At 36.2% G+C, this 72089-nt stretch overlaps 3 non-coding genes across 3 annotated transcripts; 1 reads left to right on the top strand and 2 right to left on the bottom strand.

Annotated features, from left to right (window-relative positions):
• Positions 1-1786: 1786 nt before the first annotated feature.
• On the bottom strand, positions 1787-1894 carry LOC148573438 (small nucleolar RNA R71). The gene has a single exon (XR_015906739.1). It is a non-coding gene; the product is annotated as a small nucleolar RNA R71 (small nucleolar RNA).
• Positions 1895-19689: 17795 nt separating this feature from the next.
• On the top strand, positions 19690-19797 carry LOC148573439 (small nucleolar RNA R71). Its single transcript, XR_015906737.1, has one exon. It is a non-coding gene; the product is annotated as a small nucleolar RNA R71 (small nucleolar RNA).
• A 24168-nt stretch (positions 19798-43965) lies between these two features.
• On the bottom strand, positions 43966-44069 carry LOC148573440 (small nucleolar RNA R71). The gene has a single exon (XR_015906094.1). It is a non-coding gene; the product is annotated as a small nucleolar RNA R71 (small nucleolar RNA).
• Positions 44070-72089: the final 28020 nt, after the last annotated feature.

Consider the following 72089-nt stretch of genomic DNA (forward strand, 5'->3'; position numbering starts at 1 on the left):
CTTGGTAAGTCTTCTTGTTTGATCTTGATGTTTTCATGTTTTGTGTCTTTTCTTATTTTTCATATGCATTCTTGCATTCATAGTGTCTATACATGAAAAATTTTTAAGTTTGGTGTCTTGCATGTTTTCTTTGCATTAAAAATTTTTCAAAAATAAGTTTTTGATGTTCATCTTGACATTCAAAGTGTTCTTGGTGTTCATCTTGACATTCATAGCATTCTTGCATGCATTCATTGTTTTGATCCAAAATTTTCATGCATTGAGTCTTTTTCATGTTTTTTCCTCTCATCATTAAAAATTCAAAAATAAAAAAAAAAATATCTTTCCCTTTTTCACTCATAAATTTCGAAAATTTGAGTTGACTTTTTCAAAACTTTTTAAAATCTAGTTGTTTTTATGAGTCAAATCAAATTTTCAATTTAAAAATCTTATCTTTTTCAAAATCTTTTTCAAAAATCAAATCTTTTTCATTTTTCTTATTTATTTTCGAAAATCTTAAAAATATTTTTCAAAATTCTTTTTCTTATCTTTATCACATAATTTTCGAAAATAACATCATCAATTAATGTTTTGATTCAAAAATTTCAAGTTTGTTACTTGCTTGTTAAGAAAGATTCAAACTTTGAGTTCTAGAATCATATCTTGTGATTTCTTGTGAATCAAGTCATTAATTGTGATTTTAAAAATCAAATATTTTTCAAAACTAATTTCAATCATATCTTTTCAAAAATATCTCTTTATCTTATCTTTTTCAAAATTTGATTTTAAAATATCCTTTCTAACTTCTTATCTTCTTATCTTTTCAAAATTGATTTTCAAATTTGTTTCAACTAACTAACTAACTTTTTGTTTGTTTCTTATCTTTTTCAAAACTACCTAACTAACCCTCTCTCTCTAATTTTCGAAAATATCTCCCTCTTTTTCAAAATTTCTTTTTAATTAACTAATTATTTTAATTTTTTATTTTAATCTTATTCCTAATTTTCGAAAATTACTAACCTTTTTCAAAAACTATTTTCGAAAATCACTAACCATTTTTCAAAAATAATTTTCAGAAATCCTTCTCTCTCATCTCCTTCTATGTGTTTATTCATCTACTAACACTTCTCTTCATCTCACATCTCTGCTCTCCTCACCCTTGTGTTTCTTTCTTTACATTACATTCTTTTCTTCTTCTACTCACACAGGGGAACCTCTATACCTGTGGTAAAAAGGATCCCTATTATTATTTTTCTGTTCCCTTCTCCTCCATATGAGCAGGAGCAAGGACAAGAACATTCTTGTTGAAGCAGATCCAGAACCTGAAAGGACTCTGAAGAGGAAACTAAGAGAAGCTAAATTACAACAATCCAACAAGCACCTTTTAGAAATTTTCGAACAAGAAGAGGAGATGGCAGCCAAAAATAATAATAATGCAAGGAGGATGCCTGGTGACTTTACTGCACCTAATTCCAATTTACATGGAAGAAGCATCTCCATTCCTGCCATTGGAGCAAATAATTTTGAGCTTAAACCTCAATTAGTTTCTCTGATGCATTAGAACTGCAAGTTTCATGGACTTCCATCTGAAGATCCTTTTCAGTTCTTAACTGAATTCTTGCAGATCTGTGATACTGTTAAGACTAATGGAGTAGATCCTGAAGTCTACAGGCTCATGTTTTTCCCTTTTGCTGTGAGAGACAGAGCTAGAATATGGTTGGACTCTCAACCTAAGGATAGCCTGAACTCTTGGGATAAGCTGGTCAAGGCTTTCTTAGCCAAGTTCTTTCCTCCTCAAAAGCTGAGTAAGCTTAGAGTGGATGTTCAGACCTTCAGACAGAAAGAAGGTGAATCCCTCTATGAAGCTTGGGAGAGATACAAAGAACTGACCAAAAAGTGTCCTTCTGACATGCTTTCAGAATGGACCATCCTGGACATATTCTATGATGGTCTGTCTGAATTAGCTAAAATGTCATTGGATACCTCTGCAGGTGGATCCATTCACTTAAAGAAAATGCCTGCAGAAGCTCAAGAACTCATTGACATGGTTGCTAATAACCAGTTCATGTACACTTCTGAGAGGAATCCTGTGAGTAATGGGATGCCTATGAATAAGGGAATTCTTGAAATTGATACTCTGAATGCCATATTGGCTCGGAATAAAATATTGACTCAGCAAGTCAATATGATTTCTCAGAGTCTGAATGGAATGCAAGCTGCATCCAACAGTACTCAAGAGGCATCTTCTAAAGAAGAAGCTTATGATCCTGAAAACCCTGCAATAGCAGAGGTGAATTACATGGGTGAACCTTATGGAAACACCTATAACCCCTCATGGAGAAATCACCCAAATCTCTCATGGAAGGATCAACAAAAGCCTCAACAAGGCTTTAATAATGGTGGAAGAAATAGGTTTAACAATAGTAAACCTTTTCCATCATCCACTCAGCAACAGACAGAGAACTCTGAACAAAATACCTCTAATTTAGCAAACTTAGTCTCTGATCTATCTAAGGCCACTGTAAGTTTCATGAATGAAACAAGGTCCTCCATTAGAAATTTGGAGGCACAAGTGGGCCAGCTGAGTAAAAGGATCACTGAAATCCCTCCTAGTACTCTCCCAAGCAATACAGAAGAAAATCCAAAAGGAGAGTGCAAGGCCATTGACATAGTCAACACGGCCGAACCTGGAGAGGAAGGGGAGGACGTAAATCCCAGTGAGGAAGACCTCTTGGGACGTCCAGTGATCAATAAGGAGTTTCCCTTTGAGGAACCAAAGGAATCTGAGACTCATCTAGAGACCATAGAGATTCCATTGAACCTCCTTATGCCCTTCATGAGCTCTGACGAGTATTCATCTTCTGAAGAGAATGAGGATGTTACTGAAGAGCAAGTTACCAAGTACCTTGGTGCAATCATGAAGCTGAATGCCAAATTATTTGGTATTGAGACTTGGGAAGATGAACCTCCCTTGTTCACCAATGAACTAAGTGATCTGGATCAACTGACATTGCCTCAGAAGAAACAGGATCCTGGAAAGTTCGTAATACCTTGTACCATAGGCAACATGATCTTTGAAAAGGCTCTGTGTGACCTTGGTTCAGGGATAAACCTCATGCCCCTCTCTGTAATAGAGAAACTGAGAATCTTTGGGGTGCAAGCTACTAAAATCTCATTAGAGATGGCAAACAATTCAAGAAAACAGGCTTATGGACAAGTAGAGGACGTGTTAGTAAAGGTTGAAGGCCTTTACATCCCTGCTGATTTCATAATCCTTGATACTGGGAAGGATGAGGATGAATCCATCATCCTTGGAAGACCTTTCCTATCCACAGTAAGAGCTGTGATTGATGTTGACAGAGGTGAATTAGTCCTTCAATTGAATGAGGACTCCCTTGTGTTTACAACTCAATGTTACCCTTCTGAAAACATGGAAAAGAGGCACAGTAAGCTTCTCTCAAAACAGAGTCAACCAGAGCCCCCACAGTCAAACTCTAAATTTGGTGTTGGAAAGTCTCAACAATGCTCTGAACATCTGTGAGGCTCCATGAGAGCCCACTATCAAGCTATTGACATTAAAGAAGCGCTTGTTGGGAGGCAACCCAATTTTTATTTATCTAATTTTATTTTTCTTGTTCTTTCATGTTTTATTAGGTTCATGATCATGTGGAGTCACAAAATAAATATAAAAATTGAAAACGGAATCAAAAACAGCAGAAAAAAATCACACCCTGGAGGAAGACCTTACTAGCGTTTAAACGCCAGAACAGAGCATGGTTCTGGTGCTGAACGCCCAAAATGGGCAGCATCTGGGCGTTTGAATGCCAGAATTGCACCCTGGAGAAGAGCTGGCGCTGAACGCCCAGAACAAGCATGGTTCTGGCGTTCAACGCCAGAAATGGGCAACAAATGGGCGTTCAACGCCCAGAACAAGTACCAATCTGGCGCTGAACGCCCAGAGTTGTGTGCAAGGGCATTTTACATGCCTAATTTGGTGCAAGGTTGTAAATCCTTGAACACCTCAAGATCTGTGGACCCCACAGGATCACCTCAGGATCTGTGGATCCCACAGGATCCCTACCTACTTCCACTCACTTCTTCTCACCCCTCTTTCACACAATCCCATAAACACTCTTCCCCAAAACTCTTCACCAATCACCTCAATCTCTCTTCCCTATAACCACTTCACCACTCACATCCATCCACTCTTCCCCAAACCTACCTCATAAACCCCACCTACCTTCAAAATTCAAAATCAATTTCCCACCCAAAACACACCCTTATGGCCGAACCTTACCCCCCCTCCCTTCCCTATATAAAGCCCTCTATTCTTCTTCATTTTCACACAACACAACCCTCTCTTCCCCTTCTTGGCCGAATACACCCCTCCCCCCTCTCCTCCATATTTTCTTCTTCTTCTTCATCTATTATTTCTTCTCTTGCTCGAGGGCGAGCAATATTCTAAGTTTAGTGTCGTAAAAGCATAATCTTTTTGTTTTTCCATTACCATTGATGGCACCCAAGACCGGAGAATCCTCTAGAAAAGGGAAAGGAAAGACAAAAGCTTCCACCTCCGAGTAATGGGAGATGGAAAGATTCATCTCCAAAGCTCATCAAGACCACTTCTATGATGTTGTGGTCAAGAAGAAGGTGATCCCCGAGGTCCCTTTCAAGCTCAAGAAGAATGAGTATCCGGAGATCCGACATAAAATCCAAAGAAGAGGTTGGGAAGTTCTAACAAACCCCATCCAACAAGTCGGCATCCTAATGGTTCAAGAGTTCTATGCCAATGCATGGATCACTAGGAACCATAATCAAAGTAAGAACCCAAACCCAAAGAATTATATTACAATGGTTTGGGGGAAATACTTAGATTTTAGTCCGGAAAATGTGAGGTTGGCGTTTAACTTGCCTATGATGCAAGGAGATGCACACCCCTACACTAGAAGGGTCAACTTTAATCAAAGGTTGGACCAAGTCCTCATGGACATATGTGTGGAAGGAGCTCAATGGAAGATTGACTCCAAAGGCAAGCCGGTTCAATTAAGAAGACTGGACCTCAAGCCTGTGGCTAGAGGATGGTTGGAGTTCATCCAACGCTCCATCATCCCCACTAGCAACCGATCCAAAGTTACTGTGGATCGGGCCATCATGATTCATAGCATCATGATTGGAGAGGAAGTAGAAGTTCATGAAGTCATCTCCCTTGAATTCTACAAAATAGCCGAAAAGCCCTCTCCTGGGGCAAGGCTAGCTTTTCCTCATCTTATTTGCCATCTATGTTACTCAGCTGGAGCTTTCATAGAAGGAGACATTCCCATTGAGGAAGAGAAGCCCATCACTAAGAAAAGGATGGAGCAAGCAAGAAAGCCCATTCATGGATCTCAAGAGATGCATGAAGCTCATCACCATGAGATCCCGGAGATGCCTCAAATGCATTTTCCTCCACAAAACTATTGAGAGCAAATCAACACCTCCCTAGGAGAATTAAGTTCCAACATGAGACAATTAAGGGTGGAACATCAAGAGCACTCCATCATCCTTCATGAAATAAGAGAAGATCAAAAAGCAATGAGGGAGGAGCAACAAAGACAAGGAAGAGACATAGAAGAGCTCAAGGACATCATTGGTTCCTCAAGAAGGAAACACCACCATCACTAAGGTGGACTCATTCCTTGTTCTTACATTTTCTGTTTTTCATTTTCTCTATGTTAAGTGCTTATCCATGTTTGTGTCTTCATTACATGATCATTAGTATTTAGTAACTTTGTCTTAAAGTTATGAATGTCCTATGAACCCATCACCTCTCTTAAATGAAAACTGTTTTAATTCAAAAGAACAAGAAGTACATGAGTTTCGAATTTATCCTTGAACTTAGTTTAATTATATTAATGTGGTGACAATACTTTTTGTTTTCTGAATGAATGCTTGAACAGTGCATATGTCTTTTGAAGTTGTTGTTTAAGAATGTTAAATATGTTGGCTCTTGAAAGAATGATGATAAGGAGACATGTTATTTGATAATCTGAAAAATCATAAAAATGATTCTTGAAGCAAGAAAAAGCAGCAAAGAACAAAGCTTGCAGAAAAAAAATAGCGAAAAAATAGAAAAAAAAAAAAGAGAAAAAGCAAGCAGAAAAAGCCAAAAGCTCTTAAAACCAAGAGGCAAGAGCAAAAAGCCAATAACCCTTAAAACCAAAAGGCAAGGGTAAATAAAAAGGATCCCAAGGCTTTGAGCATCAGTGGATAGGAGGGCCTAAAGGAATAAAATACTGGCCTAAGCGGCTAAACCAAGCTGTCCCTAACCATGTGCATGTGGCGTGAAGGTGTCAAGTGAAAACTTGAGATTGGGCGGTTAAAGTCAAGGTCCAAAGCAAAAGAAGAGTGTGCTTAAGAACCCTGGACACCTCTAATTGGGGACTTTAGCAAAGCTGAGTCACAATCTGAAAAGGTTCACCCAATTATGTGTCTGTGGCATTTATGTATTCGGTGGTAATACTGGAAAACAAAGTGCTTAGGGCCACGGCCAAGACTTATAAAATAGCTGTATTCAAGAATCAGCATACTGAACTAGGAGAATCAATAACACTATCTGAACTCTGAGTTCCTATAGATGCCAATCATTCTGAACTTCAATGGATAAAGTGAGATGCCAAAACTATTCAAGAGGCAAAAAGCTACAAGTCCCGCTAATCTGATTGGAGCTATGTTTCATTGATAGTTTGGAATTTATAGTATATTCTCTTCTTTTTATCCTATTTTATTTTTGGTTGCTTGGGAACAAGCAACAATTTAAGTTTGGTGTTGTGATGAGGGGATAATTTATACGCTTTTTGGCATTATTTTTAGTATGTTTTTAGTAGAATCTAGTTACTTTTAGGGATGTTTTCATTAGTTTTTATGTTAAATTTACATTTCTGGACTTTACTATGAGTTTGTGTATTTTTCTGTGATTTCAGGTATTTTCTGGCTGAAATTGAGGGACTTGAGCAAAAATCAAATTCAGAGGTTGAAGAAGGACTGCTGATGCTGTTGGATTCTGACCTCCCTGCACTCAAAGTGGATTTTCTGGAGTTACAAAACTCAAAATGGCTCACTTCCAATTGCGTTAGAAAGTAGACATCCAGAGATTTCCAGCAATATATAATAGTCCATACTTTGGCCGAGTTTAGATGACGTAAAAGGGCACTGAACGCCAGTTCTACGCTGCTGTCTGGAGTTAAACGCCAGAAACACGTCACAAGCCAGAGTTGAACGCCAGAAATACGTTACAAACTGGCGTTCAACTCCAAGAATGACCTCTGCACGTGTAACATTCAAGCTCAGCCCAAGCACACACCAAGTGGGCCCCGGAAGTGGATTTATGCATCAATTACTTACTTCTGTAAACCCTAGTAGCTAGTTTATTATAAATAGGACTTTTTACTATTGTATTAGACATCTTCGGATCATCTTTGATCAGTTTTATGCTATCTTAGACTTTCATGGGGGCTGGCCATTCGGCCATGCCTGAACCATTATCACTTATGTATTTTCATACGGTAGAGTTTCTGCACTCCATAGATTAAGGTGTGGAGCTCTGCTGTTCCTCAAAGATTAATGCAAAGTACTACTGTTTTTCTATTCAATTCAACTTATTCCGCTTCTAAGATATTCGTTCGCACTTCAACCTGAATGTGATGAACGTGACAATCATCATCATTCCCTATGAACGCGTGCCTGACAACCACTTCCGTTCTACCTTAGATTGAATGAGTATCTCTTGGATCTCTTAATCAGAATCTTCGTGGTATAAGCTAGATTGATGGCGGCATTCATGAGAGTCCGGAAAGTCTAAACCTTGTCTGTGGTATTCCGAGTAGGACTCTGGGATTGAATGATTGTGACGAACTTCAAACTCGTGAGTGCTGGGCATAGTGACAGACGCAAAAGGAGGGTGAATCCTATTCCAGTATGATCGAGAACCTCAGATGATTAGCCGTGTTGTGACAGAGCATTTGGACCATTTTCACAAGAGGATGGGATGCAGCCATTGACAAGGGTGATGCCTCCAGACGATTAGCCATGCAGTGACAGCGCATCGGACCATTTTCCAGAGAGAATAAAAAGTAGCCATTGACAACGGTGATGTCCTTACATAAATCCAGCCATGAAAAGGAGTAAGACTGATTGGATGAAGACAGCAGGAAAGCAGAGGTTCAGAGGAATGAAAGCATCTCTATACACTTATCTGAAATTCTCACCAATGATATACATAAGTGTTTCTATCCTGATTTTCTATCTATTTATTATTTATGTTCGAAAACTCCATAACTATTTTATATCCACCTGACTGAGATTTACAAGGTGACCATAGCTTGCTTCATACCAACAATCTCCGTGGGATCGACCCTTACTCACGTAAGGTTTATTACTTGGACGACCCAGTGCACTTGCTGGTTAGTTGTATCGAAGTTGTGAATGAAAAACGATTTATTAAGACGTGCGTACAGAGTTTCTGGCGCCGTTGCCTGAGATCACAATTTCGTGCACCAAACCCCCTCCTCAACATAACTTTGAACCACCATACTCACAAGCCCCTTTTCACCATTCACATCCATATGACCCTAACTCTTATCCATCGTACCAACCACCATATGAACCATACCCAGAACCACCTTCCTACTATGAGCCCTTTCCCCAAAGTAATGAACCCTTCTATCCACCCCAACCTCCACTGGATAGCAACACCCTTCGTGTTATTCGCCAAGGGCAAATACAGCTTCAAACCACACTTGCCTCCACTCTCACTATTCTCACCTCTACTCTCCAAACTTTTATATCCCATATGGATGCATCAATCCAAGAGCACCATGATCCCAATAATGCTATTGACACGAAACAAGAGAGAAGGGATCGGCCTGAAGATGAAGGAGTAGCTGAAGAACTGGTGAGGGAAGACATCAAGGAGGAGTTCGATTTTGTATTAGAGCAATTGGAGGAATCCGTAATTATCGAAGAAGAAGAAGTGGTTGAAGACCTAGGAGATGCTGAACCCCCATGGGACTTGAGAGTTATAGAGAATTCTGCCAAGAAGTTTGAAATTGATGTTGAGAAGGATAGTGCACAACCTCCAAGGCATATTCCTTATCAAGAATTGGACGGAATAGATCCAGAGGCAAGTTCCCTTGGAAATAAGGATCATGAATCAAGTCTTCCTAGTGGTGAAGCTACATCTGCAACTGAACTCCTTGGGTATAAAGATCTTTCTCTGAATGAGTTTGAAAATGATGTGGAAGTGGAAGTCCTTCGCAAGGGTTGGACGGGAGTTGAGTACGCTCTGTCAAGAACGTTGGAGACTTTTCCACCTAGGTTGCTGGTGCAGGAATTGTAAATCACACTTTTCACAACTCGTACCACTAACCAGCAAGTGCACTGGGTCGTCCAAGTAATACCTTACGTGAGTAAGGGTCGATCCCACGGAGATTGTTGGTTTGAAGCAATCTATGGTTATCTTGTAATTCTTAGTCAGGATATCAATTATAATTATCAGTTTGGATTGCGAAAACTAAAAGAGCACGAATTAAATACTTGTTATGCAGTAATGGAGAATATGTTGGAGTTTTGGAGATGCTTTGTCTTCTGAATCTCTGCTTTCCCCCTGTCTTCTTCTTCACGCACGCAAGGTTCCTTCTATGGCAAGCTGTGTGTTGGTGGATCACCGTTGTCAATGGCTACCATCCGTCCTCTCAGTGAAAATGGTCCAGGTGCGCTGTCACCGCACGGCTAATCATCTGTCGGTTCTCATTCATGCTGGAATAGGATCCATTGATCCTTTTGCGTCTGTTACTACGCCCAACCCTTGTGAGTTTGAAGCTCGTTACAGTCATTCAATCCCTGAATCCTACTCGGAATACCACAGACAAGGTTTAGCTTTTCAGATTCTCAAGAATGCTGCCAATGGATTCTAGCTTATACCACGAAGATTCTGATTAAGGAATCCAAGAGATACTCATTCAATCAAAGGTAAAATGGAGGTGGTTATCAGTCATGCGTTCATAGGTTGAGAATGGTGATGAATGTCACGGATCATCACATCCATCATATTGAAGTGCGAATGAACATCTTAGATAGAAACAAGCGTGTTTGAATAGAAAACAGAAATAATTGCATTAATTCATCGAGACACAGCAGAGCTCCTTACCCCCAACAATGGAGTTTAGAGACTCATGCTGTCAAAGAGTACAAAGTTCAGATCTAAAAATGTCATGAGATACAAAATAAATCTCTAAAAGTTGTTTAAATACTAAACTAGTAACCTAGGTTTACAGAAAATGAGTAAACTAAGATAGATAGTGCAGAAATCCACTTCTGGGGCCCACTTGGTGTGTGCTGGGGCTAAGACTTGAGCTTTACACATGCCTAGGCTGTTTCTAGAGTTAAACGCCAGGTTGTAACCTGTTTCTGGCATTTAACTTCAACTTGTAACCTGTTTCTGGCGTTTAACGCCAGAATGCAACATGGAACTGCCATTAAACGCCAGTTTACGTCGTCTATCCTTGAACAAAGTATAAACTATTATATATTGCTGGAAATCCCTGGATGTCTACTTTCCAACGCAATTGAGAGCGCGACAATTGGACTTCTGTAGCTCCAAAAAATTCATTTCGAGTGCAGGGAGGTCAGAATCCAACAGCATCAGCAGTCCTTTTTCAGCCTGAATCAGATTTTTGCTCAGCTCCCTCAATTTCAGCCAGAAAATATATAAAATTATAGAAAAACACACAAACTCATATTAAAGTCTAGAAATATGAATTTTGCCTAGAAACTAATAAAAATATACTAAAAACTAACTAAAACATACTAAAAACTACATGAAATTAACCCCAAAAAGCATATAAAATATCCGCTCATCACAACACCAAACTTAAACTGTTGCTTGTCCCCAAGCAACTAAAAATAAAGTAGAATAAAAAGAAGAGAATATACAATGAATTCCAAAAATATTTATGAAGATCAGTCTTAATTAGATGGGCGGGGCTATTAGCTTTTTGCTTTTGAACAGTTTTGGCATCTCACTTTATCCTTTGAAGTTCAGAATGATTGGCATCTATAGGAACTCAGAATTCAGATAGTGTTATTGATTCTCCTAGTTCAGTATGTTGATTCTTGAACACAGCTACTTTATGAGTCTTGGCCGTGGCCCTAAGCACTCTGTTTTCCAGTATTACCATCGGATACATACATGCCACAGACACATAACTGGGTGAACCTTTTCAGATTGTGACTCAACTTTGCTAAAGTCCCCAATTAGAGGTGTCTAGGGTTCTTAAGCACGCTCTGTTTCTGCTTTGGACCTCAACTTTAATTGCTCAGTCTCAAGTTTTCACTTGACACCTTCACGCCACAAGCACATGGTTAGGGACAACTTGGTTTAGCCGCTTAGGCCAGGATTTTATTCCTTTAGGCCCTCCTATCCACTGATGCTCAAAGCCTTGGATCCTTTTTATTACCCTTGCCTTTTGGTTTTAAGGACTATTGGCTTTTTGCTCTTGCCTTTTGGTTTAAAGAGCTTTTGGCTTTTTCTACTTGCTTTTTCTTTTTCTTGTTCTCTTTTTTTCGCATTTTTTCTGCAAGCTTTGTTCTTCACTGCTTTTTCTTGCTTTAAGAATTATTTTTATGATTTTTCATATTATCAAATAACATTTCTCCTTTTTCATCATTCTTTCAAGAGACAAAAATTTTAACATTCATAAACAACAAATTCAAAAGACATATGCAATGTTCAAGCATTCATTCAGAAAACAAAAAGTATTTCCACCACATCAAAATAATTAAACTATTTTAAAATTCGAAATTCATGTACTTCTTTTTATTTTCAGAAAATATTTTTCATTTAAGAAAGGTGATGGATTCATAGGATATTCATATCTTTAAGACATAGACACTTAGATACTAGTGATCATGTAATAAGACCCAAACATAAATAAACATAAAGCATAGTAAACGAAAAACAGAGAAATAAGAACAAGGAGATTAAGGAACGGGTCCACCTTAGTGAGGGTGGCGTCTTCCTCTTCTTGAAGAACTAATGGTGCTCTTGAGCTCCTCTATGTCTCTTCCTTGTCTTTGTTGCTCCTCCCTCATAGCTCTTTGATCTGCAGTCAAATGCTCTACCACTGAACTATGGACCCTTGAGATGAACCTCTCTATCTCTCATGACTCGGGGGTGGAAGCAACTGCCTTCCTTTTCCTCTTTCTAGAGGTTTCTCCGGCCTTAGGTGCCATAAATGGTTATGGAAAAATAAAAAGCAACACTTTTTTCCACACCAAACTTAAAAGGTTTGCTCGTCCTCGAGCAAAAGAAGATAGAAGGGAGTAGAAGGAGAAGTGGAGGAGAAGGAGGTGTGTGAATGGGTGGGTATGGGAGGGGAATGGTTTGAATTGGAATGGTGAGGTAGGTGGGGATCCTGTGGGGTCCACAGATCCTGAGGGGTCAAGGACTTAGCATCCCTGCTCCATTGAGGCATGCAAAACGCCCTTAGTGTGCAATCCTGGCGTTTAACGCCAGACTGCTGCTTGTTTCTGGCATTAAACGCCATCTTTTCCCCTTTCTTGGCGTTGAACGCCAACTTGGTGCTTGTTTCTGGCGTTGAACGCCAGCTTGATGCTTCTTTCTGGCGTTAAATGCTAGTCTAATGCTTCTTACTGGCGTTTAAATGCCAGTAAGCTCTTCTTCCAGGGTGAGCTGTTTTAATGCTGTTTTTGACTTTGCTTTGATTTCTATGACTCCACATGATCATCATCCTAAAGAAAACATAAAATAAAAATGGAAAACAGAAAATTAACATAGATAAGGAAAAATTGGGTTGCCTCCCAATAAGCGCTTCTTTATTGTCTTTAGCTGGACCTTGCTGAGCTTTTAATCTAGCCTCAGCCTTGAGCACTCTTGCTCAATATTGCCTTCAAGATAATGCTTGAGTCTCTATCCATTAACAATGAACTTCTTATCAGAATCAATGTCTTGAAGCTCTACATAGCCATATAGTGACACACTTGTAATCACATATGGTCCCCTCCACCGGGATTTCAGTTTCCCAGGGAATAGCCTGAGCCTAGAGTTAAACAATAAAACTTTCTGTCCTGGTTCAAAAACTCTAGATGATAGCTTTCTGTCATGCCACCTTTTTGCTTTCTCTTTGTAAAGCTTGGCATTTTCGAAAGCAGTGAGTCTGAATTCCTCTAGCTCATTCAACTGGAGCAATCTTTTTTCTCCAGCTAATTTGGCATCAAAGTTTAGGAATCTGGTTGCCCAGTAGGCCTTATGCTCCAGTTCCACGGGCAAATGACAGGCCTTACCATACATAAGCTGGTATGGAGAGGTCCCTATAGGAGTCTTGAATGCTGTTCTATAAGCCCACAAAGTATCATCCAAGCTTCTCGCCCAATCCTTTCTACGGGTACTTACAGTTCATTCCAGGATTCTTTCTATTTCTTTATTAGAGACTTCAGCTTGCCCATTTGTCTGTGGATGATACGGAGTTTCTACCTTGTGACTAATTCTATACCGGACCATAGCAGAGTAAAGCTGTTTGTTGCAGAAGTGAGTGCCCCCATCACTAATTAGTGCTCTAGGGACACCAAACCTACTGAAGATATGTTTCTGGAGGAACTTTAGCACTGTCTTAGTATCATTAGTGGGTGTGGCAATGGCCTCTACCCATTTGGATACATAGTCGACTGTCACCAGAATATAAGTGTTTGAGTATGATGGTGGGAAAAGCCCCATAAAGTCAATACCCCATACGTCAAACAACTCAATCTCTAAGATTCCTTGCTGAGGCATGGCGTAACTGTGAGGCAGATTACCAGCTCTCTGGCACCTGTCATAGTTACGCACAAACTCTCAGGAGTCTTTATAGATAGTGGGCCAGTAGAAGCCACATTGGAGGACTTTTGTGGCTGTTCGCTCACCTCCGAAATGTCCTCCATATTGTGATCCATGACAATGCCATAGGATCTTCTGTGCTTCTTCTCTAGGCACACACCTACGGATTATTCCGTCTGCACATCTCTTAAAGAGATATGGTTCATCCCACAGGTAGTACTTTGCATCAGTAATTAATTTTTTCTTTTGTTGCTTGCTGTACTCCTTGGGTATGAATCTTGCAGCTTTATAGTTTGCAATGTCTGCAAACCATGGTGTTTCCTGGATGGCAAACAGTTGCTCATCTGGAAAGGTTTCAGAGATCTCAATAGAGGGGAAGGACGTTGGTGCACGAAATCGTGATTGTTCATTCCTTGGTAACGGCGCTAAAAACTCAACACGCACGTTCATAATCTTAGTTCTTTGTCACAACTTCGCACAACTAACCAGCAAGTGCACTGGGTCGTCCAAGTAATAAACCTTACGTGAGTAAGGGTCAATCCCATGGAGATTGTCGGCTTGAAGCAAGCTATGGTCACCTTGTAAATCTCAGTCAGGCAGATTCAAAAGGTTATAGAGTTTTAATAATTAAAAGATAAATAAAACATAAACTAGGATAGAGATACTTATGTAATTCATTGGTGAGAATTTCAGATAAGCATATAGAGATGCTTTCGTTCCTATGAACCTCTGCTTTCCTGCTGTCTTCATCCAATCATTCCTACTTCCTTCCACGGCAAGCTTTATGTAGGGCATCACCGTTGTCAATGGCTACATCCCATCCTCTCTGTGAAAATGGTCCAACGCGCTGTCACTACATGGCTAATCATCTGTCGGTTCTTGATCATACTGGAATAGGATTTACTATCCTTTTACGTCTGTCACTACGCCCAGCACTCGCGAGTTTGAAGCTCGTCACAGCCATCCCTTCCCAGATCCTACTTGGAATACCACAGACAAGGTTTAGACTAGACGAATCTCAAGAATGGCCATCCATGGGTTCTAACTTATACCACGAAGATTCTAATATCTCGGACTCGGTCCTCTGTATTAGATATCTAAGAGATACTCATTCTAGCTTGTTTGCATGTAGAACGGAAGTGTTTGTCAGGCACGCGTTCATAGGTGAGAATGATGATGAGTGTCACATAATCATCACATTCATCATGTTCTTGGGTGCGAATGGATATCTTAGAATAGGAATAAGCTTGAATTGAATAGAAAAACAATAGTACTTTGCATTAATTCATGAGGAACAACAGAGCTCCACACCTTAATCTATGGTGTGTAGAAACTCTACCGTTGAAAATACATAAGTGATGAAAGTCCAGGCATGGCCGAATGGCCAGCCCCCAAACGTGATCAAAGGATCAAAAGATAATCCAAAAGATGTAAATACAATAGTAAAAAGTCCTATTTATACTAAATTAGTTACTAGGGTTTACAGAAATGAGTAAATGATGCAAAAATCCACTTCTGGGGCCCACTTGGTGTGTGCTTGGGCTGAGTATTGAGCTTTACACGTGTAGAGGCTTCTCTTGGAGTTGAATGCCAGTTTGTAACCTGTTTCTGGCGTTTAACTCCAAAATGCAGCTTGGAACTGGCGTGGAACGCCAGTTTGCGTCGTCTAAACTCGGACAAAGTATAGACTATTATATATTGCTGAAAGCCCTGGATGTCTACTTTCCAACGCAATTGAGAGCGAGCCATTTGGAGTTCCGTAGCTCCAGAAAATCCACTTTGAGTGCAGGGAGGTCAGAATCCAGCAGCATCTGCAGTCCTTCTTCAACCTCTGAATTTGATTTTTGCTCAAGTCCCTCAATTTCAGCCAAAAAATACCTGAAATCATAGAAAAACACACAAACTCATAGTAAAGTCCAGAAATGTGAATTTTATTTAAAAACTAATAAAAATATACTAAAAACTAACTAAATTATACTGAAAACTATGTAAAAACAATGCCAAAAAGCGTATAAATTATCCGCTCATCACAACAGCAAACTTAAATTGTTGCTTGTCCCCAAGCAACTGAAAATCAAATAGGATAAAAAGAAGAGAATATGCTATAAATTCCAAAATATCAATGAAACTTAGCTCCAATCAGGTTCAGAATGATTGGCATCTATAGGAACTTAGAATTCAGATAGTGTTATTGATTCTCCTAGTTCAGTATGTTGATTCTTGAACACAGCTACTTTATGAGTCTTGGTCGTGGCCCTAAGCACTTTGTTTTCCAGTATTACCACCGGATACATAAATGCCACAGACACATAACTGGGTGAACCTTTTCAGATTGTGACTCAGCTTTGCTAAAGTCCCCAATTAGAGGTGTCCAGGGTTCTTAAGCACACTCTTTTTTTGCTTTGGACTTTGACTTTAACCGCTCAGTCTCAAGTTTTCACTTGATACCTTCACGCCACAAGCACATGGTTAAGGACAGCTTGGTTTAGCCGCTTAGACCAGGATTTTATTCCTTTAGGTCCTCCTATCCACTGATGCTCAAAGCCTTGGATCCTTTTTATTACCCTTGCCTTTTGGTTTTAAGGGCTATTGGCTTTTTCTGCTTGCTTTTTCTTTTTTTCTTTCTCTTTTTCTTTCGCCATTTTTTTCTGCAAGCTTTGTATTCACTGCTTTTTCTTGCTTCAAGAATCATTTTTATGATTTTTCAGATTATCAAATAACATGTCTCCTTTTTCCTTATTCTTCAAGAGCCAACATATTTAACATTCATAAACATCAACTTCAAAAGACGTATGCACTGTTCAAGCATTCATTCAGAAAACAAAAAGTATTGTCACCACATCAAAATAATTAAACTAGTTTCAAGGATGAATTTGAAACCATGTACTTCTTGTTCTTTTGTAATTAAAACATTTTTCATTTAAGAGAGGTGATGGATTCATATTCATAACTTTAAGGCATAGATACTTAGACACTAGTGATCATATAGTAAAGACACAAATATCAATAAAACATAAGGCTCAAAAATAAAAAAACAGTAAAATAAATAGACAAAGAGATTAAGGAATGAGTCCACCTTAGTGAGGGTGGCGTCTTCCTCTTCTTGAAAAACCAATGGTGCTTTTGAGCTCCTCTATGTCTCTTCCTTGTCTTTGTTGATCCTCCCTCATAGCTCTTTGATCTTCTCTAATCTCAGGAAGGATGATGGAGTGCTTTTGATGTTCCACCCTTAGTTGTCTCATGTTGGAACTTAATTCTCCTAGGGAGATGTTGATTTGCTCCCAATAGTTTTGTAGAGGAAAGTGCATCCCTTGAGGCATCTCTGGGATTTCATGGTGAGGAATTTCCTCATGCTCTTGTTGAGGTCCACGATCTCTTTTTTTGCAGTCAAATGCTCTGCCACTGAGCTATGGACCCTTGAGATGAATCTCTCCATCTCCCATGACTCGGAGGTGGAAGCTTTTGTCTTCCCTTTCCTCTTTCTAGAGGTTTCTCTGGCCTTAGGTGCCATAAATGGTTATGAAAAAATAAAAAGCAATGCTTTTACCACACCAAACCTAAAAGGTTTACTCGTTCCTGAGCAAAAGAAGAAAGAAAGTAGTAGGAGAAGAAGAAGAAAATGGAGGAGATGGAGGTAGAAGGTGTATTCGGCCAAGGAGGGTTTTAGGTGGTTATATGATGGTTTTGGAGGAGTAATGGAGGTGATTGGTGAAGGGTATTTGGGGAGGAGAGTTATGAAAAGGTGTGAAGAGGAGAGAAGAAGTGGTGGGGATCCTGTGGGGTCCACAGATCCTGTGGGGCCAAGGACTTAATATCCCTGCTCCAATTAGGCGTGTAAAACGCCCTTGTTGTGCAATCCTGGCGTTTAACGCCAGACTGCTGCCTGTTTCTGGCATTAAACGCCCAAATGTAGCTTGTTTCTGGCGTTAAACGCCAGACTGCTCTCCTCCAGGGTGTGCTGTTTTCAATGCTGTTTTTCATTCTGTTTTTGATTTTTCAGTAGTTTTTGTGACTTCACATGATCATCAACCTAATAAAACACAAAATAACAAAAAGAAAATAAAATAGATATGCTTTAAATAACATTGGGTTGCCTCCCAACAAGCTTTTCTTTAATGTCAATAGCTTGACAGTGAGCTCTCATGGAGCCTCACAGATAATCAGAGCAAGGTTAGAACCTCCCAACACCAAACTTAGAGTTTGAATTTGGGGGTTCAACACCAAACTTAGAGTTTGGTTGTGGCCTCCCAACACCAAACTTAGAGTTTGACTGTGGGGGCTTTGGTTGACTCTGCAGTAAGAGAAGCTTTTCATGCTTCCTCTCCATGGTTACAGAAGGAGATCTTTGAGTTTTAAACACAAGGTTGTCCTCATTCAGTTGAAGGATCAATTCTCCTCTGTCCACATCAATCACAGCTTTTGCTGTGGCTAGGAAGGGTCTTCCAAGGATGATGGATTCATCCTCATCCTTCCCAGTGTCTAGGATTATGAAATCAGCAGGGATGTAAAAGGCCTTTAACCTTTACTAGCACGTCCTCTACTTGTCCATAAGCCTATTTTCTTGAGTTATCTGCCATCTCTAATGAGATTCTGGCAGCTTGCACCTCAAAGATTCCCAGTTTCTCCATTACAGAGAGTGGCATGAGGTTTATCCCTAACCCAAGGTCACATAGAGCCTTCTTAAAGGTCATGGTGCCTATGGTACAAGGTATTAAGAACTTTCCAGGATCCTGTTTCTTCTGAGGCAATGTCAGTTGATCCAGATCACTCAGTTCATTGATGAGCAAGGGAAGTTCATCTTCCCAAGTCTCATTACCAAATAATTTGGCATTCAGCTTCATGATTGCACCAAGGTACTTGGCAACTTGCTCTTCAGTGACATCTTCATTCTCTTCAGAAGAAGAATACTCATCAGAGCTCATGAATGGCATAAGGAGGTTCAATGGAATCTCTATGGTCTCTAGATGAGCCTCAGATTCCTTTGGTTCCTCAGAGGAAAACTCCTTGTTGATCACTGGACGTCCCAGGAGGTCTTCCTCACTGGGATTCACGTCCTCTCCCTCCCTTGTAGGTTCGGCCATGATGGTTAAATCAATGACCTTGCACTCTCTTTTTGGATTCTCTTCTGTATTGCTTGGGAGAGTACTAGGAGGAGTTTCAGTGACTCTTTTACTCAGCTGTCCCACTTGTGCCTCCAAATTTCTAATGGAGGACCTTGTTTCATTCATGAAACTTAAAGTGGCCTTAGATAGATCAGAGACTATATTTGCTAAGCTAGATGGATTTTGCTCAGAATTCTTTGTCTGTTGCTGAGTGGATAATGGAAAAGGCTTGCTATTGCTAAACCTGTTTCTTCCACCATTATTAAAGCCTTGTTGAGGCTTTTGTTGATCCTTCCATGAGAAATTTGGATGATTCCTCCATGAGGGATTATAGGTGTTTCCATAGGGTTCACCCATGTAATTCACCTCTGCTATTGCAGGGTCCTTAGGATCATAAGCTTCTTCTTCAGAAGATGCCTCTTTAGTACTGTTGGATGATTCCTTCAATACATTTAAACTCTGAGAGATCATATTGACTTGCTGAGTCAATATTTTATTCTGAGCCAATATGGCATTTAGAGTATCAATTTCAAGAACTCCATTCCTCATAGGTGTCCCATTATTCACAGGATTCCTTTCAGAAGTGTACATGAACTGGTTATTTACAACCATGTCAATGAGTTCTTGAGCTTCTGCAGGCATTTTCTTTAGGTGAATGGATCCAACTGCAGAATGGTCCAATGACATCTTTGATAGCTCAGATAGACTATCATAGAATATATCCAGGATGGTTCATTCTGAAAGCATGTCAGAAGGACACTTTTTGGCTAGTTCCTTGTATCTATCCCAAGCTTCATAGAGGGATTCACCTTCTTTCTGTTTGAAGGTTTGAACATCTACTCTAAGCTTACTAAGCTTTTGAGGAGGAAAGAACTTGGCTAAGAAAGCCGTGACCAGCTTATCCCATGAGTTCAGGCTATCCTTAGGTTGAGAGTCCAACCATATTCTAGCTCTGTCTCGTACAGCAAATGGGAAAAGCATAAGCCTGTAGACCTCGGGATCAATCCCATTGGTCTTAATAGTATTACAGATCTGCAAGAATTCAGTTAAGAACTGAAAAGGATCTTCAGATGAAAGTCCATAAAACTTGTAGTTTTGTTGCATCAGAGAAACTAATTGAGGTTTAAGCTCAAAGTTGTTTGCTCCAATGGCAGGGATTGAGATGCTTCTTCCATGCAAATTGGAAATAGGTGCAGTAAAGTCACCAAGCATCTTCCTTGCATTGTTGTTATTTTCGGCCATGTCTCCTTCTTTTTCGAAAATTTCTGTCAGATTTTCTCCAGAGAGTTGTGCTTTAGCTTCCCTTAGCTTCTTCTTCAGAGTTCTTTCAGGTTCCGGATCAGCTTCAACAAGAATGTTCTTGTTCTTATTCCTGCTCATATGAAAAAGAAGAGAACAGAAAATATGAAATCCTCTATGTCACAGTATAGAGATTCCTTATGTAAGTAGAAGAGAAGAGAAGAAATTCGAACACAGAAGGAGGGAGGGGTTCGAATTTTTAAGAAAGAGAAGTGTTAGTAGATAAATAAATAATTAGAAAGAGGTGAGAGAGAAAAATTTTTGAAAATTAGATAAAATAAAATAAAAGTATTTTTGTTTTTAAATTAAAAATTAAAAATTAAAATTAAAAATTCAAAAATTAAGGAAGGAAAATTAAATCAAATTAAATTAAATTTAAAACAATTAGTTAATTTAAAAAAGAATTTTGAAAAAGAGGGAAGGAATTTTCGAAAATTAGAAAGAGAGAGTTAGTTAGGTAGTTTTGAAAAAGATAAGAATCAAACAAAAAGTTAAGTAGTTAATTGAAAAAGATTTGAAGATCAAATTTTGAAAAGATAAGAAGTTAGAAAAGATTTTGAAATTGATTTTGAAAAAGATATGATTGAAACTTAATTTGAAAAAGTTTTGAAAAAGAAATTTGAAAAGATTTGATTTTTGAAATCAAAGTTGATTACTTGACTAACAAGAAACTAAAAGATATGATTTAAAATTTTAAAGATTGAACCTTTCTTACTAGGCAAGTAACAAACTTAAAATTTTAGAATCAATCACATTAAATGCTAATAAGATTTTCGAAAATTATGAAAAAGATTTTTGAAAATTAATTTTGAAAATTTCGAAAATTATGAAAGAAAAATGAAAAAGATTTGATTTTTTTGAAAAAGATTTGAAAAAGATAGAGTTTTTAAAATGAAAATTTGATTTGACTCATAAGAAACAACTAATTTTGAAACATTTTTGAAAAAGTCAACCCAAATTTTCGAAATTTTATGATAGAATAAGGGAAAGATATTTTTTTGATTTTTTGAATTTTTATTGATGAAAGAGAAAAACATCAAAAAGACTCAATGCATGAAAATTTTGGATCAAAACATGTGATACATGCAAGAACACTATGAATGTCAAGATGAACACCAAGAACACTTTGAATGTCAAGATCAACACCAAGAACTTATTTTTTGAAAAGTTTTCAAGAAAAGAAAACATACAAGACACCAAACTTAAAAATTTTTATTCTTTAGGCATTAATGTTTCAAGAATGCATATGAAAAACAAGAAAAGACACAAAACAAGAAAACATGAAGATCAAACAAGAAGACTGGCCAAGAACAACTTGAAGATCATGAAGAATGCAATGCATGAAATTTTCAAAAATAAATTTTTTTAGAAAATTAAAAAAGATGCAGTTGACACTAAACTTAAAACTTGACTCTAGACTCAAACAAGAAACACAAAAATATTTTTGATTTTATGATTTTATAATTTTTTTGAATTTCTCGAAAATAAGAGTAATAAAAACAAAAAGGTTAAAATTAAAATAAAGTTACCTAATCTGAGCAACAAGATGAACCGTCAGTTGTCCAAACTCGAACAATCCCCGACAACGGCGCCAAAAATTTGGTGCACGAAATCGTGATTGTTCATTCCTTGGTAACGGCGCTAAAAACTCAACACGCACGTTCATAATCTTAGTTCTTTGTCACAACTTCGCACAACTAACCAGCAAGTGCACTGGGTCGTCCAAGTAATAAACCTTACGTGAGTAAGGGACGATCCCACAGAGATTGTCGGCTTGAAGCAAGCTATGGTCACCTTGTAAATCTCAGTCAGGTGGATTCAAAAGGTTATAGAGTTTTAATAATTAAAAGATAAATAAAACATAAACTAGGATAGAGATACTTATGTAATTCATTGGTGAGAATTTCAGATAAGCATATAGAGATGCTTTCGTTCCTCTGAACCTCTGCTTTCCTGCTGTCTTCATCCAATCATTCTTACTCCCTTCCACGGCAAGCTTTATGTAGGGCATCACCGTTGTCAATGGCTACATCCCATCCTCTTTGTGAAAATGGTCCAATGCGCTGTCACTGCATGGCTAATCATCTGTCGGTTCTCGATCATACTGGAATAGGATTTACTATCCTTTTGCAACTGTCACTATGCCCAGCACTTGCGAGTTTGAAGCTCGTCACAGCCATCCCTTCCCAGATCCTACTCGGAATACCACAAACAAGGTTTAGACTTTCCGGATCTCAAGAATGGCCATCCATGGGTTCTAACTTATACCACGAAAATTCTAATATCTCGGACTCAGTCCTCTGTATTAGATATCTAAGAGATACTCATTCTAGCTTGTTTGCATGTAGAACGGAAGTGTTTGTCAGGCACGCGTTCATAGGTGAGAATGATGATGAGCATCACATAATCATCACATTCATCATGTTCTTAGGTACGAATGGATATCTTAGAATAGGAATAAGCTTGAATTGAATAGAAAAACAATAGTACTTTGCATTAATTCATGAGGAACAGCAGAGCTCCACACCTTAATCTATGGTGTGTAGAAACTCTACCGTTGAAAATACATAAGTGATGAAGGTCCAGGCATGGCCGAATGGCCAGCCCCCAAACGTGATCAAAGGATCAAAAGATAATCCAAAAGATGTAAATACAATAGTAAAAAGTCCTATTTATACTAAACTAGTTACTAGGGTTTACAGAAATGAGTAAATGATGCAGAAATCCACTTCTGGAGCCCACTTGGTGTGTGCTTGGGCTGAACATTGAGCTTTACACGTGTAGAGGCTTCTCTTGGAGTTGAACGCCAGTTTGTAACCTGTTTCTGGCGTTTAACTCCACTTTGCAACCTGTTTCTGGCGTTTAACTCCAGAATGCAACATGGAACTAGCGTTGAACGCCAGTTTGCGTCATTTAAGCTCGGGCAAAGTATGGACTATTATATATTTCTGAAAAGCCCTGTAGCTCCAGAAAATCCACTTTGAGTGCAGGGAGGTCAGAATCCAGCAGCATCTGCAGTCCTTCTTCAACCTCTGAATCTGATTTTTGCTCAAGTCCCTCAATTTCAGCCAAAAAATACCTGAAATCACAAAAAAATACACAAACTCATAGTAAAGTCTAGAAATGTGAATTTTATTTAAAAACTAATAAAAATATACTAAAAACTAACTAAATTATACTGAAAACTTTGTACAAACAATGCCAAAAAGCATATAAATTATCCGCTCATCAGACGTCCTTTCTACTGGCTGTATCCGGGACAGATGATCAGCCACTTGGTTCTCTGTCCCTTTTTTGTCTCTTATTTCTATATCAAACTCTTGCAGAAGCAACACCCATCTTATGAGCCTGGGTTTTGAATCCTGCTTTGTGAGTAGATATTTAAGAGCAGCATGGTCAGTATACACAATCACTTTTGATCCTACTAAGTATGATCTAAACTTGTCAATGGCATAAATCACTGCAAGCAATTCTTTTTCTGTGGTTGTGTAATTTTTCTGGGCATCATTTAAAACGCGGCTAGCATAATAAATGACATGCAGAAGCTTGTTATGCCTCTGTCCCAGTACTGCACCAATGGCATGGTCACTGGCATCACACATTAGTTCAAATGGTAATGTCCAGTCTGGTGTAGAAATAACTGGTGTTGTGACCAGCTTAACTTTCAGAGTTTCAAACGCCTGCAGACACTCTGTGTCAAACACAAATGGCGTGTCAGCAGCTAGCAGATTGCTCAGAGGTTTTGCAATTTTTGAAAAATCCTTTATAAACCTCCTATAGAATCCTGCATGCCCCAGAAAGCTTTTGATTGCCTTAACATTGGCAGGTGGTGGTAATTTTTCAATTACTTCCACTTTAGCTTGATCCACCTCTATTCCCTTGTTTGAAATTTTATGCCCAAGGACAATTCCTTCAGTCACCATAAAGTGACATTTTTCTCAGTTTAAAACTAGGTTGGTCTCTTGGCATCTTTTCAGAACAAGTGCTAAATGGTCAAGGCAGGAGCTGAATGAGTCTCCAAAGACTGAAAAGTCATCCATGAAGACTTCCAGAAATTTCTCTACCATATCAGAGAAGATAGAGAGCATGCACCTCTGAAAGGTTGCAGGTGCATTGCACAGACCAAATGGCATCCTTCTGTAGTCAAATACTCCAGATGGACATGTGAATGCTGTTTTCTCTTGATCCTAGGGATCTACTGCAATTTGGTTGTAGCCTGAATAGCCATCCAAAAAGCAGTAATAATCATGACCTGCTAGTCTTTCTAGCATCTGGTCTATGAATGGTAAAGGAAAATGATCCTTTCTGGTGGCTGTATTGAGCCTTCTGTAGTCAATACACATGCGCCACCTGTAACTGTTCTTGTAGGAACCAGTTCATTTTTTTCATTATGAACTACTGTCATGCCTCCCTTTTTGGGGACAACTTGGACAGGGCTCACCCAGGGGCTCTCAGAAATAGGATAAATAATCCCAGCCTCCAGTAACTTGGTGACCTCTTTCTGCACCACCTCCTTCATAGCTGGATTTAGCCGCCTCTGTGGTTGAACCACTGGCTTAGCATCGTCCTCCAATAGGATCTTGTGCATGCATCTTGCTGAGCTGATGCCCTTAAGGTCACTTATGGACCACCCAAGAGCTGTCTTGTGTGTCCTTAGCACTTGAAGTAGCGCTTCCTCTTCCAGGGGATTTAAAGCAGAGCTTATGATCACCAAAAAAGTGTCACCTTCTCCCAGAAATACATATTTCAGGGATGGTGGTAATGATTTGAGCTCGGGTTTAGGAGGTTTTTCCTCTTCCTGAGGAAGTTTCAGAGGCTCTTTCAATTCCTCTGAATCCTCCATATCAGGCTGAACATCTTTAAAGATGTCTTCCAGCTCTGATTCGTGACTCTCAGCCATGTTGATCTCTTCTACTAAAGAGTCAATAAGATCAACTTTCATGCAGTCTTTTGGTGTGTCTGGATGCTGCATGACTTTGACAGCATTCAACTTAAACTCATCCTCATTGACTCTTAGGGTTACTTCCCCCTTTTGGACATCAATGAGAGTAGCACTCTTGTGCTCCTCTATTTCCAGCACTACAAAGTCAGTGGGAAAGGCGAATGGCCCAACCCTGACAATCATGTCTTCAATCACGCCTGATGGGTATTTAATGGAGTCATCAGCAAGTTGGAGACATATCCTGGTTGGTTTGACTTCTTCAGTTAAACCAAGCTTTCTGATAGTGGATGCAGGTATTAGGTTGATGCTTGCCCCAAGATCACATAAAGCTGTCTTGGTGCAATCACCCTCTAATATGCATGGTATCATAAAGCTCCCGAGATCTTTAAGCTTTTCTGGGAAGCTTTTCAGAATGACTGCACTGCATTCCTCAGTGAGGAGAACTCTTTCAGTTTCTCTCCAATCCTTCTTATGACTCAAGATCTCTTTCATGAACTTGGCATAAGAGAGTATTTGCTCAAGTGCCTCTGCAAACATAATCTTTATTTCAAGAGTCCTGAGATAGTCTGCAAAGCGAGCAAATTGCTTATCCTGCTCTTCTTGGCGGAGTTTTTGAGGATAAGGCACCTTGGCTTTGTATTCCTCAACCTTGGTTGCTGCAGGTTTATTTCCTACATAGGTGGTTGGAGAAGCCTTCTTAGAGGGGTTGCTATCAGCACTTGTGTGTGTCTGATCCCTCACTGGCGTTTGAATGCCAGAACTGAGCTTCCATTGGGCGTTTGGCGCCAGCTCCTTGCTTGTTTCTGGCGTTTGAACGCCAGAACTGCGCGTAGGTTGGGCGTTTAACGCCAACTTTGCATCCTTTTCTGGTGTTTGAACGCCAGAGTTATTCCTCTCTGGGCTCTTACTGTCCTCAGAGGGATTTTGGATAATATTTTGCTCATCCTCTGTCAGTTGTTCTTTTCTTGGCTTTTTGCTGCTCTGAAGTGAGGTATTTAATGTTTTTCCACTTCTTAATTGAACTTCCTGCCACTCTTCTGTTATCTGCTTTGATAACTGCTGTTTTGTCTGATTCAATTGTGCTTCCATATTTTTATTAGCATTTTTATTGTCTTGTAGCATCTCCTTGAATTCTGCTAGCTGTTTTGTTAGAAAACACAATTGTTGATTGAGTTCAGCAACTTGTTCGGGAGGACCAAGTTCAGTAGACACTGCTTTGGCTTCTTCTTTTATGGAGGACCCACTACTTATGTACAGATACTGATTTCTAGCAACTATATCAATAAGCTCTTGAGCCTCTTCAATAGTTTTTCTCATGTGTATAGATCCACCAGCTGAGTGGTCTAGAGATATCTGAGCTCTTTCTGTAAGCCCATAGTAGATGTCTAATTGCACCCACTCTGAAAACATTTCAGAGGGGCATTTCCTTAGCATCCCTCTGTACCTCTCCCAGGCATTATAAAGGGATTCATCATCCTCTTGTTTAAAGCCTTGGATGTCCAGCCTTAGCTGTGTCATCCTTTTTGGAGGGAAATATTGATTCAGGAATTTGTCTGCTAGCTGTTTCTATGTTCTTATGCTTGTTGTGGGTTGGTTATTTAACCACCTCTTAGCTTGATCTTTTACAGCAAACAGAAACAGCAACAGCCTGTACACATCCTGATCTACCTCCTTGTCACGCACTGTGTTAGCAATTTGCAAGAACTGTGCCAGAAACTCAGTAGGTTCTTCCTGTGGAAGACCGTAATACTGGCAATTTTGCTGCACCATGACAATGAGCTGAGGATTTAGCTCAAAACTGCTTGCTTTGATGGGAGGTATACAGATGCTACTCCCATATGCAGCAGTAATGGGGTTAGTATATGACCCCAGAGTCTTTCTGGACTGTTCATTTCCACTTAGGTCCATGATGGAGAAAGGGAGATGATGCGGATTGCAAATAAAATATTTTTTTTTTTGAAAACCAAAATTAAAATAAAATAAAATAAAATAAATAAAAAATTGACTATAATTTCAAAAATTAGAAGAAAAAGAAATAAAAGAAAATTGAAAACTAAATTAATTAATTAAAAAGATTTGAAAAAGATGTGGGTGAGGATTTTTGAAAAAAAAATGAAGAGAGAGAAATTGGTTAGGAAGTTTTGAAAAAGATATGTCTAATTAAAGATACTTGTAAGAAAATAAAATAAAAAAAAGAAAAGATATGAAAAAGATTTGATTTTAAGATTTGAGATTAGAAAAGATAAGATAAGCTAGGTAAGAGAAGATAAAGAATTTAAATTAAAAAGTTTTGAAATTTGAAATTTGAAATAAGATAAGATAAAATTTTGAAAAAGATATGATTTTTTTGAAAAAAATTTGAATTTTGAAATTTTTAAAACTAAGATAAGATAAAATAGAAATTTTAAAATAAAAATCTGAATTTTTTTTTTGAAAAAATTTCGAAATATTTGCTCAAAAATAGTTAGAGAAGATATTTTTTTTATTTTTGAATTTTATGATGAAAAAGAAAAACACACAAAAGACACACAACTTAAAATTTTTAGATCTAATGCTCCTTGTTTTCGAAAATTTTGGAGGAAAAACACCAAGGAACACCAAACTTAAAAATTTTAAGATCAAAACACAAGGAAGACTCAAGAACACTTTGAAGACTCACAAGAACAACAAGAACATGAAGAAAGAACACCAAACTTAAAATTTTTAGAAAACTAAAATAAAATTTTTGAAAACTAAAGAAAAGTTAACAGGAGAACACCAAACTTAAAGTTTGGCACAAGATTTATTCAAAGAAAAATTATTTTTGAAAAAGTTTTAAAAAGAAGATAGCCAATTACCAAGAACATAAGCACAACGCTCTAGCCAATTGAGCTATAAATTTAACGTGTTTTAATAAGGTATTTAATAAATAATTTTTTTTTTGAAAATTGGTATTTTAAAAAAGCACAAAAAAACAAGAAAAGACACAGAACAAAAAAACTAAAGATCAAACAAGAAAAATTGACAAGAACAACTTGAAGATCAAGGAAGAACAAAGAACATGCAATTCGAAAATTGAAAGACAAAGAAAAGCATGCAATTGACACCAAACTAAAAACATGACACTAAACTCACAAAAAAACTAAAAATTGATAAAGAAAAATAATATTTTTGAAAAATTTTTTGAAAAGAAAATAAAAGACTCTGACCCAAAAGACAAAATTTTCCTAATCTAAGCAACAAGATGAACCGTCAGTTGTCCAAACTCGAACAATCCCCGGCAACGGCGCCAAAAACTTGGTGCACAAATTGTAAATCACACTTTTCACAACTCGTACCACTAACTAGCAAGTGCACTGGGTCGTCCAAGTAATACCTTACGTGAGTAAGGGAAGATCCCACGGAGATTGTTGGTTTGAAGCAATCTATGGTTATCTTGTAATTCTTAGTCAGGATATCAATTATAATTATCAGTTTGGATTGCAAAAACTAAAAGAGCATGAATTAAATACTTGTTATGCAGTAATGGAGAATATGTTGGAGTTTTGGAGATGCTTTGTCTTCTGAATCTCTGCTTTTCCCCTGTCTTCTTCTTCACGCATGCAAGGTTCCTCCTATGGCAAGCTGTGTGTTGGTGGATCACCGTTGTCAATGGCTACCATCCGTCCTCTCAGTGAAAATGGTCCAGGTGCGCTGTCACCACACGGCTAATCATCTGTCGGTTCTCACTCATGCTGGAATAGGATCCATTGATCCTTTTGCGTCTGTCACTACGCCCAACCCTTGTGACTTTGAGGCTCGTCACAGTCATTCAATCCCTGAATCCTACTCGGAATACCACAGACAAGGTTTAGACTTTCCGGATTCTCAAGAATGCTGCCAATGGATTCTAGCTTATACCACGAAGATTCTTATTAAGGAATCCAAGAGATACTCATTCAATCGAAGGTAGAACGGAGGTGGTTATCAGTCACGCGTTCATAGGTTGAGAATGGTGATGAATGTCACGGATCATCACATCCATCATATTGAAGTGCGAATGAACATCTTAGATAGAAACAAGCGTGTTTGAATAGAAAACAGAAATAATTGCATTAATTCATCGAGACACAGCAGAGCTCCTCACCCCCAACAATGGAGTTTAGAGACTCATGCCGTCAAAGAGTACAAAGTTCAGATCTAAAAATGTCATGAGATACAAAATAAATCTCTAAAAAAGTTGTTTAAATACTAAACTAGTAACCTAGGTTTACAAAAAATGAGTAAACTAAGATAGATAGTGCAGAAATCTACTTCTGGGGCCCACTTGGTGTGTGCTGGGGCTGAGACTTGAGCTTTACACGTACCTAGGCTATTTCTAGAGTTAAACGCCAGGTTGTAACCTGTTTCTGGCATTTAACTCCAACTTGTAACCTGTTTCTGGCGTTTAACGCCAGAATGCAACATGGAACTGGCGTTGAACGCCAGTTTACGTCATCTATCCTTGAACAAAGTATGGACTATTATATATTGCTGGAAATCCCTAGATGTCTACTTTCTAACGCAATTGATAGCTCACCAATTGGACTTCTGTAGCTCCAAAAAATTCATTCAGAGTGCAGGGAGGTCAGAATCCAACAACATCAGCAGTCCTTTTTTAGCCTGAATCAGATTTTTGCTCAGCTCCCTCAATTTCAGCCAGAAAATACCTGAAATTACAGAAAACACACAAACTCATAGTAAAGTCCAGAAATATGAATTTTGCCTAGAAACTAATAAAAATATACTAAAAACTAACTAAAACATACTAAAAACTACATGAAATTAACCCCAAAAAGCGTATAAAATATCCGCTCATCAGTTGCCATCTACTCCTTCATTTGAGTGGGTAAGACTTAACTCTATTCGCCTTCCCATTCCACTTGAATATGGTATTCTTGAAACGGATGGCCAACTTAGGAGGCTTTGTGGCATTAAGCGTAAGAGAAGGATGTTTAGTGGTTGGAGTTGCAAATCAAGGCTCATCAAGGTTGATACTTCAAGAGCTAGATGCAAGGGTGGAACTAGTGAACATTTGGTTGGATCTAAGAGAAGAGTTTGGTATTGCATAGAGAATTTAGACCGCTCGTCACCCGGTTGGGACAATGGTGATCCACTTCAAAACGGGTGTAGAAACATGAATTGGGATCCCGGCATACAAGAGAATCGATTTTGGGAGCTCACAGCTTGTGAAGAAATCCATCAAGGCTTGGGGAATTTACTTGGAATAGGCAGAGCTTATTGGAAGTCCAAGTGTTGGTGGCTGTTTCAAGATGAGTTCAAGCACAAGCCACCATGACACGGAGCCCACCAAATGTCCAACTTAAGGACAATAACTAAAAGTGCTAGGTGGGAGACAACCCACCATGGTATGATCTTTCATTTTTATTCTTAGTTTTATTTTATTTTTTTTTTATCAGTGTTCATTCATAATTTCTGCATCATCATCTGCATTATGCATAAAAAAAAGAAGTGCGAACGACGCGCACGCGTCAGATGGAGGTTTGAGTTTATGAAAATGACCCGAGAGTTACGCTAGAGTCGTGCTGGTAAGGTACCTGGTGCACGAGCCAAACCACGCGTACACGTGGGTGACGCGTGCGCGTCACCTTCAATTTGGTCAATCCACGCGTAAGCGTCACCGACGCATACGCGTGGATGGAAAATCGGCGTAAATGGTGTCTTGACCTGAGAGTTGCGCGGGAAGGAGGCTAGTGTCATGCGTCTGGCACGACGAGATGTCACGCGTACGCGTGACCGACGCTTACGTGTCACCTCTTCTTCTGCACACCCACACATACGCGTGGGCGACGCTTACGCGTCACGTCACAGATTCCGTTCCTCCCATTTTTCCTCTCCTTTCTTATTCTCTCCTCTTCCTTTCTCACTTCCTTCTCCTTTCACCTCTCCTCCTTATTCTCTTTCATTTTCTTTTACTTATTGCATTTACATATCTTCATTCATTGCATTTTAATTTTCTGTATATTTTTTTCTTTTCTAAGTTTCTTATTTTTCCTTTGGTGTTAAATGTTCCTCTTCAACTATTGTATCTTTTCTTCCATTATTCTGGTGCTTCATGACTTGTTTTATTCTGATTGGATGATATTATTTAAGTCAATGCTAATCTTTTATGATACTTGTATTCCTTTTGCATTGACATGAATTTATATTGTCTTTCATTACCTACTATCTCTTCCCCATTGTTGCAATTTTTGCACTATTGATATGCCATGCGCTTCTACTATTTTCTCACTTGCATGTTGTAGCTACCATGTACTTGAGACTCTCGTTATTTGGCATTAACCCACCCATACTTTATTTGTTTTTCTTATCTTTATTTCTGGGTTACTTTTCTTCTTTTTCCTCTTCTTTCAGGATGGCCACCGAGAAGGAAAAGGAAAAGTTTCTCAATGGAGCGACAGACAAGTCCATCTGCACAATCTTTAGAGAAAAGCATCAGTTGTAGCAACCCGTCCACTTGCACATCTCAGTATGCACCGAGGACGGTGCAATCTTTAAGTGTGGGGAGGTCAATACCGACTTCCGTAGGTTAGTCATTTTCTTCTCAATACCAATGTTTTATTTTCTTTGTTAGTTCATTGTTGTATTTGCATGTTTGATTGCATGTTTGTTTGATTTTGTGCATGTTCTTCTACCACTACTTGGTTGGAGTGATAAGTTCTCTTTCAAGACCCTTTTTATAGCATTTCACTAATTTAAATTAAAACTTTTTTGTTAAACTTGTTTGAAGATTTTAATTTGGAACATAGTTTATAGCTAAGGACACACAACCTGTGAGATTTTGAGCCTAATTATATGGTTACATTATTTAACCATGATTTTTATTCTTGTGTGTTTTCTTCTCTATGGTTGCAATCTATGGTTTGTTCCATTCTGTATGTCCATTGTTTAGTGTATATTCATGCATACATATGATTGAGGCCATCATTTGTTATTAGCTCACTTATCCCTAATAGCGTACCATTTCAATTACCATTGTTTGCCACTTTGAGCTTTTTAATCCCCATTTGTTCTGTATTTTACCATATCACTAGCCTTAAGCGGAAAAATAATTAATTATCCGATTTGAATCTTTGGTTAGCTTAAGATAATGAGTGTCAACTGAGTGTGAGAAAATGTGGGAACTTGGGCTGATGAGAATGTGTTGTGTTTTTACTGACAAATATTGGAAATTTGGGTGCTTACTCATGTGAAATCAGAAAAACCATATGCATTGATATATTATGTTTTCATGTATGAAAAAAAAGAGAAAAAAAAAGAGAAAAGAAAAGAAATAAATGAATAGGGGATAAAATCACCACAATGCTAAGTTCAATAAAAAGATCAATGCACATGTGATGGAATTAAAAATTGATGCAAGAGTATGTGAAATATACAAAGGTGAAATTTTGGGTAGCTAGGCATGATTTTAGAAATATATAGAGTATGTGTGTGTGTGTGTGTTAGGTGAGAATTTAGATTAGTCAAAGATTCAAATTATAACTTACTTGGCCATACATGTATCCTCACCTTACCTTAGCCCCATTACAACCTTAAAAAGCTCTCATGATGTTTGCATTTGTACATTAAATATTTGTTGATTATTTAGATGAAGAACAAAGTTTTAGAAAGCATGACTAGAGGATATTAGAGTGAATTAACCCTAGACACTCGAGCAATTAGAGTGCATATACACTTTCAGTGAGGATTCAATGCTTGATTCTATGTTCCCTGCTTTCATGAGCTATCTTCTTACAAGTTTACTTGTCTTTTATTGTGTGATTTGAATTAGTGGAATCTGATTTATGTTTGTTTTGGAGAATTTGTTTACTTTTAACCAAGTAGGTAGAAGTATTTTTGCATTTAGTTGCATTCATATAGATAGATTGCATTTCATAAGTTTTACCATTCCTCTTCACTCCTTTATAGCTTCTCTTGAGCTTAGCATGAGGACATGCTAATGTTTAAGTGTGGGGAGATTGATAAACTATTATTTTATGGTTTATCTTGTGCTAAATTGAGTGGATTTTATCCACTATTCTCACACTTATACATTGAATTCGCATGTTTTACATTTTCCTTCCTAATTTTGTGCTATGATTGAAAACATGCTTCTTTGGCCTTAAATTTGCTATGTTTAATCCTATCTTATTACCATTCGATGCCTTGATATGTGTGTTAAGTGATTTCAGGGTTTATAAGGCAGGAATGGCTTAGAGGAAGGAAAGGAAGCACGCAAAAGTAGAAGGAATACAAGAAATTGAAGGAATTGCTAAGCTGTCCATCCTAACCTCTCCGAACTAAATCGACCATAACTTGAGCTACATAGATCCAAATGAGGCAGTTCTAGTTGCGTTGGAAAGCTAACATTTGGGGCTTCGAAATGATATATAATATACCATAGTTGCCACGCTTTTAGGCAACGTGAACACATGGATCACGCATACGCGTGACCTTGTAAAAGTTCAATCGACGGGTATGCGTGACAGAGCCACGTGCTGTACGTATCAGAATTTACTGGAGGCGATTTCTGGGCTATATTTAGCCCAGTTCTAAGCCCGAAAACACATAATGGAAGTTGTAGAGTGGGAGAATCATCCACTCATTTACACAACAATTCATTCAATCATCAATTCATTCACAATTTTAGGTTTTAGATGTAGTTTTCTAGAGAGATAGGCTCTCTCTTCTCTCTAGGTTTTAGGATTTTAGGATTAGCTTTGCTTAATTTCAGATTTTTACTTAGTTTAATTTAGCTCTCTTCTACTCTTATTTGCTTTAGCATTCTAGTTCATTTATTTACCTTATTGATTACTTTATGTTGCTATTTTAGTTTATGAATTCTCATGTTAGATTTGATTTCTCTATTTAATGCAATTTGAAGTATTTCAGATTTATGATTGCTTTTTTCTATTTGTGTTATTGATGCTTACAATTGGTTATTTGGATTTTATTATCTCTTATTGTTTTCTATGCTTTTATGTTACGCCTTCCAAGTGTTTGATAAAATGCTTGGGAGGATTTTAAGTTAGATTTTCATATTCTTGGCTTTGGTTGAGTAATTGGAGACACTTGAGTTATCAAACTCCTTTATTGATTGATAATTAACAGTTGCTGGTTGATTTGGATCCCTCTAAAGCTAGTCTTTCCTTAGGAGTTGACTAGGACTTGAGGAATCAAATTGATTAGTCCACTTGACTTTCCTTCAAAGTTAGAGGTTAACTAAGTGGGAGCAATGAACAATTCTCATCACAGTTGATAAGGATAACTATGATAGGACGTCCAGTTCTCATACCTTGCCAAGAACTTTTCTAGTTATTAATTTATTTTCTTATCATTTGCATTCCTTGTTCAACCTCTAAAAAACCCAAAAAGATACTTTTCCATACCAATAATAACTACACCTCCGTGCAATTCCTTGAGAGACGACCCGAGGTTTAAATACTTCGGTTTATTTTTATTGGGTTTGCTTAAGTGACAACCAAATTTTTGTATGAAATAATTCTTTGTTTGTTTAGAAACTATACTAGCAACGAGGATTTATTTGTGAAATTCTTTACTAGCAAAAATCTGCTCGTCACTTATACTCATCAATCTTGGTTGATGAAGGTTGAGTTCCTTGTGTATTAGAAGGGGGGTTACTAGCTTTATGAGTGGTGTTGTCAATAGATAACTGACCACCATTGCTTGGGCGTTCAACGCCCTTGTTGCTGCCCCCTTCCTGGCGTTTAACGCCAGGGACATCATCCCCTTTTGGGCATTCAACGCCAGGGATAAATACCCCTTCTTAGCGTTGAGCGCCAATGACATTCTTCTTTGGGTGTTCAACACCCTCAGAGATGTCTTGGACAACAGTTTGGCGTTCATCTATTGGCTTTTCTTCCTTTGATCTCTTGTTGCACTGAGGTTGGGTGTTTAGGAATTTTCCACTCCTCAATTGCATAGCCTGGCATTCCTCTGTTATCTGTTTGGATAACTGCTACCTTGTTTGACTTAGCTGGGCTTCTATACTCCTGTTAGAAGCTTGAGTTTCTCGCACAGCCTCTTGCAATTCCAGTATTTGCTGGGCAAGGGTGTGTAGTTGCTGAGTCAATGGGCCATCTTGTTCTAGAGGGTTAGGTTCAGTAGATATTGCCTTAACCTCTCCTTTTATAGGAGTCTCAGCAGATGAGTACAGATGCTGATTAATGGCAACTGTCTCAATATGCTCATGAGCCTCTTCAATGGTCTTTCTCATATGTATACAACCACCAGCAGAGTGGTCAAGAGATATTTTCGCCATGTCTGAAAGTCCATAGTAGAAAATGTCCAATTGTACCCATTCTGAAAACATTTCAGTGGGACATTTTCTTAGCATCCTTCTATACCTCCCAGATTCATAAAGATGAAGAACGAGAATGCACATAGAAGAGGAATCAAACATACATTGAAATAGAAATAGTAATATTATTAATCCATGAGAATCAGCAGAGCTCCTAACCTTAACCTAGGAGGTTTAGTTACTCATGCTTTACAGAAAATAGTGTGTAATTTGAAAGTGGTGGTAGAAGGTGCTAAACATGGGTGATCTTCTCCTATATATACTAATCTAATAATGAAAATGTACAAAGATAGGATAGATTAGGCTAAAGGTGCGAAAATCCACTTTTGGGCCCACTTTGGTGAGTGTTTTGGGCCGAGCTTGGCGTCCAACTTGAAGAATGGGCGTTGAACGCCAGAAAGGGGGTAACTTAGGCGTTCAACGCCCATTTTGGGCAGTCCAATCCAAAGAAAAGTATAGATCATTATATATTGATAGAAAGCCCTGGAAGTTAGCTTTCCAACACTGTTGAGAGCGCGTCAGTTAGACCTCAATAGCTCCAGAAATGCTCATTTGAATGCATGGAGGTCAGGATTTGATAGCAGTTACACTCCTTCTGTCAGGATTTGACGAACAAGAAAACACCAAATTTAAAAATTTTTTAAATTAAATTGGTAAGATTTTAGAAAATTATAATTAAAGATAACAAAAGATATTTTATTTTTTAATTTTTGAATTTAATGAAGAAATAGAGAAACACACAAAAGACACCAAACTTAAAATTTTTAGATCGAATGACACTACTATGCGAAAATTTTAAAGAAAAACGCAATAGGACACCAAACTTAAAAATTTTAAGATCAAAACAAGAAGAAAAATAAGAACACTTTGTAGATAAAGAAGAACACCAAGAACAAAACTCAAAGAATTCAAAGAAAACAAGAACATGCAAAGGACAACAACAACAACAACAACAACAAAGCCTTGTCCCACTAAGTGGGGTCGGCTACATGAATCAAACGACGCCATTGTGCTCTGTCATGTATCATGTCTACAGAGAGATCGTTTACATGTAGGTCTCGTTTGACCACCTCATGGATGGTCTTCTTAGGTCTTCCTCTGCTTTTCGCCCTTTGTCCATCTTCCATCTCATCCACCCTCCTGACTGGATGTTCTATCGGTCTTCTTCTCACATGTCCAAACCACCTGAGACGCGATTCAACCATCTTTTCCACAATGGGTGCTACTCCAACTCTCTCCCTTATATCTTCATTCCTTATTTTATCCAATCACGTATGACCACTCATCCATCTCAACATCTTTATCTCTGCCACACTCAGCTTATGTTCGTGCTCCCCTTTAGCCGCCCAACACTCCGTACCATACAGCATAGCCGGTCTTATAGCGGTGCGATAGAATTTACCTTTAAGTTTTAAAGGTACTTTTTTGTCGCATATAAAACCAGATGCACTCCGCCATTTTGACCAACCTGCTTGGATCCTATGATTTACATCCTGTTCAATCTCTCCATTATCCTGTATGATGCACCCAAGATACTTAAAACTTTTAACTTTTCGTAGGGTGTTTTCTCCAATCTTCACCTCTATATTGGGGTTTTCCCTTCTCAAACTGAACTTACATTCCATATTTTCCGTCTTGCTACGGCTTATGCGCAGACCATACACTTCTAGAGCTTCTCTCCATAACTCCAACTTCTTATTTAGGTCTTCCCTTGACTCCCCTATAAGGACGATATCATCAGCAAAAAGCATGCACCATGGCACAGGCTCTTGGATGTGCTCTGTGAGTACTTCCAAGACTAATGTGAAAAGGTATGGACTTAAGGATGATCCCTGGTGTAATCCTATACCAATAGGGAATTCTTCTGTCACACCACCTTGAGTCTTCACACTAGTTGTGGCCCCATCATACATGTCTTTAATTGCCCGAATATATGCGATCCTTACTCTCCTCTTTTCTAAAACCTTCCATAAGACCTCCCTTGGTACCCTATCATATGCTTTTTCCAAATCAATAAACACCATATGTAGATCCCTTTTATTACTACGATACCTCTCCATCATCCTTCTTAATAGGTATATCGCTTCAGTGGTAGATCTTCCTGGCATAAATCCAAATTGGTTCTCTGTTACTTGTGTCTCTTTTCTCAACCTCCGTTCTATCACCCTTTCCCATAACTTCATAGTATGACTCATAAGCTTAATCCCTCTATAGTTTCCGCAACTTTGTATATCCCCCTTATTCTTGTAGATAGGTACCAAGGTGCTCTTTCTCCACTCATCAAGCATCTTTTTTGACCTTAAAATCTCATTAAAAAGCTTGGTTAACCAGTTGATGCCTTTTTCTCCAAGACCCTTCCAAACCTCAATCGGGATATTATCAGGTCCTACTGCCCTGCCATTTTTCATCTGCTTTAGAGCCTCTTTTATTTCGAAGTCTCGAATCCTTCGATAATAGTCAAAGTTTTGATCTTCTTCCCTTGTGCATAATCGACCAAGGCTCGGAAGAGTTTTCTTTCCCTCATTAAATAACTCGTAAAAGTAGCTCTTCCACCTTTCATTAATCTTCTCCTCTTGAGCCAACACCTCTCCATCTTTATCCTTTATGCACTTAACCTGATCCAAATCTCTCGTTCTTCTTTCCCGGCTCTTTGCGATTCTATATATACTTTTTTCTCCTTCTTTCGTGCCCAAAGACTGGTAGAGACCCTCATATGCTCTTGTTCTTGCTTCACTTACAGCCACTTTTGTCTCTTTCTTAGCCGCCTTATATTTTTCCCAATTATCTGCATTGCGGCATAAAGACCACTCTTTAAAGCATTCCCTTTTTATCTTTATCTTTTCTTGTATACTCGTATTCCACCACCAGGACTCCTTCTCTCTTGGTCCTATTCTTTTAGATTCACCAAAACTTTCTTTTGTTGTTCTTCTAATAACTTCTGCCATCTCCCTCCACATCTCTTCCGCGCTTCCATTCCCATCTCACTTTGCCTCTTCTCCTACCCGTCTTAGGAAGCTTTGTTGTTCCTCACCTTTCATCCACCACCACCTCGTCCTTGGGTTCTTCGTATGATGTCTTTTCCTCAACTTTTGCTCAACGCGAAAATCCATGACGAGCACCCTATGTTGTCTTGTCAAACTCTCTCCCGGGATAATTTTACAGTTAATGCAAAATTTCCAGTCGACTCTCCTCAACAAGAAGAAGTCGATTTGAGAGCTTGTCATGCCACTCTTATAGGTTATAAGATGTTCGTCTCTCTTTTTAAAACATGTATTTGCGATGAGAAGATCAAAGGTTGAGGAAAAGTCCAAAATAGTTTTACCCTCGGCATTGATCACCCCGAAACTATGGCCTCCGTGAATACTCCCATATCCAGTTACTTCTCTCCCAACATGGCCATTTAAATCTCCTCCTAAGAAAATCTTATCTCCCAAAGGTATGCCTTGAACCAAACTCTCTAGATCCTCCCAAAACATTATCTTGTGTTGTTCGTCCGAACCCACCTGCGGTGCATAGGCGCTAATCACATGGAAAGCACCTCCCTCCACCACAAGTTTGATAGAGATGATCCGATCTCCCACCCTCTTGACATCCACTACGTCATTCTTCCACTGCTTATCCACAATTATTCCAACCCCATTCCTATTCTTCACCTTTCCTGTATACCAAAGTTTGAAACCAGAAGTATCCAACTCCCTAGCCTTTGCACCAACCCATTTCGTTTCTTGTAGGCACATAATGTTAATCTTCCTCCTTGTCATGGTGTCCACCACCTTCATAGATTTTTCTGTTAGAGTGCCTATGTTCCATGTCCCAAATCTCAACTTTCTGTCACTTCGACCTTTACCTTTTACTTTGTGAACTAGCTTATTTACCCTCGTCCGTTCATGAAAACGCGAGAACCCTTGCTCATTTAACACTACATCCGGGCACCGATGCAGCGTCTCTTGCTTTGAAAACCAAAGACACAATTTTCGAAAATTATAAAGAAAAGACACAAGAAGACACCAAACTTAAAAATTGACACAAACTCAAACAAAAGACACTATTTTTGAAAATGTTTTGTAAATAGACTCAAAGAAATTCGAACAAGAACAAAAACCAGAACAAAAGACTCAAACAAAAAATAAAGATTAATAAAGAAAAGAAAAGATTTTTGAAAACTTTTTGAAAAGAAAATAAAAGACTCAGATAAAATAAAACTAAACCTGTAAAGAAAGGAAATTACCTAATCTAAGCAACAAGATAATCCATCAGTTGTCCAAACTCGAACAATCCCCGGCAATGGCGCCAAAAACTTGGTAGCGCAGAATTACACTTCGCACAACTGAACCAGTAAGTGCACTGGGTCGTCCAAGTAATACCTGAGTGAATCAGGATCGATCCCACGAGGATTATGATTTGAAGTAAGCTATGGTTATCTTGTAGATCTTAGTCAGGCGGATAGAAAAGTTAGTTGGTTGTCTAGAACGCATAAAAGTAAAATAAAGATAACGTTACTCAGTTGATGGTGAATTGATGAGCGGATAATTTATACGCTTTTTGGCATTATTTTTATATAGTTTTTAGTATATTTTTATTAAATTTTATTATATTTTTTTTAGTTTTTAAATAAAAATCACATTTCTGGACGTTACTATGAGTTTGTGTGTTTTTCTAGGATTTCAGGTATTTTCTGGCTGAAATTGAGGGACCTGAGCAAAAATCTGATTCAGAGGCTGAAAAGGGACTGCAGATGCTGTTGGATTCTGACATCCCTGTACTCGAAGTGAATTTTATGGAGCTACAGAAGCCCAATTGGTGCTCTCTCAATTGCGTTGGAAAGTAGACATTCTGGGCTTTCCTGCAACATATAATAGTCCATACTTTTCACGAGATTTGATGGCCCAAACTGGCGTTCAAAGTCAGCCCAAGGAATTCTGGCGTAAAACGCCCAAACTGGCACCAAAGCTGGCGTTTAACTTCAAGAACAGCCTAAGCACGAAAAAGCTTCAATGCTCAGCCCAAGCACACACCTAGTGGGCCCCAAAAGTGGATTTCTGCATTATTTACTTATTTCTGTAAACCCTAGGCTACTAGTTCATTATAAATAGGACCTTTTACTATTGTATTTTCATCTTTGGATCATCTTTTAATCATGTTTTGATGATTGAACCCTCTTTGCGGAGGCTGGCCATTCGGCCATGCCTAGACCTTCTTTCACTTATGTATTTTCTATGGTGAAGTTTCTACACCCCATAGATTAAGGTGTGGAGCTCTGCTGTTCTTCATGAATTAATGCAATTACTACTGTTTTTCCATTCAATTTACGCCTACTTCTTCTCTAAGATATTCACTCGCACTTCAACCTGATGAATGTGATGATCCGTGACACTCATCATCATTCTCACTTATGAACGCGTGCCTGACAACCACTTCAGTTCTATCTGCAATAGCTTGAGTGCGTATCTCTTGGGTGTCTAATCTAAGATTAGAACCGTCGTGGTATAGGCTAGAATTATTGGCAGCATTCCTGAGATCCGAAAATTCTAATCCTTGTCTGTGGTATTCCGAGTAGGATCTGGGAAGGGATGACTGTAACGAGCTTCAAACTCGCTAGTGCTAGGCGCAGTGACAGTGCGCAAAAGGATCATTGGATCTTACTCCGACACACGTGAGAACCGACAGATGATTAGCCCTACGTAACCCGTAGCTGGACCATTTTCACTGAAAAGACGGACGATAGCCATTGACAACGGTGATCTCCCAACATACAGCTTGCCATATAAAGGAGTACGCATGACTGGATGAAAGCAGTAGGAAAGCAGAGGTTCAGAAGCAACAAGGCATCTCCATACGCTTATCTGAAATTCTCACCAATGAATTACATAAGTATTTCTATCTTATTTTCTATTTTAATTATATTTTAATGATCAAAACCTCATAACCATTTGAATCTGCCTGACTGAGATTTACAAGGATGACCATAGCTTGCTTCAAGCCGATAATCTCCGTGGGATCGACCCTTACTCACGTAAGGTTTATTACTTGGACGACCCAGTGCACTTGCTGGTTAGTTGTGAGAAGTTGTGAAATAGAGTTGAGATTACAATTGTGCGTACCAAGTTGTTGGCGCCATTGAGATCACAATTTCGTGCACCAAGTTTATGGCGCCGTTGCCGGGGATTGTTCGAGTTTGGACAACTGACGGTTCATCTTATTGCTCAGATTAGGTAATTTTATTTTATGTTTAAGCTTTTTAATTTTAACTTCAAAAAATTCAAAAAAAATATTATTCTATATTCTTCAGAATTTTTAAGAATGAATTCTAGAGTTTTAGATGATGCTTCTATCATCACAGGAGCCTTTTTGATTCCCATCAATTTGGCTGTTGTATGTAATGTCCTGCTGAAGCTTGGCTAGCCATGTCTAATCTTTTTAGACTGAAGATTTAGACTAACATTGCATGATTCCTGTAATTCTTATCAAAAATTTTAAAATCCTTATTTTTCTTTTTCCAAATAATTTTCGAAAAATACAAAAAAAATTTATAAAATCATAAAAACCAAAAATTTTTTTATGTTTCTTGTTTGAATCTAGTGTCAATTTTTAAGTTTGGTGTCAATTGCATCTTTTTAATTTTTCTTAAAATTTTCGAAAACTCATGCATTGTGTTCTTCATTGATCTTCAAGTTATTCTTGATGATTTTCTCTGGTATGATCTTTGAATTCTCTTGTTTTGTGTCTTTTGTTGTTTCTCATGTGCATTCTCAATTTGTTAGTGTCTCCAATATGAAAATTTCTAAGTTTGGTGTCTTGCACGTCTTTCTTTTCTTAAAAATATATGTTGATGTTCATCTTGACATTCAACGTGTTCTTGCATGCATTGTTTATTTGATCTTAGTTTTTTTTATGATTAGTTTCATTTTGTTGTTGTTCTCTCTCATGATTAAAAATTCAAAAAAATTTTCAAAATTATGTCTTTTCAAGTCAATAATACAGAGAATTGAAGATTCAGAACATACAGCAGAGAAATTACAGAGAAAAAGCTGGGCGTTCAAAACGCCCAGTGAAGAAGGAAAACTGGCATTTAAACGCCATCCAGGGTACCTGGCTGGGCGTTAAATGCCCAAAAGGGTAGTATTTTGGGCGCTAAACGCCAGAATGGATACCATTCTGGGCGTTTAACGCCAGAACAACACAAGGGAGGTAAGTTAGTTTTTAATTCAAATCTTTTTCAAATCTTCATACTTTTTCAAAATCAAATCTTCTTCAAATCATATCTTTTTCAATCTCCTTATTAATATTTTCGAAAATTTTAAAATTTGATTTTCAAAATCTTTTTCTTATTTTTATTTCATAATTTTCAAAATTAATGCTAACAATTAATGTTTTGATTCAAAAATTTCAAGTTATTACTTGCCTATTAAGAAAGGTTCAATCTTTAAATTCTAAAATAATATCTTTTAGCTTCTTATTAGTCAAGTAATCAACTTTGATTTTCAAAAAAAAATTCAAATCTTTTTAAATTATTTTTCAATCATATCTTCTCAATCATATCTTCTCAACCACATCTTTTTCAAAATAATTTTCAATCATATCCTTTTGATTACTGATTTCAAAACCTTCTTCAAAATTACCTAACCACTTTCTCACTTTTAATTTTCACCATCAACCACTTTTTTTCAAAATTCTTTTTAATTATTTTAAATTTTTATTTAAAAATTTTCGAAAATTTTCCCCCTCCTCACCTTCTTCTATTTAAGGACCAACACTCCTCCTCAAGTAGCAATTCGGACTTTCTCTCCTTCTTCATAAGTTCGAATTCTTATCTACCTACCTCATCCTTCTATTCCTGTTTTCCTCTGACACCTCAAGGAATCTCTATACTGTGACATAGAGTATTCCATACTTTCTTGTTCTCTTCTCTTTCATATGAGCAGGAACAAGGACAAAGGCATTCTTGTTGAAGCTGATCCTGAACCTGAAAGGACCTTGAAGAAGAAGCTAAGAGAAGCTAAAGCACAACTCTTTGGAGAGGACCTGACATAAATTTTTGAAAAGGAAGAAGACATGGCAGCCGAAAATAACAACAATGCCAACAATGCAAGAAAGATGCTCGGTGACTTCATTGCACCCTCTTCTGACTTCTGTGGAAGGAGCATCTCAATTCCTGCAATTGGAGCAAACAACTTTGAGCTTAAGCCTCAATTAGTTTCTCTAATGCAGCAGAATTGCAAGTTTCATAGACTTCCATTGGAAGATCCTCATCAGTTTTTAGCTGAATTCTTGCAAATTTGTAACACTGTTAAGACCAATGGGGTTAATCCTGAGGTCTACAGACTTATTCTTTTTCCCTTTACTGTAAGAGATAGAGCTAGAACCTGGTTGGACTCACAACCTAAAGAAAGCATGAACTCTTGGGAAAAGCTGGTCAAATGCCTTCTTGGCAAAGTTCTTTCCACCACAAAAATTGAGTAAGCTTAGAGTGGAAGTCCAGACCTTCAGACAGAAGGAAGGTGAATCCCTCTATGAAGCTTGGGAAAGATACAAACAATTGATCAGAAGGTGTCCTTCTGGCATGCTTTCAGAATGGAGCATCATATGCATATTCTATGATGGTCTATCTGAACTGTCTAAGATGTCATTGGACAACTCTGCTGGTGGATCTCTTCATCTGAAGAAGACGCCTAAAGAAGCCTAGGAACTCATTGAAATGGTTGCAAATAACCAGTTCATGTACACTTCTGAAAGAAATCCTATGAATAATGGGACAACTCAAAAGAAAGGAGTTCTTGACATTGATACTCTGAATGCCATACTGGCTCAGAATAAAATATTGACTCAGTAAGTCAATATGATTTCTCAGAGTATGTCTAGAATGCAAGCTACATTAGGCAGTACTAAAGAAGGCTCCTCTGAAGGAGAAGCTTATGATCCTAGGAATCCTGGAATGGAAGAGGTGAATTACATGGGAGAATCCTATGGAAACACCTATAATCCTTCATGAAGAAATTATCCTAATCTCTCATGGAAGGATCAACAGAAGCCTAATCAAGGCTTCAATAATAACAATGGTGTTGTGATGAGCGGATAATTTATACGCTTTTTGGCATTATTTTTACATAGTTTTTAGTATGTTTTTATTAATTTTTATTATATTTTTATTAGTTTTTAAATAAAAATCACATTTCTGGATGTTACTATGAGTTTGTGTGTTTTTCTGTGATTTCAGGTATTTTCTGGCTGAAATTAAGGGACCTAAGCAAAAATCTGATTCAGAGGCTGAAAAAGGACTGCAGATGCTGTTGGATTCTGACCTACCTGCACTCAAAGTAGATTTTCTGGAGCTATAGAAGCCCAATTGGCTCTCTCTCAATTGCGTTGGAAATTAGACATTCTGGACTTTCCAGAAATATATAATAGTCCATACTTTGCCCGAGATTTGATGGCTCAAACTGGCGTTCAAAGTCAGCCCAAGGAATTCTGGCGTAAAACGCCCAAACTGGCACCAAAGCTGGCGTTTAACTCCAGGAACAACCTAAGCACGAAAAAGCTTCAATGCTCAGCCCAAGCACACACTAACTGGGCCCCGAAAGTAGATTTTTGCATTATTTACTTATTTCTGTAAACCCTAGGCTACTAGTTCATTATAAATAGGACGTTTTACTATTGTATTTTCATCTTTGGATCATCTTTTAATCATGTTTTGATGATTGAATCCTCTTTGGGGAGGCTGGCCACTCGGCCATGCCTAGACCTTCTTTCACTTATGTATTTTCTACGGCAAAGTTTCTACACCCCATAGATTAAGGTGTGGAGCTCTGCTGTTCTTCATGAATTAATGCAATTACTATTGTTTTTCCATTCAATTCACGCCTACTTCTTCTCTAAGATATTCACTCGCACTTCAACCTGATGAATGTGATGATCCGTGACACTCATCATCATTCTCACTTATGAATACGTGCCTGACAATCACTTCCGTTCTATATGCAATAGCTTGAGTGCGTATCTCTTGGGTTTCTAATCTAAGATTAGAACCTTCATGGTATAGGCTAGAATTATTGGCAGCATTCTTGAGATCCGAAAAGTCTAAACTTTATCTGTGGTATTCTGAGTAGGATCTGGGAAAGGATGACTGTGACAAGCTTCAAACTCGCGAGTGCTGGGCGCAGTGACAGTGCGCAAAAGGATCATTGGATCTTACTCCAACACAAGTGAGAACCGACAGATGATTAGCCCTACGTAACCCGTAGCCGGACCATTTTCACTGAGAGAACGGACGGTAGCCATTAACAACGGTGATCCCCCAACATACAGCTTGTCATAGAAAGGAGTACGCATGACTGGATGAAAGTAGTAGGAAAGCAGAGGTTTAGAAGCAACAAGGCATCTCCAAACGCTTATCTGAAATTCTCACCAATGAATTACATAAGTATTTCTATCTTATTTTCTGTTTTATTTATATTTTAATGATGAAAACCTCATAACCATTTGAATCTGCCTGACTGAGATTTACAAGGATGACCATAGCTTGCTTCAAGCCGACAATCTCCGTGGGATCGACCCTTACTCACGTAAGGTTTATTACTTGGACGACCCAGTGCACTTGCTGATTAGTTGTGCGAAGTTGTGAAATAGAGTTGAGATTACAATTGTGCGTACTAAGTTGTTGGTGCCATTTAGATCACAATTTTGTGCACCATGAATGCAATGATAAGAAGATGGTTAAGGCTTCGAAGATGCTTTATTCTTCTGGATCAATTCGGTTTTACTGTCTATTCCAACTGTGAATGATTTCTTCTATGGCAGGCTGTATGTGATCAATGCATTTCTTAAGGGATCGCCAATGCTCCTCCAGATCGAACCCCAAGGTTTGTGCGGATCTAGTCTGATTGAGGGTGAAGCTCCTGTAGTTCATTCTCCTTAGTGACGCTACTCAAAATGCAACAGACAAGGTCGAATCTTCCGGATCAGAGAATGTTGTGCCTTTGGTTCTAGCCTTTACCACAAAGACTCTAATCTCCCAGTACCTCGGCTGAACTGGTGTCTCGAGAAGTCCCCAATGAAGTTGTGGATTAGCCGACTAAGAAATGTATAATCAAACTAGTGGTTCATCATTGTCTGATGAAAGACTTACTCTGAACCCATGTAGAATGAGATAACCTTGTGCCGATTCAATGCATTCATAATAAGGAAGAATCAATATACATCTTAGAATAGAGAATTAAACACATATTGAGATAGAACAGTAGTACTTTATTAATCCATAAAACTCAGCAGAGCTCCTCCCCTCAACCTAGGAGGTTTAAAAACTCATACTGATAGAAAATACAATGATAAAACGTGTAAAGTGTCAGAAAAGGTTCTAAGATTGTAAAATTTCTCAAATAAATACTAAACTAATGACTAAGGATTACATATATAAGAAGGGCAAAATAATCTTTTAGTGCAAAAATCCACTTCTAGGGCCCACTTGGTGAGTGTTTGGGCTTAACTTGATTGAGATTCACGTGCTAGGAAGCCTCTAGGGCATGGAATACTGGCTAGGGGGTCCTTCTTGGGCGTTGGACGCTAGTCTCTTCTCCTTTGGGCATTGGACGCTAGAATAGGGCAGGAGGCTGGCGTTGAACGCCAGTTTTGGGCCTTCAATTCTGAAGCAAAGTATCAAATATTATACATTTCTGGAAAGTTTTGGATGTTAGGTTTTCCATAGACATTAAGAACGCTCCATTTGAACTTCTGTAGCTCCAAAAAATCTCCTTCGAGTGCAAGGAGGTTAGATCCGGACAGCATCTGCAGCACTTTCTCTATCTCTGAATCATACTTTTGCTCCACCTCCTCAATTTCAGCCAGAAAATACCTGAAATTGCATAAAAACACACAAACTTAAATTAGAATCCAAGAATGTGAATTTTGCACTAAAACCTATGAAAACTTAATAAAACATAAACAAAACATACTAAAAACTATATGAAAATGATGCCAAAAAGTGTATAAAATATCCGCTCATCACATGGCAATAGAGTTATTTTCTTGTAGTGTAAGTAATTTCATAAGTGATTTAACTCATTAACCCACATCTCTTTATCAAATTATCAATCAATTAATTCATTAATCTCAATTTGTTATCAAATAATCAATTTTGTTTTCTCATGAGTGGAATAACACCACCGTCCTCACTGTGGCAGGACAAGGCTAGCATTCCCATTTAACAATTTCATCCGGTTTACCAAGTGGTTATCCATAAATTAATTAGTTCATCTCATTATATCACTCCCCAGTGTATTCAAAGTTTAATTATCGGTTATTTAACTCCATACAGAGGTTAGAGGGGTTTATAAACAGACTGCTGAGGCTAAACAGTCCAAAATCATCATTTCTGAAAAACAGGATGTCATGCGTATGCACGGTTTCAATTCTGTTTGCATGTCATAAGTACACATGGGTCGTGCGGACGCATGGCCCAAGTTTTCTACAATTTCTTCAAAATTCAGTTTTTGACACCAAACTTCAAACATGCATAACTTTTGCTACAAAATTCATTTTTCATATATTCTTAGATAGTTTTAAAGTTCTCTTCTCCAGTTTTAATTCAATATAAATTTCACCGAAATCCAAACTCTGAGCGCTAAGTTATGACTTGTCGAAATTTGTTAAAATTCTATTTTTACCAAAACTAACCAATTATCCATTTTTTTACCAATTCTCATTCCAATTCAATTTCAAACTACTCCAAAATCATTTCTAAGCATATCAACATTCATTTATCAAGTTCTATTCCTTCAACACCTAATCAAACAAGTTCCAACACAACTATCCAACTTTCCAAGTTTTCATCAACAAACTAATATCAATAATGTAATTGCTTAACCAAACTATATCATTCCATAATCAATCTCAACATGGTAATTTTGCAACCTATCATAGCTTACCTCCTAGGAAATACTAAACCTATCACGTCCTCCAGCCTAATTTCACACCAATCAATATAATAGCAACTATATATCACAACACTTTTTAATTCAACAATACCTACGTATTATTACTCAAATTCATGCTAACACACATCATCATTTCAATTATCAACCAACACAAAATCCACACTATGAATCAATCATCCACAACAACAATTATTTTCATTCAACGATATCCTAGGGGTAATTAATCTAAGTTTTCACATAGTGTGACACAATGTCTATCCGAAATCAAGACCCGTACCTTCATTGATGGTGGTCTCAACCTCGGAAAAACTCTTCTCCGGAAATTTTAACCTTTACTGGTTCAAGCTCAACCAAAATCCATACCAAAGTGATCTTTGACTTCAATCCTGTAATAAATTGCACCAAGCTAGTTTCTTTTCACCCCAAATTCAATCCAAACAAGCTCTATTCCATCTTAATCTACACAAAATTAGGATGGAACCCATTAAAAATCCAAGATAGAGTATCCAATAATACCTAGATAGAATTAAAGAGGGATCCAAGTCGAATGCGTAGCCGTAAGCGGCTCGTCAATCAGAACTACGGATTGAAAGTTATATGGATTTGAAGTAGGGATGTAAATAGTGTTAGGGCATTTCTCTCCTTCTCTTTCTCTCCTCCATGGCTCTCTCTTGAATGGGGAGGGGGGGAATGAGTGGTAAATGTTGGTGAAATTGGGTTCTATATCATGGGCTTGGGCCATGGGCGTGGGTTTAATGAGACCTAGTGTGATTTTTGGTCTGTGGCCTTATCTTGGGATAAAACCTTTAAGATAAGCATCCGGGTTTCCATTCTAAATTTTTTTCTTATCATTTCCACAGCTCTAATCTCCTTACACGTAGTACTAGATAGAATTAAGTTGGTACAACTAATTTTAATGCCGGTATGCATTTTTTCACAATTGATTACATTTTTGCACTTAACTTTATTTTCAAAATTAAATTCTCATCGGCATTTTTTCTGAATTATAAATATTAAATTCATAATCTTTTTTGCTTTGATTTAATTTATTTATTAATTATTAATTAATTATTTAATATTTACCTAGGTTTTGCATCTTACCCATGTTAATAAAAATTTTATCCTCAAAATTTCGATCACTAAGAGAAAACAGATGAGAGCAATGCTTCTTTACCTCAATCTCCTAATTCCTCAATTCTTTATTAACCAGGCAATCAATTATATTCATAGTCTTTAATTAAAATCACCAGGTCACCCTCAAACCATAAATTTGCTTCATGTACTCTGGCTGCAGTGGCAGTTTGTCACCAACTAAGTCCTCAACCCACTGTCATGTGGAGTGCCCATGACACTGTTGAAAATCTCTGGTGCAATCCTTGATCGGCTCACCATCTATGTGTAAACCATTATGGTAAGCGACATCCTGGAGTGCAATGGTGATCTCACCCTACGAAATGCAGAAACTATGGGTTTCGAGGCTCTACTGCTTGAGAGAAAGAAATTGTCAAACATTAAATACCTTAGCTCTATTGTATCTCCGAATCTAGCCTCTCTAATGTAAGGTAGTAGGTTGTCAGACAGGAAGATGAACGATGTCACACAACGTAACAAGAGAAATCAAAGCCTCTGTAAGAATAGTAATTATTAGTCTTTACATACGGGTGTATAATAATGCTAACAATAGCTAAATTATACAGATTAACTGTATAGTTATTTAGAACCATCGCGCTTCCACCGTGCCACTAAGGACCTAATTATTCACCCGCTTCCACCAAAACCTCTTTGAATCTCTTTATCTCACTAACTAATCATCATTGGCCTTTACTTCAGCTGCACGAGTTCTAATCCCTTACTTGTCTTCACTATCAGGTCTATTACCGCCTCCATCTCCATACTTAGTTTGCTTGTTCCATCTTTTATACCATTCTGTTAGTTTCAGTAACCCTAACATTCGTGGCAGCCATCATGTTCTTAATAGTAGCCACAAAATTGGTCTGATCATTTAAAGCATCAATCTCCTTACTACTGCTCTGTCCTCGTCCTTAACCTCGCTCACATACACGAGAGGACATTTGGGTCTTGTCCATACCGAACAATCGATATTAAGGTGATCAGTCTTAACATCTCAAGTCTAGTGTTTCGGATTCCCAAAAGTATAGTCATGAACACATATGCTATATATGTCATGCAGACATCCTAAATAGCATGTTCACACAATCCAAAGTACGTTCAGAAGCATAGTCAGTTCATTTTCCAAGCTCTATGGGCACGAATTGCTCTGATACCATAATGTAACATCCTACCACACAGAGCTTTACACCTAGGACGTAAATCAGAGGTGGCGAGGTGCTACAACCTCTAAAAGTAAAATATATACATATATAACAAGGATAATATAGCTAGGAGCTTTGAAAGAAAACGATCAAAACAAAATCCGAAGATGCATCGCTAACGAAAAATGATAAGATAGAAAGCATATATAGAAAATCAAATGACAGATATATATAGAGTTCTAATGGATAAGTATAATCAAGCTCTAGACTCGACCTACGAATCCAAGACTGGCTAGAATATATCTGTGTGTGTGTGTGTGTGTGTGTGTGTGTGTGTGTGTGTGTGTGTGTGTGTGCGCGTGTGTACAAATACAGCCCTCAAGTGGCAACAACAGAATCATCCTGTTTCTCCAAAATAATCCTCTAAGAGAGATATACAACATAAGGTACAAAAGTGGAGAACAAAATACATAAACTAAAACAGAATATAAGTCCCAAAAGATAAGTCTTCGCTTCCAAGAAAACAATCCAGCACGCTCAGCGAGGCGCGTCATGTCCTGCATCTGAAAATAACACAATATGTATAGAATGAGAATACGGAGTTCTTAGTATGGTAAATGTGTCCATATAGATAATAAATAATGTCTCGAAAAACCAGAGGCATTTCAAAAACTCCAAGAATCCATATTTATATCCTAAAATTTTTAGTAAACCAAAATAGGGTAACTATATCTAAGGAATCTAATCTAATGTTTCCATTCTCTGCAAATCTCCAATTCACCATGTGGAACAATTCTCAGCGTCTTCTCCACCAGCATGAGGGATCTCTCAGAAAATAAACACAAACAAGACAGACAAGGAAAGCACAAATATAGATAGCATTTACAGTAAATAATAGATCAGGTAACATTTAATTACAGATAAGCAACTAGGCAAGCCAAATAGATGCATACCCAAACAAAACATACAAGTTCATATGACGCATGTCTGTCCTATGACTAATGATATCATCTATCGGTTATACAGCCAAACCTGATATGTCTGATAGCGAACCCTGGACAGAAACACCACCTCGCGAAACAAGTGGGACTAAGCCAGAACCCTTTCATACTACCCGCTTAAACCAAAGTAAGTGGAACGAACCACTACTCCTTCATACTATCCAGGTAGGTGTTTACAAACTCAGACCAGAGCAAGTGGGACAAATCACAACCCTTGCTACTACCCAGGTGTTTCAATTACTAACCTAGAGCAAGTGGGACAAACCACAACCCTTGATACTACCCAAGTGTCTCTATTACTAACTCGGAGCAAGTGGAATAAACCATAACCCTTGCTACTACCCAGATGTTTCAATTACTAACCCAGAACAAGTGGGATGAACCACAACTCTTGCTACTACTCAGGTGTCTCAATTACTACCCGGAGCAAGTGGGACAAACCACAACCCTTGCATATTGCCCAGGTGTCTCAAACATTAACCTTAACTCATTATCACTCAATCAACTCCATTCTAATCATAATCAATTCATCATCATATCTCAATCTCATAATCATTTATATTTTCCTCATAATCTCAATCAATCATTCTCATTATCATAATTATCCCCCTCATAACCCAACATCTCAACATTCATAATCATTTTCATCATGTCCCAATCAAAAATTAGTTATCCTCTTTGTAACTCTCATTACACTTAATTCAGTTTTTCTCAATATCAATTCAACATCATCAAAATGTTCTCACTTATTTCGAAGCCTAAAAACTAGTTATCGGACCTTAAACATGGGTTACGAAAATTTACAAGCATGCCGGAAAGGTCAAACAGTTAAAAATAGAGTATTGTGTGAAAAACAAGGCTTGTGCGTATTCATCATTGCTATGCATGCGCACAACTTGTAAAATTCTAGGGTGTGCGTATTTTGACACATGCTCTGGACCGTGCGTGTGCATGGTAGTGTGCGTGGGTACACAAACCAGAATTTTTTGTTTTCTCCAACATCATAGAGTTTAATTTTTTATACCTAACTTTCAACATTCATAACTTTCTTTATAAAATTCCAATTTTCCATATCATTATATCATTTTAAAGCTTTCATAACCATCTTCAATTTGAAATAAAGTTCACTCAATTCTAAACTTCAATGGCTAAGTTATGGTCCACCAAAGTTGGTTAAAAATAGGTTTTTACGATATTTTGCTAATTCCTCTGGTTTTCAAAATTCACAATACAAGCCAACTACTCATTTTAACCATTCAACAACACAATTCAAATCAATTCAATTCCTTACCATTCCCAAACTTTTCAAATATTCAATCATTAATTTATAGCCATTCTAAGCATAACCAATCAAAGTCGAATTTCATTTATCACCATCATCATTTACAAATCAATATCAACAACCCACCAAATCCAAAAATTCAAAATCAATTATTCTTGCACACTACCACATACTCATTATCCAATTCACAATCGTTATAACACATAAATTCATCAATTTCTTCAAACCATTTTCACACAGAATTCCACCAACTTCACCAATCAATATCAATATCATATTTATACATGTTTAATCCACTATATCAATATTTCAGAGCATTCAATCCTATCCTATAGCAACTAGCCTAAATTTTCACACAACATTAAATATTATCTACAAGAAACCAAAATTATACCTTGGCCGATTTCCTCCCAAGCCACAAAACACATCAAGACCTTGTTTTCACAAGTTTCCATGCCTCTAAAGTCTTCTTGCCAAGCTTCCAACCACCAGAGTTCCTATTCAAGCACTCTACTTCACTAATTTGATATCAACATCACATATATTCAACTTAATTTCATTTAATTTCATACATATTCACAAATTTCAAAACCCTAACCTTATAAAATTGGAAGATTCAACAGAGATAATAGTTTTTTACCTTACCCACCGATGATTGGAATAAAATCCAACGAAAACCCAATGCTAAATTACACCTAAACCATCAAAATTATGAAAATCACTCATCACCCTTAACCAAAATGCAAAAATAGAAAAGAAGAGAAAACTGGACACAAAATGCAAAGTTTTTTACCACTTTATTTAGATAAAATTAAAGAGAACTCCGAGACGAACGTGTGGCCACAAATGACTCGTCAATCGGAGATCCATATTAAAAGTTACGGAAGATTGAAGTTGGAAGTGAATTTTAGGGTTAGGTTTTTCACCTTTCACTTCTCTTCTTCGTGGAATGAAAGAATAAGCGAGGGAGAAGCTGAATGTTAGCTTATAAATGGGGTTTTGTTATGTGGGAATGGGCTTGATTCAACAGGTTTAGTCCGTTGGTCCGGTTTTGGACTAAAATCTTTAAAATTAGTGTTTTAATTCGTATTTTAAATATTTTTACTTATTTAAATAGTAAAAATTAATTTTCTAATGCCCTTGCCTCATAATTAATTTATTAGTTAATTATTTATTAAATTATCAAATTTTACATAATTCATGAATATATGATATTTAATGTAATTAAATATTAAAATTAAATAAATAAATAATTTCGTTAAAAATATTCTATTTCATGAATATAATCATATAACAATATTAATATTAATTAGCAATATCCTAATATAATTAACTTTTCCGTTAAAAAATAACTTTATGTAAATTTTAAAATTTCTAATGTTCTCTACTAACTAATGCTCTTCTAACTAGTTTCGTAATTTAATTAAAAAAATCTATTTGATGAGTATAATCATATAACAACATTAATATTAATTAGCAATATCTTAAGTATTTGGTAAAAAAAGGCTTTATGTAATTTTAAAAAATTAATTATTCATCTTCCAATATTTTATACTAATTAATAGTCTTTTAGTTAATAAATCCAATGATCCTAATTAATTAAATCTAAATAATCTAACATCTTAATATTTTAACACGTTCTCTAACTACTTAGATCGAAATATCCTAATATGTCAAATAAAACTAAGTAAATCAAAATAATATAAAATGTCATTATTCTAGTACATCTTATTAATTAAGTCAAAATACCCTAATATGTAAACTAAGTGCTTGTTTAATTGTCATTAATTAAGTTGATAGAAAAAGATAATTTTTTAATAAAACATAGATCTTTTTTTTAATGTATTTAGAAAAAATCTAGTAGTAAAAGTAAAAGTATTAGAAAAATAAAAAATATTTTTTTTGAAAAGTTATAATTTATATCTTTTTTAAAAGATATTTTTTTCTAAAAAAAGATATTTTTCATGTAATAAATAAAGAAAAAGTACTTTTAGGTTGTTATATCCAAACATAATTGATAGATAATGAGATTTTTTTTTTGCATGAGAAATTCAAACATAAAATTACCTTTACTTTTCTAAAAGATCTTTTAAAAAAAGATCATTCGAAAAAAAAAATATTTTCTTAAATGTTCACCCAAATAAGTCCTAAAGTTAGGTAAATCAAAATATGTAAAATAATCCATTACTTAGCATAAAAGAAACAAAAACCAACCTCAAAATTCAATACCCCAACTACGTGTCATGTCGCATTTAACCAATTAATGTTTCTATTGTGCACGTATTCTTAAGGAATCATATATACTTCTAGTACTGAATTAAAGGTGCAACAAAGTTTTCAAAACTTCAAAAATTTAACAAATGATTCTTGATCTCGGTTTCTCCTATTATATGTAGCCACTTATGTATATTTCGGGTACCGACAGTAACGGAGCTTAAGTTAGGCAATGGAGGACCATGATCCCCCAAATATTTTATAAAAAACTTAATAGTATTTCTTTAAGAAGAAAAGAATAGTTTACTTGGCTTAAATACTTTATTTTGACTTAAAATATCCAAGTTCAATTTTCATCTCTTGCTCTTGCTTTTATTTAATAATAATTTTTAGTTTTAAACATTAAAAACATGTTGGACTTCGGTGGTCGAAATGGATCTTTGTTGGCTTCATAACACTTCAAAATTAAAAGAAACATGTTGGACATGAGTCGAAGTGGACTTTTGTTGGCTTCATAACACATCAAAATTAAAAGAAACGCTCTGGCTGATTGCTCTCTTCAACACTTAAAGTCTCAAAATGGTATTTTTTATTTATTTAATTTAATATTATTTTATATTTTATTATGTATTTAATTTAATTATTTATATTATAAGAAGATATTAGAATATTCAATAAGCATTGATATAATTGTATTTGTATAAATTGATAAAAAAATATTTAATAAGTATTATAAATTTTTATATTTATCTTTCTAATTTCTTTTTTACATATTTTATAGGATATATATTCAAATTTTTGTACAAACATAACTATGAAAAATCAAAGAATTGATGCATCTTTTGAAAGGAAGGCTAACATTCAAGAAGGAGAAAATATAACTTCTACAATATCAACATCTATAGATAGTTCTTCTACTTCAATGAATCACGAAAAAAAATGAGATACAATCTTCAAAAGTTCAAAGAGTTGCATCTGATGAGTTTGACCTTATTTTTTTACAACGAGACCTGACGGAGGAAAATCGTCGGTAAAGATTTTCACAAAAATTATCGCGTTGCAAGTATAGTTCTAAACCGACAACTAAACCTCAGTCAATGTTTAAATTGTTTGTCACTTAAGCAAACCCAATAAAATTAACCAAAGTATTTAAACCTCGGGTCGTCTCTCAAAGAATTGCAGGAAAGTATACTTATAATGGGTTATGGAAAAGTATTTTTGGGGTTTTGGAACAAGAGACAATAAATGTAAACAACAAGGAAGTAAACTAACAAGAAAAGTCCTAGCAAGGATTGATAATTGGAATTCTTATCCCCATTATCATAGTCACTTGTGATGGTAAGTCAAGTGAGCAATTCAACTTGAGTTCACAAGTCCTAATCAAAGACTAGAGTTAGTGAAGCTCAAGCCAACTAGCAACTTTCAATCACCAACCAACAAGAGACTTTGACAATTCAAGAGTCTCCAATTTACTCAATCTAAGCTAAGAACATAAAAAGCTAACGTAAAATTCAACCAAGCATTCTATCAAACACTTGGAAGGCATAAAATAAAAACATGAAAAACTAACAAGACATAGCAAAATCTAAGACTAACAATTGCAAGAGGAAACAATAACAACAAGTAAAGGAAACAAACATAAACATAAAAATATAAATTACATTAATATGGATTAAAAGAAACAGAAGAGTTCATAAACTAAATTGGCAGCATAAAGAAAACAATGATAGAAGTAGACAAACCAGAGTACTAGAACAAATAAAAGTTGAAGAAAACTAAATAAAAGCAAGGTAGAAATCTGAATTTGAGAAGAATAAAACTAAACCCTAAAACCTAGGGAGAGGAGAGAGCCTCTCTCTCTAGAAAACTACATCTCAAACCTAACTAATGTGTATGAATGTGTGAATGAATGATTCCCCCTTCCAGCTCCACTCTGCAGTCTCTATTAAGTATTTTTGGGTCTGAAACTGGGTCCAAAGCAGCCCAGAAATCGCCCCCAGCGACTTCTGATATCTGCAGCACGTGACGCTTTGTCACGCGTACGCGTCGCTGAAAGAACTCCTAGTCACGCATACGCATCATTCACGCGTGCACGTCATTTGTCTGTTGCACCAGTCATGCGTACGCTTCGTCCATGCGTGCACTTCGTTCCTTCTTGATCATCAATCGGAAATCAAGAAAAACCGGGCACTACGGTGAGACGTGAAAAACCCGATCCCATTCCGACCTCGATATGTGGAATCGTCTTGCGCCATATGTACTGAAATTGTTCGGGAGACATGGTAAAAGCCCGGTGTTGCTACCAGATTCTGAAATACTTCATTTCTTATGTTCCTTCCACTTTTGCATGCTTCTTTTCCATCCTCTAAGCCATTCCTGCCCTATAAACACTGAAAACACTTAACGAACATATCACGACATCGAATGGTAATAAGAGAGGATTAAAATTAGCAAATTTGAGGTTAAAGAAGCATGTTTTCAATCATAGCACAAAATTAGGAAGGAAAATGTAAAACATGCGAATTCTATGAATAAGTGTGAGAATAGTTGATAAAATCCACTCAGTTTAATACAAAATAAACTGCAAAATAGTGATTTATCAAGACCCTAGAAAATGGCTTCAAATTTGGCAATATCTCCTATACCAGAGAGATGAGGTTAGACGAGGTTATCTTAAATGGGGTCCATATCAAAAGCATCTTGCCAATTATCCTCTATCTGGTACGAAACACCCAAGACAATTTCAATATGCTTGGTTTGGTAATTTTTCTTCATGGTTAGAGTATTCACCTTTTGAAGATGCTGCATATTATTTATTTTGTTATTTAGTTAGCAAAAAATTCAGTGAACGTAATGGGTTAGATGTTTTTATTAGTAAATAATTTAGAAATTGGAAAATTAACGATAAAAAAGAATTGTACTTTTCTTAAACATATTGGAGATGCTTGCTCACCACACAATAATGCAGTTGGAGCATGTCGAGACTTACTAAATTAGGCAAGTCACATTCAAAATGTAATTGAGGATCATACTTCTGAGAAAATTTAAAAGAATTGATTGTGTCTAAAATCCTCCATTAATGTAACTCGTTGGCTTATATTTTAACCTTGTGCTTCATAGGCCATGATGAGACTCCAAAATAAAAAAATGAGATAATTTTCTTGAAATAATAAAACTCAGCATATTACAATGATAAAGTTGTAAAACCTGTGTTAGAAAATACTTCTTATATTGCTAAATATACTTCACATCAAATTCAAAAAGAAATCTTGCATATTCTCTCAAACAATGTTAGAAAACATATTTATGAGAAAATTAGAGATTCAAAATTTTGTATTGTAGTAAATGAAATTCGTGATGAATTCAAAAAAGAACAAATGACACTTATTTTGAAATTTGTTGATATATATGATTTTATTTAAGAGCATTTTCTTGATCTTGTACATGTTAAAGATACTACATCATTAACTCTGAAACAAGAATTACGCGACATTTTTTCGACATGGTCTTAATGTCTCTAATATTCGTAGTCAAGGATAGGATAGCGTCAGCAACATGAGAGGGAAATGGAATGGGTTACAAGCATTATTCTTAAAAGATTGCCCTTATGCTTACTATATCCACTGTTTTGCTCATCGATTACAACTTACATTAATTGCTGCTTCTAGAGAAGTTATTCATGTACATCAAATTTTTATTTTAAATTGACTTTCATCGTCAATATTATTTGTTCTTCTACTAAGCATAGTGATGAGTTACATGCTGCCAAAACAGATGAAATTTTTCATTTATTAGAGATTGATGAACTTGAAACTGGTAAAGGGGCAAATCAAATTGGTACTTTGAAATAGGTGAAACTCGATGGAGTTCTCATTTCTCTTCTCTTTGTAGTTTAATAAATATATATGATGCAATGTTAATTGTTTTACAAAAGATTATTGTTGATGGATCAACTTATTCTTAGCGTGGTGATGCAGATAGTGCTTACAATACCCTGACCTAATTTGAGTTTGTATTGATCTTGCATTTGATGAAAGATATTATGAGAATAACTAATGTTCTTGTCAAACTTTAGAAAAGCAGTCTCAAGATATAGTTAATACTATGCAACTAGTTTATTCTATAAAAATACTTATTCAAAACACGAGAGATGACAGATACAAGAAATTATTAAAAAATGTGAAATTGTTTTGTGAGCAACATGATATTCTAATTCCTAATTTAGCTGCTTCTTATGTTGCAAGGCAAGGACGCTCGCATCACCAAAAAGACCATATTATAGCTGAGCATTATTTTAGGGTGGAGATATTTTTAGTCACAATTGATAAACAATTACAAGAGTTAAATAGAAAATTTAATGATCAAAGAATGGATCTACTAAGTCTAAGCTCTACTCTCATACCTAAGGATACTTACAAAAATTTTGACATTATTAAGATTTCTACTCTTGTTGACAGCTACTATCCCGAAGACTTTACTGAACAAGAGAAAATTAATTTTTCTTTTCAGCTTCAACATTTTATTCTTGATACTCGTCAGCATTCAGAAATAAAAAGTTTGTCAACTATTCATGAACTGTGTAGATGTTTAATAGAAACAAAAAAAATCCAAAAATGCATTACTTAATTGATAGATTGATTCGTCTAATATTAACTCTTCTAGTTTATACAGCTACTACAGAGCGTTCATTTTCAGTAACGAAAATAATGAAGATAAGGTTAAAAAACAAGATGGAGGACAACTTTTTTTAGATAATTTGGTTATTTACATTGTAAAGAAATTACTAAAAAATTTAATTTTAATTTAATTATTGAAGATTTTAAGTCACTAAAATCTCGAAGAGTAATATTAAAAATTATTTTATATTTTTTATTTGTAGAATTATTTATTTATTATCTTATTAATAACAAACTTAAAAAATAATTATATTTATAAATTTTATTTTGATATAAATATTATTATTAAATTTTTAGCTCTTTCAAAATTTTGTTTTAAGTTCTGTCACTGAATACGGAGTATCTATTTCCATTATGAATATATTTTGGATATTATCTATTAAGAGTTAATAGTCAAAATCATCCCTGAAAGATACTCCAATTTTCATTTTGGTCCTCGAAAGACAAAATTAATCAAAATCGTCCCGAAAAATACGTGACTTGGTCACGTTAGTCCTTCTGTCAGTTGGATGATGACGTGTCACGTTAAGTGCCACGTGGCATGATGACGTGGTGAGTTAATGCCACATGTCACAAAATGATTGGTTGATGTATCAGATCAGTGACACCTGGTACGTGGCACGCCACGTGTCACTTGATATGTAAAAAAGTTATTTATAATTAAAATTGTCCTTGAAAGTTCAGACGTAAGTCATTTTCATCCCTAAAATTTTAAAAATTAATCAAACTAGTCCTTATATAATTTTTTTTTATTTTTTTTTGATAATATTAAATTTGAAATATTTTTTGATACTACTAAGTTTAAAAGAAATGTAATTGACAAACAAAAAAATTAGTAATTGTATCTTTTCTTAAAAATTTTTTCAACAAAATTATCTCTCTCCTTTAATTCTTTTCAAAATCTCTCTTATTCTTTTCTATTCTAAAATATTTTTCTTACATTATTACATTTTGCTGGAATATATATATATACTCAAAATTAAAATGTATGTATTTGTTAACCTAAACAAGTTATATGCTCGAAATCAAAATTTATGTATGTTAACCTAAACAAAGTTATACCACTATTTTTTTCTACTACATCTTTTTTTTCCATTACGGTATTACTTACATATAGGATGTAATAGTAGTGATATTAAAAGTCAAAATTCAAGAAGATCCACAAATTTTGCTTCAATTTTAAACATTACAAAATATTGAAAATTTGTTGTTTAATTATTATTATTATTATTATTATTATTATTATTATTATTATTATATGCTAAACGAATTGCTTCTTAAGCGTACTACATGCAAAGATCATAATAAATTTTTGTGTGTTTCATATGTTTGAGATAGATTATATAATTTTTCTTTTAAAATCACTACCATTACATCATATATGTAAGTAATATTGTAATGAAAAAAAAGTTATCGTAAAAAAAATAGTGGTATAACTTTGTTTAGGTTAACATATATAAATTTTGATTTTGAACATAACTTTGTTTAAGTTAACAAATACATACATTATATATTCCAACAAAATGTAATAATGTAAGAAAAATATTTTAGAATAAAAAAGAATAAGAGAGATTTTGAAAAAATTTAAAAGAGAGAGATAATTTTATTGAAAAAATTTTTAAAAAGAAAAGATACAATTATTAATTTTTTGTTTGTCAATTACATTTCTGTTAAAATTAGTAGTATCAAAAAATATTTCAAATTTAATATTATAAAAAAATTATATAAGGACTAATGCGATTAATTTTTAAAATTTTAGGGATAAAAATGACTTATGTTTAAACTTTTAAGGACTATTTTGATTATAAATAACTTTTTTACATGTTAAGTGACACGTGGCGTGCCAAGTGTCACTGATCTGACACCTTAGTCAATCATCTTGTGACACTTGGCATTAACCCACCACGTCATCATGCCACGTGGCACTTAACGTGACACGTTATCATCCAACTGACGAAAAGACTAACGTGACCAAATCATGTATTTTTTGAGGACGATTTCGATTAATTTTGTCTTTCAAAAACTAAAATGGAGATCAGAATATCTTTTAGGGACAATTTTAACTATTAACTCTATTTATTAAATTTGTTGTTCATATTTATTTCGATGCCCTTAAAATCTGTAATATTTTTACTACGTCATATCCTGATAACTGAGTATCTGAAATATTTGTTTTATTTGATTTAGGATTCAATATTCAAAATGTGTACTTTAGTGTATATAAAAAATTATTCTATATTTTACATATTTTTGTAAATATTATAATTTATTAATTTAAATAAAAAATTCCATTTCCAAACCCTAAAACAGCGTTGATTTTCGTCGGATCAAGTTATACTTTATTTTGATGCATTGTTATTTAGTTAATTTTTATTAAAATCCAATTCATACCGACTTGTCTACAGTCCTAATGAAAAATTTGAGTGTTTGAAAAGTCAGAAATTACCACTCCTCATCATCATCATAGGATGGATATATCATTTAATTTCTCCATACTCCAGTCATGGGGCATAACTTGATTTTGGATTGAAATAATTAATAACTAATTATATTGTTACGTGGTACGAACATATACAGATGCGGTGATGTCTATCTCTAGCTAGAGCACTATGCATATCATGATCGCTGCGTTTTCTTTCAAACCTATTCAAATAGTTTTATTAATCAAATTTAATTAAGTTAATTTATATTTAATAAAAATTATTTATACAATATATATGGAAATGACATATTTTTTTTTACAATTTTTTATAAATTATTTAAATAAACTAAATAAAATTTAATTTTATATAAACATCTTAAAACAAAAAATATTACATTCATCACTACAAAATTTATATATTTATAAGTATTTTATAAGGGAAATTTTAAAAAACTTCTGCAATATATTTTAGATGTGACATTTTGATAAATTTTCACAGACTAACAATAAATTTTATTGTTATAATTACTATATAATTAAAACTCCTTCAAAATTTAATAAAATATTCGAAGAGAGAGAATCGAAAAGTGAGAGCTCACCGAAATCCTAAGTTCATGATAGACATCTCCACTGTCATGCATCTCCATCGCCGTCTCCTCCCCCATCGCTGTCTCTGCCGCCGCTAGAGTTCATCTCCTTTCTGCTTCTGCCATAAAGCTATTGAGATCGAGCTAATGCGCCTCCTTCATCAATGCGTTTCCAGATCTCATCGCAACGCCCAAGCATTTGAGATCGAGAGAAAGTGTCTCTTCGGTCAACTCTCTTCCGCCAATGACGCTCATGTTCTCCTTCGGCATTCTATCCCTTCTATGCACTCTTCTTTCCATTCATTCTTAGTTTTTGGTTCTCCTTCTCTTTTTCTCGTTTTTTTTTCATTTGCAGATTTTTAATGCTTTGCTATGTGATATAACATTCGATTAGTTTTATTATCTCTTAATGGATAGCATTGTTTCAAATTCTCAAGCACTCCAAGTGTTTGATGAATTGTTTATTCTCTTAATTGAAATTCTGATAAATTGATTTGCTAGTTTTTAAATTTTGATTTCGGGACACTCTTTTATTTTGATACTAATGTATATATTTAAAATCCTAATAAATTGATTTTATTTAGAAACAACAATGTTGCATGAAGGGTTTGTTAAATCTCAAATTGGCTACGTCTATGATCACATTAATATAAAAATAAATTTACCTAAAAGCAATATAAAAATGAAGTTACGTTAATTGTTCTTTCAGAACCAAGGTTTAAATTTCACTACCAGAGTCTAAAATATGTCATATGCCTTAGAAGGATTAGTTTAGCCCCACACTTTTGAGTATGGAGACACCTTGTGACTTGTGTAGGGAAAATGTCATTTCTTAAGTTGAACCACTTTTTTCAATCAGAAGCTCATTTGTGTAAGACCTTAATTACTCAAGTAGATATGAGAATTGATGGCATATGCCTACTATACTGTGTCTTCCATAGTGATTAATATAGTGCAAATTTTCTTCAATTAAGACTGTTGTGTGCATATGGTTACCATGTCTTGTGTTTTATACAAGTACCATTTAACTCGTGAATGCATAAAACGTTAGTATTTAGTTATTTACTGGCTTGATTTGTTATTGTATACCGGTTCTTCTCTTGGAATGCATCTTTCATAAGCATAAATATTTGATTTGTATGTATTTTAAACTTTGAAGGCGTCAAAGATTAATTGAGATTATTGAAAAAAAATATGTTTTGTTTGCTGATTATCATCAATATTATTTTATATATGCAAGTGATCTCCCAGTTGTCATATCATGTGCTAGCCTTGCCCTGGCTGATGTTGGAATAATGATGTATGACCTCGTTGCATCAGTTTCTGTGGTATGAATCTTTCTCACATTTGTAGTCTTTTGAATGTGTTTATACCTGCTTCATTGGTGCTTAAGCTGTGTCTATTATAAATTTTGTCTTGAAATTTTGAATTACTATCAAATGTGATCTTCTGTAATCTTCTACTTAGTTTTGATTATCCCCAAAAATTACACGTTTCTTTATTTTTTTTTAATGATTACAATCCTGTCTCAGTAAAAATCTTGTCGTTGATCCTATTTTTGAGAAGGAAAACTCCCAAGATGGAAGCTTGATGATTACATGCATGCTTTCTCGTTATGAAATTACTCAACTTACATTTACTAGGGAATGATCTACCCCAAAGATTAACGAGGTGTGCCCATTTATGTTATTGTTCTCAAGAACAATACTTAGCAAATGCCAATGTTTTCTGTTCAAAGGATTGATGCATTGCTGTTTTGTTTAGGCTCTAGTGAGAGAAACTCTTATATTAACATAATTGTGAAATGCAAGGAACGAACTATCAGTGACATTCTAGTTTCTTGCATGCAAGGAATGCAGCTTTGCTTCGATGCTTATGCAAAGCTTGCAAAGATTATGAGGCCGTGTTTGAAAGAAGCTGCTTCTGATTCTCAAGAATAGAATGTGAGTTCCAATTTTAGCACAAAAGTCACAAGATGTGCTGTTAAATTGTTCTATTTTTTATTTTTTTTATCCGCTTATTTTTTCTTTTTTTTTTTTTTAGTTTGAAGTGAAACTCTTACATTATATATTAATTTTTCAAGCTTGTATAACTAACTGTAGAATGAAAGCAATGTTTGATGATTTGGGATAGGAAATGCAAATTCATCCAATAGTGGAAAGCAACCTTAAGTCATTTGGCCTGTTGTTTTTGAATCAATAATTCAATATAGCCATTAGACTATTTTGGGGAAAGAAAGAATAATGTTTCCTTGCCATTTTGTACTATATTGACAAAGATTTTGAGGGTACCTAGATAAGTTGAAGTAGTGAAAGTTGTTTAAACACAATGTCAAAATATTTTCTCCTTAAGATTCTGGCTGTTAAATATTTATATTTTTCAAAAAACCAGGTGTTTTATTTCTAAAATTTGATCTGTATTAACGTAATTGTAAAATCATGTCTTTTTTTTTTTGGCAAATAATGTATTGTTTAGGAGGTGAGAGTATTTATGGGGTGTTTTTCCCTATGAGTTTCATTTCTGTCTGAAATTCAAGCACAGAGGATTGGTTGCAATGGCCAATGCTGGGCCACCTAATTCAAATAGGAGTCAGTTTTTCATAACCCTTGACTGTTGTGATTGGCTTTATTAGAAGCATACTATTTTTGGAAAGGTACTTGAATGTTGTTGCATCAGAACCTCCTTTTTTTCCAACAAGAATTTTGTAATCTTTTAGGGATCTGTGATTGGTGTACTCATTGTTATTTTATCTCACAGGTAAAAGGAGATACAATGTATAATCTTTTAAGGCTAGGTGAAGTTGAAACTGATAAAAATGACCGGCCTTTAGATCCACCTCCAAAGATATTATCAGTTGAGGTGTGTTTATATTTTGACTAACATATCCAAAAATCTTGAAATTTATGACTGCGGAAGTAAGAATTTCACCTCCACAGTTTCTTCTTGGTAGGTATTATGGAACTCGTTTGAAGATACTGTGCAAAGAAATCTTCTGACTAAAGCTACACCTGATACAGAAAATAAAGGTTTAAAGACAAAGTGTGTGAAGTAAGTCCTGTCTCATACCTAAGAGAGCCGACTTTGTAAAATCCAATGCATTAGTTTGTGTTGGCAAGTATTTGAGTCAATTGTTGCTTGATTTTAATAATTTCATAATGCAGAAAATTGAACTTGCTTTTGTTTGGGGACGAGGTTGGTGCGCGAAATTTAGAACTCCGCACAACTTAACCGACAAGTGCACCGGATCGTCCAAGTAATACCTCAGGTGATTGAGGGTTGATCCCACGAGGATTGTTGGATTGAGCAAGCAGTGGTTATCCTACAGATCTTAGTCAGGCGAATAGAAAGAGATTGGTTGTTGTTGAATGCGCATAAACACTTAAAGAAAGCAATAAAGAAATAGCAGAGAAATAATAGTGAGAAATCAGTTAAGGCTTTGGAGGTGCTTTATCTTTCTGGATTAACTTTTCTTACTGTCTACTATAATAGTGAATGATTCATTCCATGGCAAGGCTATAAGTGATTAAAGCCAGGGCCAGTGGTCATTAATCTCCTCTGATTCAAATCAAATGACAGTGCCAGTGGTCATTCAATCTGAACAAGGGTGAAGCTCTAGCAATTCAGCCTCTGAAGATCCTACTCAAAATGCCACAGACAAGGTCAAATCTTCCAGATCAGAGAATGAAATTCTATGATTCTAGCCTTAGCGCCACAGAAACCTCAATTACCCATGACTAACAGGATTTTATGTCACATATCCCATTAGCCCAAATAACTTGTTGGAACCTGTGATGTATTCTCAAGCTGCAGCTCAACGCTATCCAGCTAGGACTCGCAAAGAACTCATGTAAAACAAGGGGTCATACTTTTGTTCCACCCCAGATTCATAAAGATGAAGAACGAGAATGCACATAGAAGAGGAATCAAACATATATTGAAATAGAAATAGTAATATTATTAATCCATGAGAATTAGCAGAGCTCCTAACCTTAATCTAGGAGGTTTAGTTACTCATGCTTTACAGAAAATAGTGTGTAATTTGAAAGTGGTGGTAGAAGGTGCTAAACATGGGTGATCTTCTCCTATATATACTAATCTAATAATGAAAATGTACAAAGATAGGATAGATTAGGCTAAAGGTGCGAAAATCCACTTTTGGGCCCACTTTGGTGAGTGTTTTGGGCCGAGCTTGGCGTCCAACTTGAAGAATGGGCGTTGAACGCCCATTAGGGGGTGTCTTTATACTTTCTTGCTCCCTTGGTGGTGTTGAACGCCAGATTTGGGCATTCAACGCTGGCATTGGTCCTTGTGGGGCGTTGAACGCCAGAAAGGGGGTAACTTGGGCGTTCAACGCCCATTTTGGGCAGTCCAATCCAAAGAAAAGTATAGACCATTATATATTGATAGAAAGCCCTGGAAGTTAGCTTTCTAACACTATTGAGAGTGCGTCAGGTAGACCTCAATAGCTCCAAAAATGCTCATTTGAATGCATGGAGGTCAGGATTTGACAGCATCTACACTCCTTCTGTCAGGATTTGACTAATAAGAAAACACCAAATTTAAAATTTTTTAAATTAAATTGGCAAGATTTTCAAAAATTATAATTAAAGATAAGAAAAGATATTTTATTTTTTAATTTTTGAATTTAATGAAGAAAGAGAAAAACATACAAAAGACACCAAACTTAAAATTTTTAGATCGAAGGACACTACTACGCAAATATTTTAAAGAAAAACGCAATAGGACACCAACCTTAAAAATTTTAAGATCAAAACAAGAAGAAAAATAAGAACACTCTGTAGATCAAGAAGAACACCAAGAACAAAACTCAAAGAATTCAAAGAAAACAAGAGCATGCAAAGGACACCAAATTTTAAATTTTTGAAAACCAAGACACAATTTTCGAAAATTATAAAGAAAAGACACAAGAAGACACCAAACTTAAAAATTGACACAAACTCAAACAAAAAACACTATTTTTGAAAATATTTTGAAAAAAGACTCAAAGAAATTCGATCAAGAACAAAAACCATAACAAAAGACTCAAACAAAAAATAAAGATTGATAAAGAAAAGAAAAGAAAAGATTTTTGAAAACTTTTTGAAAAGAAAATAAAAGACTCAGATAAAATAAAACTAAAACTATAAAGAAAGGAAATTATCTAATCTAAGCAACAAGATAATCCGTTAGTTGTCCAAACTCGAACAATACCCGGCAATGGCGCCAAAAACTTGGTAGCGCAGAATTACACTTCGCACAACTGAACCAGCAAGTGCATTGGGTCGTCCAAGTAATACCTGAGTGAATCAGGGTCGGTCCCATGAGGATTGTGACTTGAAGTAAGCTATGGTTATCTTGTAGATCTTAGTCAGGCGGATAGAAAAGTTGGTTGGTTGTTTAGAACGCATAAAAGTAATATAAAGATAACATTACTCAGTTGATGGTGAATGCATTGATAAGAAGATGGTTAAGGCTTCAGAGATGCTTTATTCTTCTGGATCAATTCGATTTTACTGTCTATTCCAATTGTGAATGATTTCTTCTATGGCAGGCTGTATGTGATCAACGCATTTCTTAAGGGATCGCCAATGCTCCTCCAGATCGAACCCCAGGGTTAGTGTGGATCTAGTCTGATTGAGGGTGAAGCTCCTGCAATTCATTCTCCTTAGTGATGCTACTCAAAACGCCACAGACAAGGTCGAATCTTCTGGATCAGAGAATGATGCACCTTTGGTTCTAGCCTTTACCACAAAGACTCTAATCTCCCAGTACCTCGGCTGAACTAGTGTCTCGAGAAGTCCCCAACGAAGTCGTGGATTAGCCGACTAAGAGATTTATAATCAAGCTAGTGGTTCATCATTGTCCGATGAAAGACTCACTCTGAACCCGTGTAGAATGAGATAACCTTGTGCCGGTTCAATGTATTCATAATGAGGAAGAACGAATATATATCTTAGAATAGAGAATCAAACACATATTGAGATAGAACAGTAGTACTTTATTAATCCATAAAACTCAGCAGAGCTCCTCCCCTCAACCTAGGAGGTTTAGAAACTCATACTGATAGAAAATACAATGATAAAACGTGTAAGTGTCAAAAAAGGTTCTAAGTTTGTAAAAGTTCTCAAATAAATACTAAACTAATGACTAAGGATTACATATATAAGAAGGGTAAAGCAGTCTTTTAGTGCGAAAATCCACTTCTAGGGCCCACTTGGTGAGTTTTTGGGCTTAACTTGATTAAGATCCACGTGCTAGGAAGCCTCTAGGGCATGGAATACTGGCTAGGGGGTCCTTCTTGGACGTTGGACGCTGGTCTCTTCTCCTTTGGGCGTTGGACGCCAGAATAGGGCAGGAAGCTAGCGTTGAACGTCAGTTTTGGGCCTTCAATTCTGAAGCAAAGTATCGAATATTATACATTTCTGTAAAGCTTTGGATGTTAGATTTCTATAGACGTTAAGAACGCTCCATTTGGACTTCTGTAGCTCCAGAAAAGCTCTTTCGAGTGCAAGGAGGTCAGATTTGGACAGCATCTGCAGCACTTTCTCTGTCTCTGAATTAGACTTTTGCTCCACCTCCTCAATTTCAGGCAGAAAATACCTGAAATTGTATAAAAACACAAAAACTTAAATTAGAATCCAAGAATGTAAATTTTGTACTAAAACCTATGAAAACTTAATAAAACCTAAACAAAACATACTAAAAACTATATGAAAATGATGCCAAAAAGCGTATAAAATATCCGCTCATCACATGGCAATAGAGTTGTTTTCTTGTAGTGTAAGTAATTTCATAAGTGATTTAACTCATTAACCCACATCTCTTTATCAAATTATCAATCAATCAATTCATTAATCTCAATTTGTTATCAAATAATCAATTTTGTTTTCTCATGAGTGGAATAACACTTCCGTCCTCACTGTGGCAGGACGAGGCCAACATTCCCATTTAACAATTTCATCCGGTTTACCAAATGTTTATCTAGAAATTAATTAGTTCATCTCATTATATCACTCCCCAGTGTATTCAAAGTTTAATTATCGGTTATTTAACTCTATACAGAGGTTAGAAAGGTTTATAAACAGACTGCTAAGGCTAAACAGTCCAAAATCATCATTTCTGAAAAACAGGGTGTCATGCGTATGCATGGTTTCAATTCTATTTGCATGTCATAAGTACACATGGGTCATGCGGACGCATGGCCCTAGTTTTCTACAATATTTTCAAAATTCAGTTTTTGACACTAAACTTCAAACATGCATAACTTTTGTTACAAAATTCATTTTTCATATGTTCTTAGACAGTTTTAAAGTTGTCTTCTCCACTTTTAATTCAATATAAATTTCACCGAAATTCAAACTCTGAGCTCTAAGTTATGACCTGTCGAAATTTGTTAAAATTCTATTTTTACCAAAACTAACCAATTATCCATTTTTTTACCAGTTCTCATTCCAATTCAATTTCAAACTACTCCAAAATTATTTCTAAGAATATCAACATTCATTTATCAAGTTCTATCCCCTCAACACCTAATCAAACAAGTTCCAACACAACTATCCAACTTTCCAAGTTTTCATCAACAAACCAATATCAATAATGTAATTGCTCAACCAAACTATATCATTCTATAATCAATCTCAACATGGTAATTTTGCAACCTATCATAGCTTACCTCCTAGGGAATACCAAACCTATCACGTCCTCCAGCCCAATTTCACACCAATCAATATAATAGCAACTATATATCACAACACTTTTTAATTCAACCATACCTACACATTATTACTCAAATTCATGCTAACACACATCATCATTTCAATCATCAACCAACACAAAATCCACACTATGAATCAATCATCCACAAAAATAATTATTTTCATTCAACGATATCCTAGAGGTAATTAACCTAGGTTTTCAGATAGTGTGACACAATGTCTATCCGAAATCAAGACCCGAACCTTCATTGATGGTGGTCTCAACCTCGGAAAATCTCTTCTACGGCAATTTTAACCTCCACTGGTTCAAGCTCCACCAAAATCCATACCAAAGTGATCTTTGACTTCAATCCTGCAACAAATTGCACCAAGCTAGTTCCATTTCACCCCCAAATTCAATCCAAACAAGCTCTATTTTATCATCATCTACACAAAATTAGGATGGAACCCATTTAAAATCCATGATAGAGTATCCAATAATACCTAGATAGAATTAAAGAGGGATCCAAGTCGAATGCGTAGCCGTAAGCGGCTCGTCAATAAGAGCTACGGATTGAAAGTTATATGGATTTGAAGTAGGGATGTGAATAGTGTTAGGGCATTTCTCTCCTTCTCTTTCTCTCCTCCATGGCTGTCTCTTGAATGGGGGGAGGGGGGAATGAGTGATAAATGTTGGTGAAATTGGGTTCTATATCATGGGCTTGGGCCATGGGCTTGGGTTTAATGAGACCTGGTTTGATTTTAGTGGCCTTACCTTGGGATAAAACCTTTAAGATAAGCGTCCGAATTTTCATTCTAAATTTTTTTCTTGTCATTTCCACAGCTCTAATCTCCTCACACGTAGTAATAGATAGAATTAAGTTGGTACAACTAATTTTAACTCCGGTATGCATTTTTTCACAATTGATTACATTTTTGCACTTAATTTTATTTTCTAAATTAAATTCTCATCGACATTTTTCCTGAATTATAAATATTAAATTCATAAACTTTTTTGCTATCATTTAATTTATTTATTAAGAATTAATTAATTATTTATTATTTACCTAGGTTTTGCATCCTACCCACGTTAATAAAAATTTTGTCCTCAAAATTTTGATTACAAAGAGGAAACTGATGAGAGCAATGCTTCTTTACCTCAATCTCCTAATTCCTCAATCCTTTATTAACCAGGCAATCAATTATATTCATAGTCTTTAATTAAAATCACTAGGTCATCCTCAAACCATGACTTTGCTTCATGTACTCTGGCTGCAGTGGTGGCCTGTTACCAACCAAGACCTAAACCCACTGTCATGTGGAGTGCCCATAACACTGTTGAAAATTTCTGGTGCAATCCTTGATCGGCTCACCATCTATGTGTAAACCATTATGGTAAGCGACATCTTGGAGTGCAATGGTGATCTCACCCCACGAAATGCGGAAACTATGGGTTTCGGGGCTCTACTGCTTGAGAGAAAGAAATTGTCAAACATTAAATACCTTA

This window comes from Arachis ipaensis, chromosome B2, assembly GCF_059453495.1.
Source record: "Arachis ipaensis isolate K30076 ecotype BB chromosome B2, ASM5945349v1, whole genome shotgun sequence".
Classification (NCBI taxonomy): Eukaryota; Viridiplantae; Streptophyta; class Magnoliopsida; order Fabales; family Fabaceae; genus Arachis; species Arachis ipaensis.